This window comes from Antennarius striatus, chromosome 12 (assembly GCF_040054535.1).
Source record: "Antennarius striatus isolate MH-2024 chromosome 12, ASM4005453v1, whole genome shotgun sequence".
Lineage (NCBI taxonomy): Eukaryota > Metazoa > Chordata > Actinopteri > Lophiiformes > Antennariidae > Antennarius > Antennarius striatus.
Window position 1 is genome coordinate 10,147,482 of NC_090787.1, and position 72,089 is coordinate 10,219,570.

The window sequence follows — 72,089 nt, forward strand, 5'->3', positions numbered from 1 at the left end:
GGTACTTCTTATTGTTCTCATGGTAGTAGAAGGTTTATTGGGAGTAGTTGTGCTTTTAGGGGCTGGGGACATTCTGACATAGTTGGGAGCAGTAGTTTTGATAGTCACAGTGGTAGTACTAGGGTCAGGACTAGTCAGAAGAATGTAAGAATTTGCTGTACTAGTCACAGTAGACATGGTATTCGTAGCAGTAATAAATGGAAGATCCGGTGTTGTGGTAGTAGTAGAGGTAAATGAAGCTGTGGTGCTTGGGACTGGGACACCGCTTCTAGCAGTGCTAGATGTTGGAATAATAGTGGTAGTTGTAGTTAACGTGATGGAACGTCTTGTCATGGGATTAACTGTAGGTGAGGCATGAGTGTCAACCATAGATTTAGTGTTACCAACACGTTTTGCTGAATCAGTGCTCTGATGAGTAGTTGGAGTTGTTATTTTTGCACTAGTAGTAGTTGTAGCAGCTCCGGGGACTGATGAGGAAGGAGTGGAGGGAGAGGAAGAGGTGGGTTGCGAGACATATGGTACAACTAACCAATTCCTCTCCAGGTCTTCGCTGTGTTTGCTTGATGGTCTATCAACATGTTGGCCTAAGGTTGTGTGTGTCTTTGTATGTGTCTGTATAACATGTGTATGTGTGCTTGCATCTGTGTCAAGCACAGTTGTTTGAGTGATCACAGTAGAAGACTGAGTGGGTACTGGTGGCGGTGTGCTGAAGTGAGTGGAATCTCCGGTGTCTGGGATGTTGGCTGAATGAGTCATCTTGGCTAGATGTTTAGGGGACAATGAGGTAAGAGAGGAGGGAGAGGCAGCTGTTGAAGGCACAGTATTCAGTGCCACAGCCTTCCTCTGTGTCAACAAAATACCTGGATGCATTGTTGTCAATGGCAGCAACCAAATAGTTTGATCTGTGGTAGGTTTTGGTGTGATGCTTTGGGGGTTCGTAGGATCAGGAAGAGGTTGTGGTGGGGACAAAGGCTGCCCCCTGTGCCTGTTGATGATTCGCCTTCGCTGTCCAATCCTCCTACGAGGGTTCAGAGGGTTTTGAGACTGAGAGTTTGGAACCAAATTAGGGGAGAGTCTCTGCCTGGGTTTCTGAGGCCTGGTTCGAGATGGTTTCAGATTTGCTTTTCGCTCTGTTTCTTCAACTGGCTCTGAGACAGTGTCACGTCTTTCTGAGAGGGGCTTGGAGGTGACTAGTTGTTTCCTAGTTGTTGGGTCTGTCACCATCTCTGTCTGTGTGACTTCTTTCTCTGTCTTCCTATCTGTGTCTGCCTCATTTTCTAAAACTGGTGGAGGATCTGTCAAACTCAGCATTCCCTTTTTTATCTCTATGTCTGTGTTTGTCTCTGAATGTGTTTTAATTTCTCTAAAAACAGTAGGAAGGGGCTGTAGGTGTTCTTCTTGTAAATCAGAATCGCCAACAGAGGATCCTTCGGATTCTGCTTCCATCTTTGATTCCTCAGTTCTCTCTGTGTCTGTATCATTATGTTCTTTTAGGTTTCCTGTGTCTTCACCTTTGCTACTCCCCTCCTGTTTAGCTGTGGGTGTTCCTGCTGTAGTTAGCTGGGCATTATCAGTGTTAGTAGTCTTTTGCCGTATCTTAGCGAGAAGGTCTGCCCATTTCTGGGGGTCTATTCTTTGTTTGTTTGCTGTAACTCTGTGTCTGTTTTCGAAGCGATTTCTTCTCTGATTGGTGGCAGGCCCTCCTCTTCTCAAAAGTCCTTCTCTCGTAGGCAAGCGTCTTCTGGGAATTCCATTTGGATAACCTCTGTTTGGGGGACTTTGAAAAAGTCTTGGCTCCTTTCTATTGCCAAGAGTTCTCTCCTCATCCTCCTTTTCATTCCCTGATCCTTCCTCCATTTGATGGAAAGGAGCTCGTATCCTGGTTGACCGACCAGAAGCTGACTGAGGCCCTCTGGGAAAAGAAGTTCCAAGTGGAGGAGATTGTTTAGAATGTAATTCTAGCTGCATGGACAAAGAGTCACTGCCATATTGGTTGACCACAATGCATCGGTAATGACCAGTATCCATTTGAGAAGGGTTAGGTAGAGAGAGACTCCCATTTGATTGTACAGTTAGCCTACTAGTCATCACGGATCCTGACCATACCATGCTTCCATCTGGAAGCATCCAACTCAAATGAGGCACTGGGGAACCGGAGGCCTTGCAGGGAAGATTGATGGGCTCCCCTGTTATTCCAGAGAGAGGAGGACCAACCTGCTCTCCCACAGGTGGAACAGATGATTCCTCCACTACTAGACGCAGTGGGAGAACATCTACATCTCCGTTTACATGGGCTGCGCAATAGTAGATCCCAGCATCTGATGGTTGAACTGTTTGTATTTGTAAACCACTCATAGAGGTCCGCAGTCTCCCATCTTTGCTGTTTGAGGATGAGGTATGATTGGATCCATCTGGAAGAATCCACCATACTTTAGGATTACCCGAACTTATAATAGGGCAGGGCAGCACCACCTTACTGCCTGTTACTGCTGCCAGTGCTGTCATGGTTTGGTTTGTTGAAATCAGCACCCATGTGTGGGAGGAAGGGGAGGATCCTGAATTAGTCGAATTAGGTTTAGCAGAAACTCTTGTTGAGTAAATTAGATTAACTTTGTGTCTGTTGGACTTGGCTCTGTTTAGCTGAATACTAACGAAAGGCTGTAGCAACCAATGTGGTCTGGCCTCAACAGAAGCTTCGACTCCTGTGTGATGATGTCCATCTGTCTCTGCAGCCTGTTTGTAACGGTAAGCCAGTGTTGGTGCTTTACTAAGCATGATCTCCCTCTCCAGGCGAACTGCTGTCTCACTGTAGTAAGCCAGGGTTCTCCAAAGCTTTTCATAGTCCTCTCTTTCCACAGGGCACTCCAGGGAAAGAGACAGAGCAAGGGGAAGAGGGGAAGAAGAGGAAAGGGAGAGATCTGGTGGAGGGGCAACATCCTGGGAATCAGAGGAGTGAATGATGTTGCATCTCAAATCAACTTTATTCCCTTGATGGTCAGACAGATCCAAAGAAACTGAGCCTAAAGGTTCCCTGAAGAAGTCTCTGGATTGGATTTCACTTATTTCCATCTCAGAAGGTGTAACTCTTTCTTGGGAGGAGATGACTGGTGAGCCGCATGATAAGTGCATCTGTTCCAATAAACCAAGTCCTTGGATGGAGTCAGGTGAGCCACAGATTGGACAATTAGGGCCACTGGGACATTTCATTAAGCCTAATTGGGAAAAGGCGAACACGTAAAAATATGTATGACAAAAGGCAGTCTAAAGGCTTTGGCATATTGGCTATGTCGTGGCAGCTATGCAAACATGGTGCCACAAATTTCAACTATCTGCTCATATTAGTGGTGTCATATATTAGTCATGCTAGCTCTTCTTAAGCCCCCATTACCCCTTATATATTTTACTAATTAGGTACGGTTACTTCATGTACCAATCAATGAGAAATATGCATCAGTTCATCATTACACAGCAATCATTAGCATATATTTGAAATGCTTGCACACATCGATGCTGTCATCGTGGATTAGTCATGGCAGGTTAAGACATATTTCATGCTCCAGCCGTCATTCACATCTCAAACATCACCACAATGCAGTCTGGAAGAGATATGGTAAATGGGAGGGAGTGTGTGTGATGAAAAGCAGATGGTGAAATGTCAGAGGTTTCAAGTTTGCTAAACAAGATATATTAGAAAGTAAATTTTTTCCATTTTCCTACTGAATTTGACATATTACAGTTCTTAGAAATGACTGCTGAAATTGGGATCTGGCGCCTTTTTTGGTCCAATTCAGCCACTGTGTGGGACTCAAAACTAAAATAAAAATAGTGCTTCAGATGTTCCAGTCACCTGGATGATCCCGAGTCCAAGCCAGGAACCAGTTCATCCTACAGTCACAACTCCATGGATTAGAATTCAGCACAAGAGTATCCAGAAGAGGAGCTGTCATTAAGGTCTCTCTGGGCAGAGTGGTAAGACTGTTGTTCGACAGGTCGATGTGTCTGTGGGACAGAATACAAAGAAAAGAAATCAATGAGAGGAGGAATAAGATAAAGAGAACTAAGGCTGAATTAGGAACAAAGTAGAAATGGACAAAACTGAGTGGACACTGAGAAGAGGCAGGTTAAGGTCCAATTAACCTCTAAATTGATAATGGATAAAGATACGGATGAAACCTCAATGCTTTTCATGAATGTTTGGGCTCATATATAAGGAGCTCAAGAATAAACACAAGATGAATCAAATGAAATAATACTGCCTAGAATGACAGTTTAGCTACAATTCAAACATAGCAAGACAAAGTTGAAGAGAAACAAAAGTGACAAAATCGTCTGTCCTCAAGCCTCAATTTACCACATAGTCTCACAGATCACTGCTAAGCACATTTTACTGATTTACATTTACGAAGTACATTATCGCAAATTCTTCCTTCAACATTTTTGTTGTTGGAACTTTTGAAACTTTACTGCCCTATCGTAGTTGTATTGACACTGATGAAAAGGACATACAGAAGTATGTAGGTGTTGACAGATTGACAGTCTATGGATAGGCTTATTCTTTTATTTATTTAGAGGGAGGAAAAATGGGCCATAGCTGGAATGAATAGGATCATTTTTCTCATTTCTATTATGTCTTTTATCTTCAGACCCAAGTTAATCCTTTGCAATAATCATGAGTGGATCAGAATAATGGTATATATGATGGATGATGCACAGCAACACGACCAATGAAGGATTATTTATCTGAATCCTATCTGAGGGAGGGTTGCATCCTTCATTCGTTGGTGAATTGGTTTGTTTGCGTAGTCTAGTATTATGTAACATGTTTTGTTACTCTTTGGTTATAAAAGAATTAAGTTCACATATCTTTTCAATTGTATTGATTTAGAGATTAAATAGATTGGTAATAGTAATCGGTAATAGACTGGTAATACTTTTTGACATTTAAATGTTAAATCTCACCTGAGTGTGGAAAAGTAGAATGTATTCAGGAGGGACAGTGTGCACAGAGCGTGAGGGTGCAGCTGATGCAGCTTGTTCCCTTGCAGACGTAGCAGCTTGAGGCTAGGCAGCTGGAGCAGTGCCCGGGGGTGTATGTGCTGGAGGAGGTTGTGATCCAAGTACAAACGCAGCAGCGAGGTCAGGCCGGAAAAGATCAGAGGTGAAGAGATCTCTCTCAGCTTGTTATAGCTCAGCTTTAATATCTGTGAGGGTGTGGAAAATAAAGCAGAAGAAAGGATGGATTAGTTGAACAATCAAACATAAAGGCTGATGAGGAAATCAAGGCTGCATTATGATCCCAGGACACCGGATGCTTGTAAATTTGAATTTGTGCCAAATGGTGTACCACAACAGGAACTGGAATGAGAATAAAGAGTAGAGATAAAAATAAATAAATAAATAAAAAACGCTAAAAGACCGGATGCCCTCTGTGTAAGTCCCAACATTACAAAAAAATAATTGAAGTAGCACACAATCCTGAATGCAAAACTATGAAAAGCCCAAAGCAAGCAACCAAACAATATATTCATGGTGTGAATTTATTAGGTCAAAGCAGGGAAAACTAAAATGATATTCCAGAAGTGCAGGTCTTCAGTTATTCAAATTTGAAATGTTGCCTTTTATCGTCAAACATTTCTAGGGGCTCTGACGCTGTTCTAGTCATGTGTTGAGAATCCACCAAAATTTAAGAAGCCACGCCATTGAAAGCCACACAATGGAAATGTGTTTCTGTGGGGGATTATAATAAATCTGCTCTCCAGGGAGGCTACTTAGCTGGAAGACTTCCAGCTGCAGACAGATCTAGCACGTGAAGATGTAAGCACATGGAAATAAGGATCCTATTATCACACAATAGCAAATATAATCAGCAGCTGCATGTGAGAATCAGGGAACAATTGATAAATGGGTAATATCACAAGTTAGCTCTGCCCATAAGCAGGTGACATTCAGTTGTTCAGCCTGATTCCTGTCACAGATCAGTTTAAAAAAAACTTCACAGAATAATGATGAACTACTTTTTCAAGTTATTTTCAGCATTTTGGCCTTTGATCGATAGGATATTCTGATCTGTGGAACGCACACAAAGTATTTTGCTATCTGTACCCAAAAAACTATTTTTTAATAGTGTGGCAGCTAGAATCATTCATCAATGTGTCGTGTCTAGATTTTATCCAAACATTTTGCTTTATACATCTTGTTATCCCTGCATGTCTTGTGTTTGCAATAACTGGAGGCTATTCGGGGATACACTTGACCCGAGCTACGTGAATTACAAACCACTTGTAGAAGGTATGAGAGGAAAGCTTTCCGTAACAAAACAAATTTGAAACAGTGCAGGAGCTCCTGTACGGTCTTTCCTCCCTGAGGCTGCAGAGGGATTAAAGTAAAGTTTGACTGAAGTTGCTCCAGGCTTTATTTTCTTATGAATGCACTTCAAAACCCTTCAAAATTCAGCGGTTAAATATGTGAAAAAATACTTGTGAGTTGTGGTCTCCATATACAGCCATATGATTAATAATGCAGTAATGATTGATGGATTTGGTAAAGGACGGTTCCGTTTGAACTAAATTTTTAATGCTTGGGTTGTTTTTATCATTTAGTTATAAATAGAAGTCCCTCTTTTCATTCTTATTGTATTTTATGGGATCAGATGCTTGCTGTTCCTGTTTACCTGTAAAGTTTTCATATCTCTGAAAACTGCATCTGGAAGATGATGGAGGTCATTGCTGTGGAGCATCAGAAGCTCTGTCTTCTTTAACCCAGCCAGGGAACTGTTACGGATCCTACTGATGCTGTTGAACCTAGGAAAGCACAAAATCATGTTCATCCAGTCCTTTAACACCTCATACTAAAAAATTTTTGGTGTGTCAAACACAGTCCCTTACCCTAAGTTAATTCGGCGTGAATGCACAGGCAGGCCAGGAGGTACGCTGAGGAGGGAACGAAAAGTACAGTGGACTTCATTGGCCTGGTAGCAGTTACAGCTCCTGGGACAGGCCTGGCCTGAGGGCAACTCAAGAATCAGCACCAGAAGAGCGAGCAGTGCTGGCAGTGCACACGCGCTCTGATGCATCTTCACTCCACAAGAGGAGATGTTGCACAGCGACTATCACCGACAAAGACCAAAAAAAAAGAGGTCAAGACTTGTGGAAACATGTCCCAGAGTCAGGTTTCATTTATTCATACACCCACAGAACACAAAGTTCAACCAAGAGGACAAGAATCTGTGAAAAAAACATGACAGTTCGGCTTAAATTATAGTTACACAGCTACCCTGGCACCTGTAACAAATGGCACAGACTATTTGGGCTACAACACATTTGTAAGAATATCCTGTAGGTCATTTATGGTGCCACATGTGATATGAAACAATCTACACATATAAAACACAAAAGGACATAAAGGGTCAAACACTCTGTCCCTCTCATCCTGTGTTTGTGTGTGTGTGTGTGTGTGTGTGTGTGTGTGTGTGTGTGTGTGTGTGTGTGTGTGTGTGTGTGTGTGTGTGTGTGTGTGTGTGTGTGTGTGTGTTTGTGTGTGTCGATCTCACAAAGTTCACATATACACTAAAATAATCGAAATTCACCAAATCAACTGCTGACTACAACTACAGACGTTCAGTGAATGTATACCATGTATAGTAACAATAAGAACATACCTTGTAATCTCTTTATCCGGAGGAGAAAATACACAAACTTTTAAGGCTATTTTATGGAATTTATCATTTTGCACACACAAAAAAAAAAATCGCCGATTTTAATCCAACTGCACGGTTCGGAAACTTTATATTTAATTAACCACTTTAGTCATCCATAAAGTCAGCGATGATCTGACAAAGGTTGTCACAGTGGATGTCATTGAGGACAGCGAGGGTGAATAGTAAGACTTCTGTCAACTCCTGAGAGCAACAGGACGCACATCTCCAACAGGTCCTCCTGCGCGTCCTCTAAAATAAAAAAGTAGCGCTAAAAACTCCAGGCGGACTACGTGCGCTCTCCGATGTGCGTCTTTGCGCTTGTGTGGATGACACTGGATGTATGTGAGTTTGTTTGAGCTTCAGAAAAAGGGACTGGACTGAAGTGAACTCTTGAGTGACGCTCAGGCAGAGGGGTTTGTTCAAGGAGGGGCTTTTCTGGAGAGGCAACAAGTTAAATCTTGACCGACTGCGTGAAGGACGCAGAAGCGGATGAGATGCGATCAAAGACTCCACAACTTGTCATCAACATATGTTTGTTTTTGGGGTTTACTTGTTGCAACACGGATCAGCAGGCATTTCAGGTTTTCAATTGATTTGCTGTTCCGTTTTATACAAATTCTGCAAAAGTATCTTTAAATGAGCACACAGGAGCTGTTACAATAGATTTTCAATACCACTTGGATTAAACTCTGTTGAAAATGCAGTAAATATACTGTAATCCTTGATGTGGGGTTTTTTTTTTTTAGATTGATTAATTAGATATTAAAAATAACCCGTTTCTTTTCCAAAGAAATGTCATGTCACCCCTTGCAGTTGTAAAATTCCTTGGATAAGAGAAAGGAGACGGAGTTATCAGTGATTTTTAGGGCCTTTATTGTTGATAAAGTCTGATAATTATTTATAGTGTTTTTCCCTTTGAGTGCAGTGACATTATAATGTCCTTCAGGTTAACTTTCAGTCAGTTCTCCTGAAATGTGGATTAGGGCAACTGAATGAGGTCCTTTCTTCTGTCTTATCTCAAATTTGTAAACACTCCAGGATGATCACACCTACTTCTGAGAGACTTAAATAAAGATACAACAAAAATAGATGCTCTTCAGCTGTTGTCTTCTGGAAGCGCAGTGACCCCCCCACCCATCAACCTGGAAGGGCCCGCCTTGTGTGGGAGAAAAACAACACTGGCTCCTCCCGGGGTCTTAAACATTGTTGTTAGAAGTCAGGCAGGATAGCCTCAGTTAAAGTCTGTTCATATACATGAGCTGTCCCATTAAAGAAGATTTTTTCTTTTAAATCTCCCCACCCTGGGGGCAGCAGTGCTAGAAAGCAGCAACAGATGTGAGAATAAGGTCACTGCAGAACTGTATTGTCACATCAGCTGCCTGAATAATGGATTGTTAAATTAATCTTGAATGACTATTTAGCCCCCAGCCTGACAGCCGACAAGTGAATGTCTGTAAATATGTTTGAAGTTGTCATGTAATGCTTTATAATTACCAGCAAATTTTTCTCATGATTTTCCACACATGACCCACTCTCACACTCTTAAACCTTTATTTTCTGCAGGCACAATTGTTCTCAGGCCGAATTGAATCCCTGTAACTGTCTGCGAAAAGCATTAGGCCCAGTCCCAAGTCACTTCATTGCAATACTCATCCCTGTATTGGAATGTGTTGGATCATTATGAATGAATCACCGTCTGTCAGGCTGGAGGAAAGAACCGATGAAGTCATAATGCAATACCAATGGTTCTCCAGGCCAGCCAATTGACAAACTGAACGGAATCAGAAGTGAAGGAGGATAAAACTTTACTTCTGCAGACCAGCTAGATAATGATTACATGAATCCATCAGTGGATGAATGATAGTCAGTCACCTGATCAATGAATGAATGACTTCCCTGATGAATTACTGCGGCTACACTTACTCACTTCCGCTTTTAGAAATTGAGTTCCATTCCATCTCTCCAAGAGAAAACTTAAAAAGCACATCGGTCATCACTGCTCCCTATCTGGGTCTCTGGGGTTTGGTGCTATTTAGGTCAACTAATTGAGTGCTGAGTCATGTATTTGGGATGTAAACAAGTCCTGTGAAGATGAGACCAGATTGCTGATACATAATTTCAAATCTGTGCATTATGTATTCTATTTGATCTGCTTTGATTCACGAATAAACTCTTTGAAATTTCTTCCTGAAATAATCATTGTATTCTATTAACTTACGTTCATCTAACTTTGGTGTGTGGGTCATTAAACTTGATTTTGTGTTAGTTATTTTCTCTAATTATAATTATGCTTCATCTTGGAGGAAAAATGGAAAGTGAAATTTGCAGTGCTGTCTGTACAGAGGTATAATTGCTGCATTACTTTTTTTATATTTATTTATTTATTTGTGTATTTATTTATTTATTTATTTATTTATTTTATTTTATTTTTGCAATAGGAAGCCTTGCAAAATGTAAAAAAATAATGCAAGAAAATAAAAACATTAATCATCCTTACATGGAGTCTCTTCTCTGTCAAGGTCAGTGCGAAAAGTGAAAAGCGTGACAGAGGGATCAGAAAGGGCAGGAAACTGCGATCTATCTGGGGAAAAAAGAAGAAAAACCAAGAACTTCAATTATGTTCTTACCTCAGGCTCCAAGCAGGTTGAGGCTGTGGGCTCATAAACAGCTTTTTAAAGGCAGGCACAGGTTGCCCAGTACAGACCCTCACTGAAGTCAGCATTCTTGAATGGTCAGGTTGTTGCCAGCATAGCACTGTATACTGTATGCTTAGGTTATGGTATTTTTCCATTCAGCTCAGTACGTGGGAAAAATGCAATAAACACATGTACGCAAACAGAATGCCACCTGAATCAACTTTTTTTAGGAAAGATTTTCAACACATTGGTTGTACATTTTGAACATACAGTAGTGGTAAAATGTGAACAAACACTTGTAATTAGTTTATCCAAACAGGTCAATTCTTGACAAACACCATCACATCCTAATAGCCAGTGCAAGTTTATAGTAGTGTTAAAATGTGCAAAATGTCAACATGGCAGTATGAAATACATTTACTTTACAAACTTTTTGCCTTGATTTATCTCCCGCTTGACATATTGTATATTATAATTAATGGGTTTATATTAGGAATATTTTGAATGGATTATTTCTGTCATGACCTTTTGACCTCTTTAGTGATAGTTAACCCTGCTGGAGTCTGACTTTGTCCCCTTGGTGCCTCAGCGCATACTGGGGCACGAAGAACAGGACCTTGTGGTCTATTATTGATTCAGGGCTCCAACACCCCATGGGGTCGAGGCTTGTCTAGTTAAATGAGAGCCTGGAGCTCAGCAGCTGAGTCGGTGGCAATGGCAGGCACCCATCAGGTTGACGATGAAATAATCACCAGTCTAATAACTTAATTATTTCTTACCTGTCTCTGTTAAACCAAGATGAGACGAAAAGCTGGAGTCAAAGACTCACTGATTCGGCCAACCTCCATTTGGCCTCACTGTTCTTACACGTTAAGATAAGAAATGTAAATTCTTCGGCTCTTTTCAACAATCCCTTTTGGCAATAGAATGAAAATCCAACATATGTGAGTAACACTTGACATGAGACTTAGTCTACAGCGAGCAGAGAGCAGTTTTGTCTTGAGCAACTGGTCCTTAGATGTGTCTGCATACAATTGGGGGTTGTGCAGACGTCCCAGTACTGCAGCCATTCAGAGCACTAGATGTGTGGTCACTGTCGGCGGGCCACCTGTTGTGAGATGGACAGACACGATTCAATCCATCAATCAATTAATCAATCAATCAACTTTTATTTGTATAGTGCTTAATCACATCAGCAGACATTTCAAAGAGCTTTAACAGACAGAGAAATCCAAAAGAACCCTCCAGAACAAGCATAAGCGACAGGGGCGGAGAAAAACTCCCTCATTGAGGGAGAAACTCCGGGCAGGACTCAGACTCTGGAGGGGTCATCCGCCTTGACCGGTTGGGTGGGAAAGTAAATATACTGGGGATAGAGACAGGGCAAGGAAAAAAGAGGGACAGAGGGAGAGTGGCAGATGGACCAGATAGAATTTGCAGTCACAGTCAAACTATAACTGTTCAAGTGGAGGCAGGATTTTCAGGCCAAGGAAAAAGTCACATTTTGATCTGTCGTAAAACATACAGAGTACTTTTTGAAATACTTTGTTGTTTTGTCAACGGTGAGTCATGAAAACAGTGCTATATGGAAGTAGCTGTAAAGTTTAATTATGTGTATCTTTGGACAGGACGTATTTTCAAGATATTATCATAATATTTCAACACTGAACAATCAGAAAATATCTCTCAAAAGTTTAATTAAATCCAGATTATGGTCCACATTCAAAACATCCATATGTCAAAGCGTTTGAGAAAGTGAATAAAAATGACTCAGAATCCGCAAACATACCCAGATCCACTTTAATCAGACAAACAAACGGACAAGTGACGATCACAGAAACCCTGTTGAAGTTTTTATAATTGAAAACATTTCAAATGCAAACAAGGTTACTTTCGTAGAATTTGCTAAATCATGTGTTATTTTGTGGATCAAAGTGGAACTCTACGAAATTATATTATGCTAGACTAAATGACTTAGTGGCTTAAGAGTAATAGAGAACATTTTACAGCATGATGATTAAAGAGCACATAAATACACAGTGAAATACCTTAACCTGGGATTTAGTATCAGTAGGAGTCATAACAAGTCATCAGTACGATATATTGAAGTTATCGAGCTCATAACTTGAAGCTCAAGGATGCTTTAACACTTGAAAGGAGAGAGGGTTCATTCAAGAGATGCAAAGAGGTAACCAACAAGTCTCAATTTTGTTTTCATGGATGATACACAGAGGTGGTTTGAGTAAATCTCATGGAGATTCAGCATGAAATGGTTGTAATTCAGTGCCCCTGGGCTTCTGACCCACAAAACAAAACCCAGCCGTGACAGGAGGACAAAGACTGGGTGGTTCAAGGAAAATGATGGGGAGAAGATTTGGAGGATCATTCAGTGAAACAGAGGTCCATTATTTGCTAATGGACCGTTACATTATAAGCTGAAGGCAACAGTAATGTATTGCTGAAATACCACTGCATACTCAGGAAGATATGTTCAAGGATTTGAATTTTGTGAAAATGTCAGAAGTCCTATGGGAGGATCAGGCTACCAGTTGTTGCCAGGTTTTTGTTACAGTTGCTTTGCTCACTTGTAATACGTGAACAAATATAAGTGAAAGGATAAATAGTTGGATTCCCCCTGGCAAACCCACTCTACAAAGGAAATTAACTGCTGTCCTGTAGGGAATCAGCAAAGAATGTCTTTCAAAATGATATAAATTAGAACAAAGACTCCCAAAGGTCTTCACGGATGTGTCCTCCTACCCTCGTGTCCTTGGAGCTTTATGGCTCTGACTGAAGAGGTCACTGACAGGGGAGAAAACAAGCAACCCAGATGAAATTGGAGAAAAGATGAAGTAAAAAGTGACGTGTGTAGAAATATGACAGTGGAGTTGAAAGAAAAGATGTGCATATGAGAGAGGAGAGAGGGATAGAATCACAAAGTTGGACCTGGTTGGTGTAAATGCAGGAGAGCCGATGATGAGTGGTGACAGAAAGCAGCCAGTGGGGGTTGACAAGTGTAGAAGAAGTCAATAAATGGTGGTCAACGGAGGTGGGGGCTGTCACGTGGCAAGTGACCCTGGAGGCATGACGCCTGGTTGCCTGCAGTCCTTTACATGTGCTCCTCGTATAAAAGCCTTTAAATCAGCATGAAACACCAACACACTGAAACTATCTCATAGATATCAATAACACAAACTCCATCCCTCCGCTCTTTCATTTCTCTCTATTCCCTTACTCTCCTCCCCCCCCCTGAATGTTTCTGCAGCAGCAGCTCATTAACAGGGTTGCACATGATTTCATTATATTCTGACAGATGCGATCTACATAAATAACTTAATATTGTATTTACATGCTCTAATTAGACCCATGAATTACTGGGGGCGACTTTATGAAAGATGATTTAACTCCACTGTGTTAATTTTTTTTTTTCTGAAGTTATATTGAGGCGTATTGCACATTTTAAGACAAACAAAAACAATCAACCAATGACATAATAACTTATTATGTGGTGGAAATTTTGATTATTAATCTGCAATCAAATTTTCCAATTATCTCCAGCTGAATTCTTCATTTTAAATGCAGAGACTAATGGGATTTGTCAGAGGCTGCTAATTTTCCCTAATCATTGGTGAAATGGAGATTTGTTGATGCATTTTACACTTGTTGCTACCTTGAAATGACACTGACCTGCAAATATTAGAGTCTGTTATCTGATCTGTTATCTGATCTGGTAAAGCTGGATGTACCAGTAGCTGGTTATCACTACCACCACCAAAAATGACCAAGAGCAATAAATCTCAATTGAACCTTTCAAAACAAGATAAGACTAGATAAGATATAAGATAAGATAAGACAAATAATGACAAATAAAGATAAATCTTTATTTGTCCCACAGTGGGAAAATGTTCAAAAAATAAAATAGAGCTTGAACTAATATTTTCTCATAATAAACTTCAGATTCCTTAGACTCCTGACTGTTTTTCTGCTTCTCCTCAAAGACAAGCAAAGTAGTGTTAAACCATTTTATTGAATCTGGTTTTACCTTAAAAATGTCCACTCAAACAAAGGCTAAAGTAAGTCTTTTTAACGACTCCGTGTTTTGTAGGGACTATCTCTGCCGTACCCTATTTACACAGCCAATTACTCCAATTACTGCAGTTTAGTGTTCAGGTCCATAAAGTCCATTCATATGGAGGTGTGAGTAAGCTGTTGGCCTAAGTAGCTCAAACATTTGAGGCTTTTAAAGGTTTTCTTGTCTCCCTCTGGTCCCCACTGGTCTAGTTTTCTGTAGTTCACATAGCCTGAGGCTAAAGTCAAAGTACAGGATTTCTTGAACTAATTTAGCTAACCTGAGATTCAAGACTCCGGAAAGAGAAAAAAGTCTGTAATCAGCACTGGAATGACATAATTGGATGCAATCTTGTTAAAACACATTTATGCAAGCTTCTTGTAGTGTCTGTTTAGTTGGACATACAGTAGAAGTATGTTTGCTCCGTAAGGGTAAAATGTTTACTTTAAATTAATGAAATGTGGTTCTTAATCGACGCTCCAATCATAATGCTCTCTCTCTGTACTGAAATCTCTTCTGTTGAGCCAGGAATTCAGTGCTGAATATATGACCACCTATAAAAACAGGTCATTTGGTTTGACCACAGCCTTCCTGGCAAGTAATTTACACAGATTCTAAACTCTAGCCATATGTCTAGAATGTTAAATTAACTCGACTAAAGTCTGCAGATAGGATACATGCTGTTTTAAGCCTGTTTTTGGAGTCTTTGAAAATAACAGAACTAAAACACTAGATGTCAAACATCAGAGGTTTGAATTTGAGGCTGAGTGGAAGAGATATATAAACTGAAAAGAAATAGTTTGACAAATTGCTCTCATAATTTAGCTTAGGTGTAACAAAAAAATAGCTGATCATCCAGAGAACACCTCTGAATGGTAATAACTGTATGTACTGTGTCTCACTTATATCTTACATGCACGACTCAGACAGCTGAACGGAAGACAGCAACATAAATGATGTATGTATTGAAGATAATAGCAGTAATTTTTTGCTCTTTTTCTTTTTCATGTGTACACCCGGCATGTACAAAGGCACCATAGCTGACGCGTTCTCTGCCCCGCGGGTCACACTGACAGAATTTAGAATCTCAGTGAAAGACACTTTTTCATTGACCCTTCACACAAACATCTAAAACTTGTCATGTAATGGTGAAAGTTGGCCTGAAACATGTTGAAGATTTAAACTAATTTTGCTGTCGCACGGAAGTAATTCACCTATTGCATAATACACAACTAGCACTGTCATCACTACGCAATAATCTTTATTCCGCCCTAGACCCTCTAGATTGAGATACCAGGGTTTGCTTTGTCTGTTTGTTTGTCTGTCCATGGGATATCTGAATTAGTCCTCTGGTGTTATGGGAAGGTGGACCCTGACCCAAGTAAGGGTTACTTCGATTTTGAGATGGATCTGGTTACAGATCTTAATCCTGGAAATGTTTTGATTCACATTTCAAGACATGGAACATTTAACGTTTCCTAAAATCGTGCAAAAAATATTTTTATAACATACTGATCGGAATGCATATGTATTTGAAAGGGAGGCGATGTGTAATGGGTCACAGCACAATAAAGGTGAAGGATAGAGACAATACTTTGGCATCAAAATGCAGCTGAGATAATGCAGATACATTTAAATGGATTTCATATGAAACAAAATTATATCTAGATGAGAAACAGATCTGCTATTATAGAAAATCATATTTTTGTTGATAACTCATAAACTACTGATGATAAACACATGAGTATATGTACTAAGAGTAGGTCTCCTGGATCAAGGAATTAAGTAGTCTTTACTTAATTTAGCACAAAGCGAATCTGACTCTCATGATGCTATCTTGGCGACATCATCAATAGTGTGTGTGCGTGCCCCCGGTTCAACTCATGAGTTCCTCCTGATGATACAACATGTATTCTGCACATTCTCTCTTTCAGAGGCCCAAATGCTGATGAATACATGTGAAGGCTATCCCCTTATTGTTCAAGTTTTAGTCACAAAGGCGTTGGTTAAGGAATGAGCTCTAGTTGAAACAATTTTAATAGAACAAAAACACAATGGGAAAGAATGAGCAGCCATGCTGTCCTTCATTCACAGTGGAAGTGACCCCACTTTGAATAATATCTTGAACAAAAGTTAAAAAATGACAGCATTTTCGTGAAGGAACTGTTAAAATGCTGACATACATGGACATGCAGCTTGTTTGTGTGTGTGTGTGTGTGTGTGTGTGTGTGTGTGTGTGTGTGTGTGTGTGTGTGTGTGTGTGTGTGTGTGTGTGTGTGTGTGTGTGTGTGTGTGTGTGTGTGTGTGTGTTTTGTTTTGCTAGAGAACCCAGAGAGAACCCCTAGAGTGTCTGAACCAAACCACATCCTTCAACACTTACATTTAGCCCCAACTCTCAAATGTAAGCCTCAGTATAGCCTCAATAAAAGTCATGGGGTCACCAAAAGGTTATGGTTCATCTTCTAGGGGCTATGAATATCATAAAATGTAAGTGTAAATGTTTGATATTTCAATTTCATCATAGATCACAGATATACGAGATCAAGTGGCCGATGCCGACCCCATCACAGAAAATAAATGTTTTCTCATGGGAGTCTGTGAATGTAAGAATTGGAAGAACACATCAAGGCTGTTTGACTTAGTTCTTCTAAAGCACAGTGAACATTTGCAAACAATTCATTTGTTTGACTGGCTTCTAGGGCATTTCAGCTATTAAGAGGATGAAAAAGTCAACTTAATTCTGTTCTGGTAGAAATATGATCCTTCATCTTGTACAAGAGCTTCTCCTTTGAATTAGCTCTGAGTGTGACTGAGATGAAGGAAGCTGATTAAACTCACTCCGGTGGAAATACTATCCTTCATACACTTCAAGAGATTGTGCTTCTAATTAGTACAGACAAAAGTTGTTCATCTATCATTCTGGCAGGTGCTGCACTTGGGCGAAGTTCAAGGCAACATGACTTTCAGAACTGAAGAGGCGTCTTGGATGAGACAAGAAGCCGCTGACAGGTTTTGTTGCCATGCCAACCAAAATCTGTCAGTGCTCATCCAAATTTTATGTACGTAAAATTATCTACAATGCAAAGTACATTTCAAAAGTGGGAACTGGGTAATACAGGTGTGTGAGACCTCCAATAGAGTTAACCTAAACATTCCTTGGTGCATTGCTCTGCATCATTTCTTATAACAACCATTTAAATTTTAAATTTTCCTTCAGCGTTACTCTGTAAGGGACTCCAGATGAAAAATAGCTGTTTGCCACTTTTGTAGTGGTGTTAATTAGTCTGCGCTCTGCTACAGAGAATAATGTAGACGCAAGATGTAATTATTGAAAAGAAATATAAATAAATAACATCTCATCCTTGTCAGATGCGCAGGTAGTTCTGCAAATGAGATTCTGAAGGAAGGATCTCAGAGTTCTCATCAAAATGTCTCCATGCGTTAATAACTTATTGATTCATTGTTTGTGTTCAGAAAATAATTAATATTCTGAGCAGCATCGCTTCAATAGTGCTTTGCTTGTTTTTATTCTATTCGGCCCTATATCTGATTCTCTGTGTGTGTGTGTGTGTGTGTGTGTGTGTGTGTGTGTGTGTGTGTGTGTGTGTGTGTGTGTGTGTGTGTGTGTGTTTGTGTGTGTGTGTGTTCTTGTCATTGTGTCTTGGGTGCAGGAGGGCTGCAGATGGTTGTCATTCTCTTCTGACAGCGACAGGAAGAGAGAGACTGACACAGACAGGAGCAGTGAAAAAAAGGGGGGGGGGGAGAGGAAAGTTAAATGGAGCATGTGAGGAACAGAAGGGCAGGGAGAGAAAGAGCAATAAAAGACAGTAAAGAGGATTCTCTCATTTCGGCGGTGGCTCTATTGCTCTGCTTGAGGGGACTCTCAGTACAGGGAAACTGATGGGGTGAAAACATCTGAATTTATTCCTTATACTTACCACCATGCCTTTAGAAAGTTAATGCTGCTCTCCTTTCAGGCAGAATTCACATTTGTGCTTTTATTGTACATTTAAAAGCAACCATTTCATGTACTGTCACTTGAAAGCCAGCACCTGTGGATGCTTACCTGAATAAAGACTGCATTTCCCATGAGCACAACCATGAAGATCTTGATCTGCCTGGTGTTTGAATATGTTTTCCCCCTGCCAGTAGTCAGGCAGAGGTTTTGCGGATTTGTGTATTTGTCTGTCTGGTTATGTGGATAGAATCTCAAGACCTAATAAATAGCTTTTGATTATATGTGGAGGAGGATGGGCCTCAGGACAGCACAGAGTTCATTAGAATTTCTGTCAGACCAGGACCTGGATGAGGATCCTTGTTTGTTTCCCTTAAGTGCAGGATATATTTGTGATTTGCAGTCAGATGAAGCTGCCAACAAAAAGTAGTAAAAATAGTTTTAATATTTATGAATATGTATGACTTCCTGTTTCTGATTTTGTTTTTACTATCAGGCTTGATCAGTCTGTTGGTTTTTTTGTTCGTTGGTAGATTGGTTGGTTTGTTGGTTTGCTGGTTGGTTGGTTCTGAATGTGACTACTGTAGTTCTTCCTTGCTATTTGACAACCCATCTAGCGTTATAATAAAAACCTGGTAGTTCAGGCAGTTCAGTAGTTTTTCTGTTGGCACAGACCCAATCCTCAAAATATTGGTAGTACTTTTTATAAATTTCTGTGCAATCCTGCTGACAGACAAACAAAAAGAAGAGACACAACGGAAAATATTACCAATTTGGGAGAAACAATGTCAGTTTTTTTGTAAAATATAGTCTCATACATCCAGATTAAACATAAACCTAACTAAAAAATTGAATAGCGATGGTAATGGTAATTTTCCTTTTTTTTCCTATCACTCTGTGTGCTTTAGAATATTAGACATAGGAGGAATTATTTGAGCACAGTTGAAGCTAATCTCTGTCATGAATGAATAAATGACTGTACAGAATATTTCTTTGATGTGAACGTTAGAGCGTGGAGAGGAGGCACTGAGGAATGTTGCATTGGGCAGAGAGAGGAAAGAAAGCAACGGAAAAATAAAGGGAAGGTTAACGAGAAGTCTGACGCCCTGGGGAAGCTTTCCTTGGCTCCAGACAAACATACAAATGCACACACAAATGCACACGCATACTCACACACACACACACACCTAAACACTGCGGTAAAACGTCAGTAAAAGCTGTTAACTTGTAGCTTAGCTAATCATCGGGCAAACAACACAGGAAGGCTGCCTCATTAACACACTTATACACACACACACAACAGTAAGAGGACAACAGGCTCTTTTGTAAAAGCCTACATAAAGACACAACAAGGCAAATGGCTGCTGGATGACATGGGAAGATGCCTCTCATCTGTTGTTATGAACGTGTTATGAATGATGTCATAAGAGACTTAAATGTCTTCTTCATTTGCTTCTCAAAGCTACATTTGTTCACACTGAGATTATGAAGAAATAAATATTTGAGCTCACAGCAATTCTTCTCGCACAACCATAAAGACAATCTTTAAAAATGTGTCATTTTCATCAGGTACTTGCTAAAAATGAACATCTCTGCATCTGTTCCCATTGGACTTTGTGTTTAGTGCTGATCAGCACATGATAATAAACCTAAAGCGATGAAGAGCCTGATAAAGAAAATGATGCATGCTAGAAATTGGCATTTTGCTAAAATTGGACAGACATAATGTGAGCATTTTTGAAGACATATTGAGAAAATTAATCGGTGTAGGATTGCCAGAAATTGTTCTGATTTTAGATTAAAGGAGCTGCGTTTGACATTTCCAGACACACAAAAAAAATCCAACATTTTCACCTGTTTCATGACACAGTCAGCCAGCAATGCAGAGGTGAGACGAGAAGCAGGATTGGAATGACCGTTTATTTACTGCAAAGGAGCTTTTTTTTAATAGTCACAAAAAACAACAACAACAGACTTTATAAGTGCAAAGAAGGAACCCATAAAATTAGGAAATAACTTGGATTAAAAAAATCTAACTTCATTTATGTCCCAAGCATCTCTATCGATTAGACATATACAGCTTAACAGAAGTCCATGACATACAGTATGTCAGGTTAGCATAATAATTGGATTCTGGTTTGACTTAATGAAACGGATTTGCTCGACTGAACTTCTAGTTCTTGATTCCACTATTTTTCCATCTATGTGTAAAAATGAGTCAAATACCTGCCTGAAAATGTAAATCACCTCATGTGTCTCATCCATTTTTGCCACCTTTAATTATGACTGTTCAGAATGCCATGAACACTGAGTCAGAAATGGTCAGCCCTTCATCTTCAGGTCTGTTTTCTCGCTAGAGTACCTTGAGCTCTCTGTAATTATTGCATTTCAGTATGTATGGCAGGCTTTGAGAGAACCATTTGGAGTGCATTCAACACATAAACAGCCTTCCCAGATGTATCCATTTGTGTGGACATGGTCTTACTCAGAAACTTGCCCCAAAGCTTTCCTAAGTGACCTAATTTTTCTACCTGAATATTTTTGGTAGACAGCAATAATATAACAAAGGGCCCATTTTAGGAAGTCAGGACAGAGAATCAACGTTTTATAGGTTCAAACCGGCAAATTATATTAATTTAAACTTTGTTCCTGCAGTCCCCAGGTTTTTTTAATTGTGCCGTGTCTGCCTTTGCTTCCTTTCTGCAAGTTCCACAATGAAGAATTTAATTTGCGAGTGGTAGTGAGTGAAGTCAATACATGTTAAATGTCAGCAGGCAGTATGCGTGCGTGCGTGCGTGCGTGCATGTGTGTGTGTGTTTGTGTGTGTTTGTGTGTGTTTTTTGGTGGAGAGCGTGCTGTGCAATCTTTGACCAGCTGGAGTGGAGAGAGGAAAACTTCAGCAATGTGGTGTGAAGTCACTGGTGCCACACACCCACATGCACATAAAATTATTCATGCTGCATGGTGTGTGTATTACCTATCCACCAAAACACGAGGCAAACAGAAAAACAAAGGAGGCATAGATGTTGATGAGGTGTGCTGCTTTTACAAACTGTATAAAAAACCAACCAATCCATCGGATCACTTTGGCAGCAGTCTCTCACAGCAAATAAATGCTTTCTGAAATAAGGAGCAGCAGATTAATGGTAGTCAACGTAAATCCCTTGACACTGAAAGAAAAACAGTTGCTATTTAATCCAGTTTAAGTGAGATATTCTGACAGATATTCATTCTACTAAAACTCACATGGGAAGGCTTAGCGGAAGTGAATGATATAGATTCTTTATCATTCTACGTCTTTGCGTGTGTGTGTGTGTGTGTGTGTGTGCGTGTGTCTAGGGAGAGAGAGAAAAAAATATATATATATATTAAGCTTTCCTTAAAGGTTTATGTTGATGCACTGAAAAATATTTATTTCAAATGAAAGATTTCTTAAGGCAAGATTACTCAAAAAAATATTTTTTTAAATAAATATGATAAATTTTAAATGATATATGATAATAAAAAGCTGTTTATATGCTTGCATTTATACTCGATAAAATACAAAACTAAAATGTTAAACTAAAAACAGTTTATGTCCGTGATGTCCATAAGCAGAGTTCATGAAGCGTCTCCATTGCTCTGTGATATTCGGGACAGAGTGATATGCTGTTTGAAATCATCAGATGTGACGGGGGATTTCACAGCCAGAGCCCACAGCAATCCTGTCATCGTCTGATGTTGGCGAGCTATTGAGAGGGAAGCAGCTTCAGATGTCATGTAAGAGAAAAACTAAGAACTGGAAGAAAGACACGGCAAGAGGTTGAGTAGAGAAAGCGTGGTAGAGCGACGGAAAAGAGAAGTATCTGGAGGAGAGGGGTAAAAGATAAGGTTGCTGTAATACTTCAGAGGGATTATTGTGATCTTGCATATGCTTTTGGATATTTACATATGGTTCAGTACACACACACATGCACACACACACACACACACACACTTACAAATGCCTATACACGTGCAGATCTATGAGTATACACACACACGTGCAGGATAATCCTTATCCAGTGATAATCGCATCACATCTGACACTCCCCTCATGACCTCTGGGTATCTGACTCGCTCTCTATGTGTGTCTGCTGAGAGATGATGCAGTCTAATACTAAATGAATGCAAAATCTTTCTCTTTTATCCCTCCAACCTTCTTTCCTTTTCACTTCCTTAAATGACAGTCTAATACTCGTTAAGTCGAGGTGCATGGGTAGAATAAATGTAGATAAGAAGGGTAACACAGATGAAGAGATTAAGAATAAAGGGAATAGAGATTTAAGAAAAATGTCATGTTCAGAGGACGTCATGTCTCTTTTTTCTGCTGTCTTCATTCCATATATCGTCTTTGTGTCTAGACTTATCTTTTTATGTGAGGTTTACATATATAAACCATATTACACCAGATATGACCATGCAAAAGTTGCTTACCACTCTTCAAAAGATTTACTTCTCCTTAATTCCTAAATAATCCCTCCACAAGAGGAGCAATTCTCCCCAGAGACTCCCTGTTGCTGATCTTTCTGTAAATTATTTTTCCATGACGAAATGAAATATGCTATATTATGGGATGAGATATTCTTCTTTTAATATTGTGATGCTGAAAATAAATTTGTTTTCTCTGGTTTGCCATATTAATCTGTGTGTTTCTCAAACCCAAACTGCTGTTGTCTGTCTGCTGTGAAAAGAAACCACTCTATATATGTATATACTGTATGAGTGTGTTTGTGTGTGTGTGTGTGTGTGTGCGTGCGTGCATGCGTGTGCGTGCGTGCACGCGTGTGTTTGTTTGTTTGTTTGTTGTCTCTTTTTTTTCCCAATGGATGGTTCTGATGACACGTATATCCGGTTACTGCATAGACTGCACTGAAAGAGGAACAGACAAATAAATGAGAGTCAGCCTAAACCCAAGAAGCTCCATAAAATGCATGCACAAGGACTCACATAGCCACCAGCATGTGCACATGTATAGATAATGACAGTGTGCACAAGCAGGGCACAGACACACCCGCTGAACACATACAGAGACCTTCACAGGCTAGCGCCGCAATGCAAACCAAACGCTACAAACAGGAAATTCTCCAGGATTTCTCTCTCTTCATGTGGAGAATTGGTGGTAGCTCAAGCTTGTCCACAAACATGTTAATCAACAGGGAGAGGTTGGTTTTTTTGGGTTTTTTTTTTTTTTTGAGGAACACAGGATCTGTTTCAGACTTGTGTTCATGTAAGAAAAATGTGCGAAATTGCGTCTTGGATTACAACATCTTTCTCCATTTGCAAACTCATCACCAATAAATAGGAACCAGAATATGAAAAAAAAAACCCACATAATTATATCCTCAGCTGTAAGCTTGATACCTAGAATTGCACAAGGTCATTTACATTACCTTGATCCTTAAACGTAAGAAAGTTGCATACACATATTCTTTTTTGTAATTAGACAAAATGGGTGGTCAAAAGATTTTGAATGCTTAGCCGTGTGTTTGCGCCAAAGCTTCGATGTGACCCAAAGAGATAAATTAAACCCAATACATCTGAGTAATCTTCAACAGATTTTGCTCTTGGTTTTATGAGCTCATCAAAGCTCAGCATCCACTGACTCACAGTCTCCTGTCCCTCCGATAAAGAGCACACTTCCCTCCAATCTGTTCTCAAGAAATGACCTTTGAAAAAAGCAGCGGAAAACTGCCTGTAGCGAGAGCGTGTTTAGATTTCACTAATTCCTCTGATAGGATTGTCCAATCTGACAAAGCACCAGAATCACAACCAGATCATCAAATGTCCTGTGATTACTTTCAGGATGGTTTCTTTAAAAAATAAAAATAAAAAAAACCTGTTGCAGCTAAAATGTCATGTTTAAAATCTATGTTTCTGTAGCATTATATTAAAGACCTGCTCAACAACGAACAGCCAGAGCAAAAGGACTGATGTGGATTTTATTTTTTTTTTTTAGACTGGAAAATGAACAAAAAACTGAGAACATAAATAAAGATTAATGGCTTGACTGTGATTTAAGAAACATCAAGCACACATGAAACATTCATCAGCAAGTAAACAGTGGAGATTTCCAGCAGCGGAGTGAGTTTAAACTGCTTTCCACCTGCTATCACAGACAAAAACAGGGACTCATCAATCCCGCTCACCCACACACACACACACGCACGCACGCACGCACACACGCGCACGCACACACACACACACACACACACACACACACACACACACACATACACACATACACAAACTCACATCAGGGTGGCAAAATCACTGAAAATCTAAGGACTTCTCTCTTATCAAATCAATGTTGCTATGACAACCGACAAAGAGTGGAGGAGTGAAAGAGTCGACTTTGCGGTTATGTAACTCACAGGCGTAGTAACCTGTGGAGAGTCTGATCAACTATCATTTGTCAGCACAAAATGATCTGCCGATAAAATGCTGATTCCTGCAGACTAACGATGTGTCACGTATCTGGTCATCTTTTGGTTTTTTCATCTGGAACAAACTACTGTGTGGCCAAAAATAAATGAGATCTTCACAGCTGAAGGCCTACTGTTGACATGAGGCCTGTTGCTGCATAAATAACAAATAGGAGCAGGACATCAAGAACATCAAGATGAACGTTCCAATAAGAAAACCTGTTTCACAGCAGCACCCTGATCTAACAGCTGTATAATTCCTGATGAAGGTTGATGTTTGAGGTCTGACCTGTCCTAAGTTTGGTTTGTAAATATATGTCTGCTGTGTCTATAGCAGTGAATCAGTATAAGCTGGCTCACTGCATGTATTAGTATGTGAGATCACACCTCACTTGCACATACAGCTCTTGTTCAGTATGAATGAGAGCAGTGTTCTGCTATCCGTGGCTGCCACTAGTAATAATGCTGATCACTGATCCCCAGGTACCAGAGGAGCATTCGCTAGCGTGAAAACACACAGTCACAAAGGGGCTCCTCTTTTCAATCAGGTGAGACTTCAGTTTAAATTATCAATTTTTATTTTAATTTGTATAATAAATAAATATATGGTGATTCTTTCTTGAAGGAAAGGAAAGTTTATTTACATAGATTCATTCAGGTAGAAAGGAATGTGCTTCACAGAATAATTTTTTTTTAATTAATTAGGAGAAAAAATGTGTTAATAACATGTGAAACTGTTGAAACTAGAAACTGCAATATTGAAAAACGCAAATCAATAATGCTAAAAACAAGGTCCAGCAATGAGTAAATACATATAGATCACAGTCAGAGAGATAACTCAAAGCAGATGAGACACATCTTAAATTGCTGCAGTAAAGAAGTCTTTTTAAGACGTGGTTTAAATGAACTGACAGGTACTCAGAAAGCTTGTTCCACAGTTGAGGAGAAGAGAAACTAAAAGCTGCTTCAGCTTGTTTACTATCCCAGTGTACCTGAGGGGTCAGGATGCTTCATAATGTACAAATAAATCAATCGTGTTTTTTCTCCTAAGACCATGTAGAGCATCCTCCACCAGGAGAAGGATCCTTCGCCACGCCGGAGGCAGTGCAGTAATCTGTGGATCGGTGTGAAGTGCTCTATTTTCTCTGTGTTGGGGTTGAAAAAACTGTGAGATTATGATACACCAGTGTGAGTGTGGAGCCCCACTCTGGTGGCAGCTTTGATGAGTTCCCTCATGATTGTTGATCAACAGGTCATGAGGAGAGGACTCAATCTCAACACTATGGTGGTGAACCGGGTGGAAGAGGGTTCAGACAGCACCGTGATCAAATTATAGCTAATGGTAGCGGAGAAGATAGACAGGAGAAAAAGATAAGTTTCACATCAGCAGCATGATTGGCTCATATCATGTCACATATGTATTGTGGTGAAACAGCCAACAACTCCGCTCTTTTTCGACCATGGAAAAAGGCTGCGTCGTGTGATAGATGAGTCAGATTTACGCAACAGCACCTTTGTTTGTTTGCTTTCACCCTATTTGAGCTGGAAGCAAATGTTGTGCTGCCACAACTATTGTAACCATGGTGACGGCTGACCATGACATCATTTGCTTGACCTCTATTATGACTGAATGTGTAAAGATGGTCTTCCTTAACATATGCTGAACGCCATAATTACTGACAGAAGGAAACACTTTAAAACAGCAGGAGACACACACACACACACACACACACACACACGAACCTTTCATTTTTATTTTTTATTTTCTCTTCAACCTCATAACCTGAAACGTCCACCTTTTATACTGCTGAAAATTACTGCCAGTGTTGACCCTCTTCTAACTAAGATATTGGCTGAATGTTGTGAGTTGTTCAGGCATGTATTCCAAACGATAATTCCATTTTTAGATTATTTTAATTGAGGAACAAATTCAGAAGACATAGACATCTGTGACTGGATGCACTCTGTGTGTGTGTTGGACTGGAGCTGGTAGGACAGAAGCTGATATTTAATCAGTTTCCATTTACATCCTGACAACCAACACACAGACCAGCACAAACTGATGCTGAACCCAAATATAACTATTCCACTCAACAAAAATCTAAACGCAACACTTTTGTTTTTGCTCCCATTTTTCATATAATGGACTTAAAGATCTATAATTCATTCCAGATACACAATATTACCATTTATCTCAAACATTGTTCACAAATGTGTCTAAATGTGTGATAGTGAGCCCTTCTTGCTGAGATAATCATGACATCATGAGTAGTGCACAGGTGTACCTTATACTGCCCACAATAAAAGGCCACCCTGAAATGTGCAGGGTTTTTTTGCTTTTTTGCTTTATTGGGGGTCTGGGGACTCAGAACCAGTCACTATCTGGTGTGACCACCATTTGCCTCATGCAGTGCAACACATCTTCTTCGCATAGAGTTTATCAGATTGTCAATTGTGGCCTGTGGAATGTTGGTCCACTCCTCTTCAATGGCTGTGTGAAGTTGCTGGATATTAGTGGAAACTGGTACTAAACTGCCGTATACGCCGGTTTAGACAGATTTGTGAACAATGTTTGAGAGAAATGGTAATATTGTGTATGTGGAATGAATTATAGATCTTTAAGTCCATCTCGTGAAAAATGGGAGCAAAAACAAAAGTGTTGGGTTTATATTTTTGTTGAGTGTAGTTCTCTTCTTGCTCCCGATGTTTGTTTGCTTGATGCCAATTGGATAAAATTATGTCAAAGTAACTAAAGAAAAAAAATGTTTCACGGCGGAAAACTGTCACAAAAAGTCTGTTCCAATGCTCACTTCCTTGGCACAAATCAGAGACAGAGGAAACTGACCAACTCGTTTTGAATGGTCAGTACCTCTTTACATGTGAATGGATGAATTATGATTACACTGGGATAGTGTGTAATTCAATTAGAAAAGCACATGTTCACAGACATGAACCAGCCCCACACTGCAAAGACACACACATGTTCCCTCAGGTTGATAAAAGGGAGAATGACAGACAGACAGACAGACAGACAGACAGACAGACAGACAGACAGACAGACAGACAGACAGACAGACAGACAGACAGACAGACAGACAGACAGACAGACAGACGATGGCTTACATGCAGCCTTTGCTGTAGCATCACTTTTCACTCCTGAACTTTGACCTGAACCAACCATTAAACTGACATTGAGGAAGTCCATCACACGTCAGGAAGTGTGGAGGTCAAAGATTGTCCATATTTCATGAAAAACTAAAACAGCAGGCAAAGGCTTGGAAAAAACCTGATTCCATTTTTTTTTTTTTGAAAAGTGAAGACCGATAACCGTGTTATAACCAATAGCTGATGACTAACCCTAACCCTAAACTACCCTGGTCACCATGATTGCATGATCATTGCTACTCAATACCCGCATTCATAGTTTTATCGTCCATAAAAGTGCATCTAAAAACCGTCATGTCCTCTCAGTTTCTATTTCCTCTGAGGAGAGAAGGTGGAAACCATCTGGAGGTAAGTTGTTGTACAGTAAACCAAGGCCAAGGTTACAGTCACAGTGCTTTCATAAATCATAAGGGTTACCATAGCAATGAAAATAAAAGCTGCTCCTGTGTTGCCATAAAGGCAGTTTAACCTAAGGATTCTGGGATATGAGGTAAATAGAGTCTTTATAGTTACTTGAAACTGTATAGTTATTTGCATACAGTGACTCTATAAAAGTTATTAATCACTTTTGAAATGTATTCCCATGGCATGCTGTGTAAAATGTCGTGTGAAAAGCTTGTTTGCAGAAATGCATATTTTGAAGTACAGTATCTTAAAAAGTGTGTTGTTCTTCACAAGCACCCTAATAAAGCTAAAATGATGCCGTTTTATTTTCCCTGACAATAAATTAGAACTCTGAGATGAAATTCGAATGTGCTGAAGGTGGAACTCAGATGAAAGGTGATTATTCTAAGCAGGTCAATGATTCCTGTTTGACACAAGGCTTCCTGACACAGTATTGTTGTGTTTCTCCAGGCAACGGATGTCAACCCACCCTTGAGTCTGAAAGCAGAATTAAACACAAAAGAGTCAACTGTTTCAGATGTAAAATATCCACGTACCATTATTCCATTTGGCTGAAGGAGGAGCTGCATGCCTGGACTCATGGTTATTCCATTATTGCATGCACACATATTTACGAAGAGATGATGTAAACCATATACTGTATGTTATTAGCTTAGATCCAGTCACACTAAGTTATAACACACAAAAGTGGAATGCATGCTGGGACACAGACGCTGCACATGAACGAACGCAGCTTTTTTTGTGTTTTTTGAAAAAGAGTTTTAATTTAGGAGTCTGTAATATCAGAGGTAAAACTAAAAACACAGCCTCTGCATAGAGCTGCATAGAGTAATTCGCCATGCAATAATCTACTGTATGTAATGGGCCGGTGACACATTCTGCTTCTACGGAACAAAACAAAAAAAAGTAGATTTGTTGTTAGGCAAACAAATGTTACTGAAGGTCAGCAGACGGTCTTGACATTACAATTTTGAGCTTTCAACATGTTGCACAAAAGAGGCTTTTAGCTCAATTCAATACCGAGTTCCTTCAGAGCAAACACTGGCCAGGACAGATGCACTTTAAAAGGGTAGAAGGAGCGACCGGGCAATAAAGCAGGCAAGTGGGGCAGAAAGAATGGAGGAGAAACACCAAAAATGTCAGAGGGAGTGAGGAAGGCAGCTACATGGGAGATGAAAAATTCTGTGTGTGTACTGTGGTAAAGGTAACAGGAGTAGGTGAGGGAGGGGTGGGAGGGGGGGTGCTCAACATCAAACAACAAGCAAAATATGAGTTTAACCTTTGCAGGAGAGGACAGAAGGATTTGACCCCTGACATCTGTAAAGATACCCTTACTCTGAAATGTCTTTAATAAACACACACACACACACACACACACACACACACACACACACACACACACACACACACACACACACAAACAGGCATGCACTGAGCCAGTGGTGTTCTGTCATTTTTCATTTTTAGTTTTTCTTCAAGGCTCGCTTTGGACTTTTTGTCTCTCCTGTGTCTCATCCAAACCCATGAACGAGTACAGTAAAGTAAAATAAATACACAGCAGTATTAAGGCATAGACAAGCACGTAAGGCTGTGTGATTAAGTTTTAGAGTGCACAATTATTCTCTACTCTTATCTGCCAAATCACAAAGTGGAGCTACACTGGAGACAAATGTCACCTTGTCTCTAATTGAGAAACTGTAGCTTCACTGGGTTTGCTCAGACTATTAGCATTCTGGTTCATTGGTCAGAAGTTATATCGGCATCAACATCAAAACTAAAGACCAGAATACAAATTGGCTTCTCAGCAGTGTCAACAAAGCTGCGCTCGCTCACCCCACTCATCTTCTGTAAGCACTGAAAAGAAGATCATTAACGTTATTGACATGGTGTTTTCATTTGTGGATAATGAAGTGCACCAGATTCAAACTCGTACTGCATTTTTGGTGCTGCCAAAAAATGAAAAACTGCATCAGGAAACACTTGTTGGATCTAATTAGCTAAAAAAAAAAAAAAAGATGTCCTTTTTAACTAACTAAATTTTACCTCAATCTAACACATCATGAGGTCAAACAAAATATAAAGAGGTTTCTATACCTCTGAAAAAGAGGATGTGGAAAGGAGGAGTGGGTCTCAGTAAACCCCTATCAGCAACTTCAACTGTTTGTTCATATAGGGTTATAAAACACTCATACAGTACAAACTTTTACAATCCTGTCGTAGTTCAGTTATGTCATCATGTCCGATGAAAATATTTTCATTTTCTTTGTGTCATATGTGACCCCACGTTTAAAAATGGGGTTGTTTTAATGTACAGAGTGAGAGCATAAGTGGCTTTTTCAGTCCATATTTTGATTTCAAGATAAATGTTTTATCAGCTGATCCATTCGTCAATCATCCGAACCTTATAAAGTTTTTTAACCATCTCTAAAATCAACTCCTGTCTGTATTTTTTCGATGTTTTTTGTTTGTTTGTTTTTGTTCCTTATTGTGACGTGCATCCCGATGGTCTCCTACATGTTGGTGCTTTTTCTTAATACCGACAAAAGAAGACTAAACCCACATTTGGTTTTGGGTTTTCGGGCCTTTTGATGTTAAGCCTGTGATCAGACGGCTCATGGTTTGATCGCTGTCAGGTCGACTTATCGTCTCAGCAGCTGAGGGCTGTTTGTTCGCTTTAACTAAAATAAAAAAAACTTTGCACCATCTCAAGGTCAAACGGGAGTGTGTTCAGTTATAATCAGCTTATCTAACAACACATGCGGTGCGAAGAGAATATTGAGAGAATTTGCATGCGTACTGTGACACACACCAAAACACTCATCCAGGTAGTTATCTATCCCTCCCAGCTGTTAGCCTAAAGCATTGCATATTCAGCTACATAAATATACAGGGCATGTTGGATGTCTGCATTCAGGTCTGGAGCAGGACAGATAAAATTAGGAATCCATGGGTCTCAGCAAACTATGGGGGGGGGGGGACCTGTCCCTTGAAACAGCACACAGACAGTACCTGGCTAGTTGGCTAAGTGATTCTGTCTCATCTGTCTCTGTCTGACCAGACTGGATAAGCAGAGCCATTTGTCTAAAAGAGTCCTGTCAGAGCAGCTCCCCGTCCCGGATGGATAATGAGGGAATACTGTTGGAGGAGGTGACAAAAACATCTCCAGTGGGTGAGCGATTAGTAACGGTTCTTCAAGAATAAAAATAAAAAAAATGGTTGCATTCAGAATGTGCTTGAAGAAAGATGTGCAGCTTTCATGTAATGGTAAAATAAACATTAAAGGTTAGAATTAAGGTCTCCAGCTTGTAAAATATCTTATTTGTCTGATGTGGATAGTAGAAACGGAATTGGTACGATTTCTTCAAACATTTGTTTGTACAGTATATGTACAGCAAGAACACCTCACAACAACTTATGGGGTCTCACGACAGAAATACAAGTGTTTAAAAGGAAGTGAACGAACTCCTAAAGAAGTGTTGATGCCTGTGTAGTGTCATATTCTTAGAAATAAATACAAAACATCTAAACTTCAGTTTTTTTTAATTTTTTGTCTAAATGTTCATGTTGTACAGAGCAACAACTATGTATAGGCAGACATGGGTTTAAGGGTTAAACTTTATTTTGGGGAAACAATCTGAACATACAGATGGCAAACATGTGGCTGTAAAGTTAAGACGGCCTACTGGTTTTACTCTTTCCTCTGAAAGAGTTAAAAACAGGAAGTGGTCTGGTAACCAGGCTACATTCACATTAAGAGGCTGAAGTGAGTTGATTAAAAAAACTTCTTTTTTTTGCCTCAAAGTCTCACAAATCAGACTTTTCAAAGTTGAGTCGAAACAAATCTGTGATCGTTTCATCTCATGGTCGTGCAACCAGCATGAGTCCAATTAGAAAACATGCAGCTTTTTGCAAGTACGTATGTGTTGGGACTGTTGTCATGGGTCAGCACCGACAAACAGAACCACCAGAAGGAAGAGATGACGGCAATAATGGAGATCATCAACAGTTCACAACGTGCTAATAAACGGCTCGCCAAGTGTTTGCTATCCTGCTGAGGGAAAACACCATGAATTCATTCTCTGCTGCCGCATCCATTTGGGTTTGAATACCATGAGCTGTCTCACAAATATGAAGTTTGTTGTTGTTGGTGACACTAATTATTCAAGTCAAAAGGCATGACTGCTGATCCAGAGACAGATGTGTTCTAGAGAGCAGCAAACAGGACACTTCTGATTGGACTGATGGCAGGATGTGACAATAGGAGGACATTTTTGCATTAATTTACTACACACAGAAATTTATCTCATTTTAAATATAGAATCAAAATTAGAGAATGAACAAAATGATGCCCAGGGGAATGTAGACTTGTCCGGCTTTCTTAACAAACACGAGCAGCCAGACAACCTTAGAGCGCAGCGGGCTTCAATGTGATAGTGGAGGTCACATTGCAGCACCAATTAGCTTCTTTGTGGAAACGTCATGACAAAATAAGCAGCGTGAGAGCTGAGACATTTAGCTGAAGAATTACAAAGAAATGAGTTTAGCTTCTAGCAGCAACGGAACAACCAGGGGCAACAGGGAGGTCAGAGGGCGTGAGATGATTAGATTGTACCCTGATGGAATCACACCCCAGTAATAGGCCCAATCTGTGTGTGTGTGTGTGTGTGTGTGTGTGTGTGTGTGTGTGTGTGTGTGTGTGTGTGTGTGTGTGTGTGTGTGTGTGTGTGTGTGTGTGTGTGTGTGTCTGTGTGTTTGTCTGTGTGTGTGTGTGTGTGTGTGTGTGTGTGTGTGTGTGTGTGTGTGTGTGTGTGTGTGTGTGTGTGTGTGTGTGTGTGTGTGTGGGTGTGGGGATAACAGTTTTTACAGTGAGGAAAGTCACAGCTGAAAATCCGAACTTCCTTCCTGTCTGAGCGATATGGCACGCCAACTAAAACACACACTCTCTCTATTTTCATCTGTTTATCACACTGTCTGGATTTGAGGTCAGTGTGCGTGCACGCACACACACAAACACACACACAAACAGCAGATAACCATGGCTCATGTGAGTGATGCGCACACACACACACACACACACACACACACACACACACACACACACACACACACACACTTACACACACACATACACACACACATACACACAAAGCCACAGGAAAGCCTGGGAACGTTACCCACTCCTCCTTGGAGAAACAAAGCGGAGTGAGGGGCAGGTTTTAGCATCTCAGTGGATGATCTGTTCACACTTTATAGCAACAGTGTATGAAAATTCATTCATTCATTCACTTTCTCAACCTGCGTCATCCACTGTAGCAGGTCACGGGGAGCTGGAGTCTATCCTAGCTGGTCTTAGGGCATTAGGCGGGGGAAACTCTGGGCGCAACGCCAGTACACCGCAGAGTCACACAGAGACACAACCACGCACACACACTCATTTCTATGGTCAATTTGGGACCGGCCATTTAACCTGTAGTGCATGTTTTTGGAGGTGGGAGGAAGCCGGAGAACCCGGAGAGAACCCACGCAGACACGGGGAGAACACTCAAACTCCGCACAGAGCAGGAATCGAACCCGGAACCGCCTTGCTGTGCCGCCCCAGTGTATGAAAATGTGTTTGTTAATTTTATCTGCTTAGAGGTATGTTTACCTTTGTATATTTTGTTGTAACAGAATTCTCTCTGTACTGTACTTTTTAACCAGCTGCTTCACAAAAAATTGACATGCGCTATACTGCAAAAACCGATTGGACCCCAAATGCACCACTAGATCAGTTTTGGCACAAGGGAGAGTTTATTGCCACCAAAATGCTCAAAACAACAGGCCCCAACTGTGTCTCATGATTCCTTTGTAAAAAAGCAGGTAAACAGGATGCCCACATAACCGGCACAAGCCCACATAAATGTTAAAAAACATTGAACAAAAACACTTCCCATATTCCATGAACCAACATGTCTGTGATCTCACTATTACTATGCCTTGAAATAAACAGCAGATCAGGGCTTTTAAATGTGGAACATGCCCTCATTCTCTCCTCCAGGCATGTTTTCCCGCTCGTAATTTATCAGGAACAATGCTGACCTCAGCTGGACCAACTACGTTACTGCCATTGTTTGTACACTTACATGCAACGCATCACAGAATACTAAATTATGTTGTCTTCCCTACATCGAGAAAAAGTCTGGCGTACAGAGACAGATGGATGCAGCATAAGGATAAACAGGTACGCAGAATGCTCCACTAATATAACCGACACGTGGTCAAAAGTAAGACAGACAAGCAGAATACAGACTGGAGCGTCCCACGCTTTAGTAATTAGAGTGAAGACACTGCAAGGTTCTTGACTGGCTGAAAGAAAGCTAGATGTGTAACATACACACAACACACCCACATTAAAAAAAAAACAGTAGACACATGCAAAACAAGATGAACACACAGACAGGCAAAGGGGTGTATCCCCTCAGTCTGCGGCTTTTTAGATGAGAAGAGAGGGAAGACAGCAGGGACGGAAAGAGCAAAGAGGAGAGGAGAGGAGAGGAGAGGAGAGGAGAGGAGAGGAGAGGAGAGGAGAGGAGAGGAGAGGAGAGGAGAGGAGAGGAGAGGAGAGGAGAGGAGAGGAGAGGAGAGGAGAGGAGAGGAGAGGAGAGGAGAGGAGAGGAGAGGAGAGGAGAGGAGAGGAGAGGAGAGGAGAGGAGACACAACATTGGACTGAATTTCATAAGAGATGGGATGAGGCCAGATGAGGAAAAGATAAATGCAAGGAGAGGAGGGGAGAAATGGAGTGTGAGATGAAAGAGAGAGGAGGAGGAAGAAGAGGAGGAAGGCAGATCAGACAGGAAAGGGACAGCCAAAAAATAAGGGTAGTAAAGTGCAGTGAAGAGAAAGCGAGAGGCAGATGAGAAAAGAGTGGGGGGGACGGGAGACGCAGCGACCTCATGTGCTCGGCTGCAATGACGCTTTGAAGATCATCTGAAGGTTGTTAGATAAGAGGAAACCAGACAGCGATGGGGGGGTGGGGGGTGGACAGCAAAAGAACAGGGTAAAAGATTGTGAGAGGGATCAGAGAATGAGACAAAGAAAAACAAAATATGTAAAGAAAAAAAAAACAAAAACCAGAAGGAGCAGAGGGTGAGAGGGAGGTGAAAGGGAGCGTGAAGAGATAAGAGGAGGGTAGAGCACCAGAGAGAGAGAGGACGAGAGTGATGAAGGCCACAGAGGAAATGATTCAGTGTGTGTGTGCGTGTGTGTGTGTGTGTGTGTGTGTGTGTGTGTGTGTGTGTGTGTGTGTGTGTGCACTGTTTTAAGTGAACATGAAGGAAGCATACATGAGTTTTTGCACAGTGTGTGTCTATTTCAGCACACATGTAAAAATGTTTGTAAGTGTGTGTGTGTGCGTGTGTGTGTGTGTGTGTGTGTGTGTGTGTGTGTGTGTGTGTGTGTGTGTGTGTGTGTGTGTGTGTGTGTGTGTGTGTGTGTGTGTGTGTGTGTGTGTGTGTGTGTGCCTGCATGCCCGTCTTTGCAGCAGTGATTAAGTAAAATGAACCTACCAGCTAGTAAACACCCGGGGAGGATGCGTCCCATTCCTCAACACACTCCCCCTATCAGTTATGCTCCTCTCCTCTCCTCCTCTCCTCCTTCGGTGCAGTCTTTATTTGTTCTCCTTTACATTATTATCTCAATTACTCTCCCTCTCCATGTCACATTATTATTCATCATCCATGCTTTGTTTCTATCCCTCTTTTAAAATTACTCAAATACTTAATTCAGGTTTATCTTCCTCCCACCATCCCTGCTCATTCCATCAGTGGGCCTGATTGAAGACAGCAGGAGGAACTCACCCTGTCAGAGTCTTTCAGACTGTTGGATGTGCATGAATCTGAAGCCATTGTGTCCTGTTAATAGCGTAACTTTTAGCATCACTAAATTTAGTTATTGTTAATCTGATAACATAAACAGAGAAAACGTTAAATCCGTTAAATGTTAGCATTGTTGCTATGAACTGATGATTTCACCATTTGACTACAAACATATGAAATTTGCCAGGACTGTCTGTTTTGAGACAGTCTTCAAAATCTTAATAGGCGACATGAAATTTTGTCAGAAATAGAATGAAGCCTTCCGTAAACATGTTGTTGTGTAACAATCTCGGTTACACCTGATTGCTGAGCTGCAGGCAGCAGGCCACATTTTACACCAGCACTCTTTAAAAAGTTAAAAATGTCCTCCTGAAACAACCCCAAGTTGCCATGATTTAAAAAAAAAACAAAAACAGGTTCTTGTGACTTTTAATGCAGTGAAATTTAATCCGCCTTTGGCTGTGGATCTCAAAACCCTCATTTAAAAAGGCAAAGTTAGAGAGATCATACAGTCCTGAGAGACTGACCTGTCAGGTCTCTTTGTGTATACGTCGACGGCAAACGACAAAACACCTGGTCATGACTTGAGGTTGTGTTTACTAATGTGTTACCTGCCATAAATCAAATTAACTGCACTTATAGCTAGTTAATAGGATTAAAGCTGGTGCACAGTAGAGGAGACATCAATCTGCTCTGGAAGTCAGCCATAAATTTAGTTCCTTCACATTTCACAGGGTCTCCTTGGCCAGCTGGCAGGGGCCGCTATAGCGCCACGATGATTTATAGCAATATCTCTGTATTTTGCTGCAGTACTGGCTTCAGACATTAAATATGCTCTACAGACCAAAGCTAGAGATTTAAAAAAGAACTGTTTAACATCTTGGGGAACAAGGCTTTGCTGCTGACTGCTCAGCTAAAAGAACATTGGTACCATTGGTGATGCTAAATGTGAAGCTGTAGCGACCTGACGATCAGCTCAGGTTTGCTCAGAGACTGGAAGCAGAGATGAGAGCTAAGATAACTGACTTCACCTCCATATTTACTGCTTGGACCCATCATCAATCTTTTTACTTTGAGCCAAAAAGATAATAAATCAATTTCTTATGACCTGAATCATTCCAGTGCTGAGTAAGTTATAGTTGTCATAATACTCTACGTGCTTTATCACCATGTAGCAAACTTTGCATCTCAGCGTTCAGTAATTAATGTTTTATCAAAATACTGTATGGAAAAACAAAAAAATTAGATGAAAAACTGTGGTTTTAAATGGTGTAAGGGCTAAAACTATTTTAAGTCACTGCTCCCAGTCGGGAGATAAGGCAGTAAATAAAAGCCCATAAAAGCGCAGATTTTAATTTCTGCATAGATGGGACATAAAATGTTAATTGTTTGGCTTGCAGGTAGGTGGTTTTGTTACCTTAAGACAGAGCGACGCTACCTACCTCCCCCAGCCTCCACTCATTATGCTAAGCTAATTAAAATGTCTGCTGGCTAGAGCTTCATGCACACATGAGAGTCGAGGCTGTATTTCTCAGCGTAAAAAACAACTAATACGATCTACTTTACTTTCTTTGACAAAAGCATGGACAAGATCAGGAAATATATTTCAGCACTTGGTTGAGAATATAATTTCTCAATTACCAAACACAAATGACCAATAAATTAAAAGTACAAAGAAGAGCTTTAACGTTTAAGGTAATACATGTAATACTGTCACAGAAGTTTACCATCCTGTAAACTTCTGTACATGGGCATAAACAAAATAAACTGCAAGACATTTAAATTGCTCATAAATTGTAAAATACGGATATTTTTATTTTTTCAAAAATGCAGCAGAAATGTTTAATGCTCAGCACAATCCAGCCATCCACTGAGTCCATATTCAAATATGAAAAAAAAAATCAGTCATCAAACAGAACTGTTAAATGTTCTTTTTATGTAATTTTTTTTATAAAAGTTATTTGCTTGTCATCCATAAATGTCTTCGGCTTTCATTTTTCATGTATTCTCTTGACAATAAACCAAAATCTGTCATGAAGGAGTTACTTAAGATAACAGGAGATTAAGTAGTCACACAGATTTGGCTGGATGGGGGAGCAAGATGGGGGGGGGGGGCAGGACAGTTTTGGGTGAGGAAAGACGAGGGAATGAGGACAAAAGAGGAAGGGCACGGTCTCAGGCAGGCCTTTGGTAGAGTTACATGTGAACATCAAGTCATGAGCGCTTATGATTGTTTGTTTAGCTGGCACAACGGAAATTTATTATTGCCCATTGGTTATTTCATAGTGGCGGTCATGAAAGTATCATATCTCATCTTCAACATGAATCAATATGACTTGGTGGAAATTGATTCTATGAATGCCCCTTATCTTACTGCAATATCACAGAGCACTAGCTGCTCTGGAATCAGGGGGAAGAAGAACTTCTCTCTGACATGAAGCTCAATCATCGTTTTGACAGGGAGCTGGTTGAGAGTTCAATCATTAATTCACATCTTTTTGAAGCCTGCTTTGGTTGCAGTTTGGGGAAAACACCCTTCCCCATTAAAAGGATGTTAAGGCTTATAAGACGTTATTTTTAGAGACCATTAATGTCAAGTTAAAGACGATGATCGTAAGAATGATGCGATCATCACTCCTCAGCTCCCACCTGCGTTTACTTCAATTCATCGAATGTAGATGTAAACAAACTCCATCTTTGAAAAGATTGGAGGACAGATCCACAATGTGTCACACACGCACACACGCACACGCACACGCACACACACACAGATTTTAAAGTACCCTTTGGGCAAATCTCTCTGATTGAAGGACAAATTTTTAGTCAGACGTAGGCAGTTCAAGTAAAAGATAATAAATACTGGTAAGATGTGAACCATGAAGGTTAAATGAACACAACAGAAGCATTCTTTACGTCTTGGCACACAGTATGACTCAAGTCTCTCTGAGTCATCACCACCTGTCCATCCCTGTTGTGTTGATTCAAAATTTATGTTAAGGCCATTCAGATTAAATTTAGGAACAAGGGGGATAGGAGAGCAGGAAGGGATTAGGATGAGAGGGTGGTGGTGGGGGAGAGGGGTTATGGTTTTTGGCTGGTGCTCAATCATCAAACCAATAATGCATTATCTACACAGTACTGGTCCATCAATCTGATGGTCAAACAAATAGACAGGATGGCGTCAATGAGATGTCATACACTTCATGTATTAAACAAGTATCTAGATTACATATTCAAATAAGAATTACTGAAATATCAGTGCATAGCAAATATAGCGTTTAAATAACGGTACTGTGTACATACTACAGTGGGTGAGATAGAAAGACAACCAGCCTTTGCTTTAGGACATCTACACAATAATATAGTAATATTTGAAATGAAAGCAATAATGTGGTTAAATAAGTTTTGTGTTTTAATGCAAGAGCAGGTAAATGCTATAAATCATAATATATCATCTGAATCTTTCAATTCTATTTACAAGAGTTTAACACGTAGCTGGTAAGAGTGATTCTTCCGCCCTAAACTTCAGAGTTCTCCTCCTCTTCCAAGCTAATTTCTATCTTTTGCTGCACTTTCCATCCCCATGTTTTCCACATGACTCTATCTCATTTCTTTGATCAGTCTTATAGCTAAGTCCCTCTCAATCAATTTTTAATTTCTTTCCCAACATTTCTCAAAATTCATTCAACTGTTTTTTTTTAATCCCCTCTTCCTGTTTTTACATCCATCATCACTCATCAAATATTGTTATTTTCTCCTCAGCTTAGTTTGATCCTTGGCAGATAGAGCCAATTGATCTTGTAATGGAAAAAAAAAAATGCTACATTCACATTTCACAGGTTGTTCAAGTTGACATCAGCAGTCTGTGTGTGGTACCTCTTAGCTCAGTTCTGCCTCTATCTGCTCTGCTCAGTCCCAGCACTGCCTCACAGCGCAGCACAGACACAGAGGGAGATGGAAATCCAATCCAAAACTGACCATTTCCCAACGGCGCTCCTCCTGTTCCTCCTCGTATGTAGAAAAAGCAGGGGATTTATTATCCAAAGCAGGTGCTGAGAGGTTCCATGGATGTCCTGTCTCATTTTTGTTCCATGTTATCAGTGAATGATGCATAGAACTGCATCTCCTGGGATCCAAATGGTCTTCAGTTCCCCGACATGCGACACACAGCTGTCTGTCTGCTCATCCTGTTACTGAAAATGTTTCTCACTCCATATGTAACAATCCTGCAGGGTAATTAGAGAGGTATTTAAGTCTTGTGTGTGTGTGTGTGTGTGTGTGTGTGTGTGGGTGTGTGTGTGTGTGTGTGTGTGTGTGTGTGTGTGTGTGTGTGTGTGTGTGTGTGTGTGTGTGTGTGTGCGTGCGTGCGTGCGTGCCTGCGTGTGTTTGTGTGTGCGTGTGCGTGTGTGTGTATTCATTACGTCCCTGTATGTGCAAATATCTTGCAACGGTTATACACGAGTAGTTGAGTGTGTGTGTGTGGAGATGTGTGTGTGTGGCAAGTGTGTGTTACTATATGGGCTATGGTGTGTGTATCCCTGGTGTGGGTGCCCCATCCTCATTCCCACTACTGAGCCAGGCGTCATGGGGGTCATCGGTGTCGCTGGGGTAACGGGGTGTGACCCGGGGGTCACAGGCAGGGACCCCGGGGTCAGAGAGGTCATGAGGGGGACGTCGTCAGGCGACCGGCGTAAGGTGAGGGTGTAGTCGGGCGGGCAGGTGAGGCGCACGGTGTCCAGGGTGCTGTAAATGTCCTGGGTGTCCAAGCCGTCCAGGGCGTCCAGCGTGTCCAGAGTATGGTGGTGGTGGGCGTTGTTCCTCTCATCTGCTGACGCGGCGTCACACTCCAGCTGCTTCACCTGACGGGTGGAGAAGCAGAGCAGATGAATGTTCGAACAGGCTCATGACAAATCTCTGTGTTTATCATTAATAATCCTGTCAATTATTTGTTAAGTTCTAATAGTCTTCATTATTATATAGCATAAATTCAAATTAAACAAGTTTACCACACCTGATAGAACAACATTACTTGTTCAATCTAACAAAACCAACATCTAGCAGAGTTTAGAGCTACATCTAAGCCTATTGGGGTTGATCCGCGCACTCGTTTCAGACAAGTATCCAGTACAGATAAAGCATTTTTGACGAGGACGAGTACGATACGAGTAAAACTCGTCAAGACTCGTGCTGCAGGAAAATCCTCATTACTGACTGTCTTCACACTCTGTGATTGGCCAGTCACACACAGTGCCCGCCCCTCCCTTACTCTCTCTCTCTCTCTCTCTCTCTCACACACACACGCACGCACGCACGCAAGCACACACACACACACACACACACACACAGACATTGACTGATTTCTCAGTGCGTGGCTTCGCTGTAGTTCACGTTTCTATCCTTACGTTTTCTTCAGCTTGTCTCTATTTCAGTCTATTTAAGGTTACTTGGTGAACTTGTTTCTTGTTTTGTTTTTTTTGCATGTTGGCGGTGCATTTGACCAGACAGCTGAAAACTGCTCGTGTCGAGTCGTTTTTTGGTGGGTTTTTTACTTGCTTTCTCTTTTGACACTTTCTCACTTCAGATCTAATTTATACACTGTCTAGCTATTTTAACTGTTACATAGCACACACACACACACACACACACACACATGCTCTCTCTCTCTCTTCTTGTGATCAAAAACATTGATTTGAAAGTCAATTTTGAGGCTGTTCTGTAAATAGTTTTAAAATAAACAATAAATATAGCAACTTGTGATCAATCCATATCAATTTCAGACTTAAAATAATGTGCCCATTTCCGGTCAAACCACACCCACTTCCGGCTTAAGTCCCGCCCATTCCGAGTACAGATACGGATACAGATAATATAGATGGTTGAACAGATGCAGATAAAGATAGTGGTGTACTTGCTCATCCCTTGCAGCTACCTTTCATTTCTTCAAACCATAGATCTACTGATGTTATGTAAAATAACACCACATGAAAAAAAAATCCTGTATAAAAAAAATGAAACACTATCAAACTAATTAAGCTGATGCTATGTGGAGCTACATTGCTCTAGTTGTATTGCTAATTAACAGGATTTGCCAGTCTGACATTTAGCACACAGTGTGTAAGATTTTGAGCACAACTAATGGAGCAAAAAAAAAGAGGCCAAATCATCAGTGGATGAATTGGAAGCAATTCAAGCCATTGGACACAGTTAACACGTACACAAGCATCAGTACACACTCTCAGATACACAAATAAGTGAACACACACTCACACTGATAACATCTGTTGATGACGTGCCAGGTTCTGTAAAAGTATTAAACTGGCTGTCTTTCCATTGGCATGATAAGTGGGCATTCAGATAATTACACACACACATACACACACACACACACACACACACACACAACACACAAATGCACACACGACTCACCTGTAACGACATCAGACCCTCCCCCTGCAGGTGGGCGGCGACGTCGGCAGGTGTGATGTCTCTTCTGGTGGGAGGAAGTGGGCGTGGCCGACGATGCTCCAGACGCCTCTTGTCCTTCTTGTACAGCAGAGCTGCGAACGCCAGGATGTTGAGAAACAACAGCGACGCCCCCACGGCGATGGTCACCGACAGCTCGGTGGAGTAGTCCTCGTTCGGGACGCGGACCCCGTTTTCCTCCCCGCCTTGGCCCAGGGCAGACTCTGGAGGTTGTGGGGTTCCTCCCTGTGACCCTGGATGACGGGTGCTGCTAGGCGGCCAGCCTTTGGCGAGACGTTTAGTGTAGGAAAATGGAGTGTCGTCCTGTGGAGACGGGCTGTGTGTGAAGGAGGACACCGACTGGAGGAGTTCATTAACGTGATGCAGGTGAGGCACCAGCTGGAGCCAGAAGGAGATCTTGGTGGCGCGGTAGTGGTCTCTGATTCGGGGCTTCAGGCCGATGTGGAGGTACAGCTGCTCCTTAGGGGTGTACTTCGACCAGGCCACTTCTTCAAAACGGTTCGGTTTGGTGTGGATGAACTTTGTGTCTTGTGGAACCGGCTGATTTGGATCCCTGGAAAAGAGATGGACAGTTAAGTTATTTTTGCATCTGTTTGCAGTTGTGTTGCTGCAGAGGCTGTTTTATAATTTATGAATGACAAAAACAAGGCGTCTAAAAGGAGGCAAAACTCGCTTTTTTATTCCCACTGAACCTGCTGTTCTAGAAATAGCTGTAATTGTATATAAAATGATCTGTGATGAAAAATAATTTCCACAGCAGTAGTAAAGTGCCTTAGAGCAGCTCCGGGGAAGAAGTAACGCCATGGGAAAGCATTGATCAATAAACAGTTTGAAAAACAACTTTCTACTCCCGTATTTAATTCAGTGTTCATATTTAATAAATAAATCATTTTTGGTACAGTTATTTAATGTCCAGCCATGTTTCATTCATTATTAAGGGCAGCATGATTTCACGCTTTTACACTTTAAATGTAAAAGACTCCTAAAAAAGCTGCTGCAAAAGCCTTTTTCTTCTCAGCTGGCCTCAAGGAGCGTGAGGTTCTCTCTCAAGCTGGCCAACTGTTTCCAGGTGCTGACAGAATTCTTTCAAATCGATATCAGAGTAACAAAAAAACAACAGGCAGTGCAAAAAAATTAACTTTTTTCCTCCCATAAAGTAACGTTGAAATGTCATCATTGATTTTTATTTTTTTCATATATACACGCATTTCAGATTTTAAGTGCACAGTTACCTTTTATCAAACATAGAACGGTCAGGGAACCTTGTGTGTTGCGGCACAGAGGAAAGATTCTCAGAACTCCTCTGACGCACGCAAGGCTGACGGCTTTTTTTTGTTGAACCGATGACTAAAATGTCTGCAGTGGAACTGACGTAAATGAAATGGCAGCCTATTCACACACTTGCCACTTACATGCTACGTGCTCACTTTGTCAACCTGTTCTGAAAAGGCAACAACACGCAGGTTAGGATTTACACACTTAAAGAACATAGAGCGGGGAGAAACATAACCCCCCCCCTCTGGTAAATGGAGCTGTCACAGAAGTCCATCACCCTCGGAGGCGATCTCATCCCACTGATATATTCCTGCAGATTAAGTTCCTCCCTGATAATTGAAGTGCACGCTGACATCCTGTCAAGCCTCCTCAGTGATTTTCCTGTGCAGCTGGCTGTGGCGGTAACGACAACACAGACTATGGGACTACAAACTACTAACTTGATGTGTTTTAATGCCAGAGTCAAATTATTTGAGAGCACTGTCCTAATTCTGAATCTTGTGAGATAGAAAAGCTCTGTGGTGATTTAGATCAAGGACTGCAGATGTCTCTGTAAATCTGGAGAGGTCTCAGCAGAGCAAACCTCGATTGGATTAATTACTGATAATTACTCACTTCAAGCATTGCGGAAAGAGGGTTCCATCCTCCACAATTACTTTTATCTTGTATATCATGTCAAAGTAGGCAGATAAAACACACTCTTGTCAGTGAATTGTTAGGGTTTTAAGGCTGGAATCGTTTTAGAACATCAGTATTTTTTTCCCCCAGCTAACAGAAAGTTCACTTTCAGTTTAAAAAAAATATTTTGATTTTATTGAGCTACTGGAATATCACGTTAATCTCAACATGTTGGATCACCTGTGTTTCTGTCTACCTGTTTTAACCATAGGTGACTGAATGAGGGTGCAGAGAAAGAGGAGGGAATATTTATCGAAAAGCGGCCAATTGTTCATTCTTCTTTTGCTATGTCACTTTGCTGGCTTTCCTCAAGGATACTTTCAAGAGCAGAGGTTCTGTAACTTTCTCAGCCAAGCTCCAAAGATGAAAAGCCTTGTCGAGATTTTGACATGACAGAGAACTCGTGTGCAACCTCTGCCAAAATTAGCCTGCAGTGCTTCTTTCATGGTTGTGTCTGAAGCACCATCTTCTGACTTCAGATGCGTTTTGTAGGAGATAAATTGTAATATCCTATCCTTTACCTCAGAGCTCATTATTTTTATTGCTTTAAAACTGCTCTCCAGATTCACGCTATTGAATTTTTTGTTTTCCAAAATAAATAATAACATTTATGAAATGCTTGTGTCACGTATCTTGACAGGATTGGATGAAGTGGATTTATGCTGATCTGTTATGTTGATTGGTTCTCATTCATTCTTAACACACTGTACAGTATTTTGCAAATGCAATAAAATTACATGTGAATAAAATTTGTTTGTGTGCTGGATAATTGCACTCTACGGGTTCATTATCAAGAAAAGAAAGATAATTAAAGCTCAAGGAGTATTTGTTGTTCCGTCTTGTGTTATTCTGAGCTTGGCAAAATTCATTTTTGTAAAGACAATAATGAATTGAAATGCAACTGTGAGGATTAAAAAACCAAATCTTTGACCATTCAATATATAAATGATGAGGGACTGCTGTGAATTTTTCCTTATCTTTTAAAATGTGATTAAATGTCCTGGCTTTGAGTCACCATCATGACACATCTTCCATTCATGGGTGGGCATTGTGTAATAAAATTAGAATTCTGAAAAAAAGTAAAAGCTAAAACAAAAAAACTGACTCATACCAGAGATGTGTTTTGTCCTCTTTCCTTGAATTCCTTACTGAATTCATTCAACAGAAAAATTGTCCACAGTGGGACTTTTCAGCTGAAAACAATGTCTCACATCAGTGTGTATTTTAATAGCTCACCCAGTCTTGGCAAAGTTGGTCCAGTAAGTCATGACTACAGCGCTCAGCATCACGTCGTTCTTGGAGAAGTTACAGTTGAACAGATCAGTGGGTCCCACCATGGGCACACCGAACACGTAGGGAACCTGCAAACACACACGCACACACACACACACACACACACACACACACACACACACACACACACACACACACACACACAAACACACACACACACACACACATTAGGAGAGCCAACAGATTACATTCATTCTCTTGGCAGTAACCTTAACCACAACTGAGTGACACCCAGTGAAGCCAGAAACTGATTCATATGTAAAGGCAGTGAACCTGATCTCAGGTCATTAAATTCATCTTCGGTCTGACACATCATCATGTGCTGGACATAAAATTTATATCTGTAAAAAAAAAAAAATGGCAACAGTGGTTTAATGAATTAAAAATAGACATTACTGACAAATTATAATAGTCTTTGTGGTAAAAATGCAGGTTATATGAAATGTCTGTATATTTTGTTCTCTGCAGAATTTTGATCCTCATTATAAAGAAAATTACTTCTAACCATATTCTATCTTAGTGTTGAGCAGTCATTGTTCTGTCATAAATCTAATCTAATATCGTGTCTTCCATCATCTTCTTAAAGAGGTATCATCATCTTACCTCGTCGCCATGGGCGGAGTCGGCCCAGGGGGGCGTGGCGTCGCTCTGGCAGTGGTGGTAAAAGGAGTAGAAGTAGGTGGGGGATCCATACTGAGCGTGGAGGTCGGCCGTGGCGATGGCAGGCGCCACCCACTGGTGGTCTGTGAAGAGCGCCACCAGGGTCTTTCGCCGAGTTTCTGCGTTGTCACGATCCGCCCAGTCCGTGTACATGAACCTTAAAATGAGCCGTTTCAGTCCATCAGCTGACAGTAAACCATTCATCTATCTACCAATCCATTAAGAAATCTTATTTATTTTTGCTACAGAATGCAAAAGCACATTTTTCATTAAAGTATTACACTTGATTCAATGTTTGATCTCAAGCCATCAGGACGTTAGTTTAGATAAGTCAGCCAGATCCATCCAAGGTTATAAACCCTACCTACCGACAGCTCTAAAGACACCTCTTGTGGGATTTTTCCACAGGAAAATATGATGTCACGATGAGTTGAGCAAGGCGTAAATTACGCTGTGTTAACACTGGACACAATGTGGATTTTTATCATTGGATGATGAGGATGTCACTATTCTGAGCCCAGAAATAGTTCTGGATATTGACTCTACACTGCAGTTTTTGTACGAATGAAAGAAATTAGGTTAGACATCACCATTATGGGACTTTATTGCTACTTCTACATTGATTTTGTTGCAGCTAATAACATCTCCCAAAATGTGACAACTCCATCGACGCATTCACACGTCCATAAACTCACCTTATGCTCTCTCTCAGAGTATCTCGGCCTTCGGGGTATCCATACAAACTATCCACAAAGTCCGACACAGCAAAATCAAAGTCCTCAGCCGTGACGCCGTCCTCCGAGTCGACGATACCCTCCACAAACTTCACCCCCTCGCCCTGATTGACCCCCAGCATGACGTCGTAGTTCAGAAACTCTCCCTGCTCCATCAGAATCTGAGGGTCGTCTGGTATAACATCACCGTCGATCACCGGGGCGAACGCCGTATGATATTTGGCCGGCGTTATGTTCTGCTCCACAAGTTCCCGGTAACTCCGGCCCTGGAGACAGGCGACCAGTTGGGTGCTGTCATCGATGCCGCAGCCGACCCTCTCCCCCAGCTGCCGGGCGTACTTGCTGGGCTGGTAGTTGACGGCCCAACTGGCTAGAGCGCTACCGCTCTGGATGATGGCTCTGTGGAACAGATCTAAGATACACACAAACACATGGACACAAATCAGTGTGTATAAAGCATGTGCACTGACATATATGCATGCATTTGTTTATGGGTGCACTTGAACACATGCACACATCCAAGCTAAACCCTTAGGTTGGTTGAACAATGCATTTTCATGAGTAAATTAATGCAGTTTAAGAATTCCCAATGCATGGAGACACTGACTTCAGACACATGAATTATTCAAACAGAGGACAGGTCATGTTTGGAGGGACAGGTCCAAGTAGGCAATGGTCAAGCATTCTAAATAAAACAGCTCTTAGCTATGTGACTCACTGGCTCTATTATTCACAAGGCTTATTCAGGTGTTGCCAATAAATGGAAGTCACGTCAGTCCACTGGGGACCTTGAGAAATTTCATAACCTTAAATGATATAACTTTCATCACACCCACCTAGATTCACATTATTATATGTGCCCACCTGTCTGTCTGTCTCTGATCTCTACGTATTTTCAAGTATAAAAACCTCTCCAAATCTTTGCTACGTTAGCTTATACTGAAGTACACCCAACATCATACTTTCTGTCCATGAAACTCCTTTACCCTCAGAGTAGTGAGATAACGTGAGCAGGCTGACACAGGAGGCTCCAGCTCCGGATCCGAACACCGTGACCCTGTTTGGGTCTCCTCCGAAGGCTGCAATGTTCTCTTTCACCCAGCGCAAAGCCTGGATCTGGTCCAGCAAGCCGTAATTCCCTTTTGCTGCCTGGTCACCTGTACTAAGAAAGCCTATAGGCAGACAGAGAACGTTACTGAAAATGGATGGTTAAACGCTCTGTGGAGATTTAGGCAAACATGGTAAAAACGATTATTCATTCAAAAGTAGTTCTAGTCCTCATTCCTAATGGATAGAAATTCTTCATATTAAAATCTAAACACACAGCAGGAAGCAGGAAGTTGATTGGTTGGACATTCCTGCATCACCACATCCACACTGTTAAGATCAATTATGCATGAGTCTTGTTTGTAATACGTTTAAAGAGGAAAACCAATGAAAATTGATGTTCCTCCCCTTCAATTCCTCGAAACGGGATCAAAATAATGGAGGACATCCATATTCATGTCAGTGAAAATCAACACACACACACACACACACTCACACACACACACACACACTCACACATACACAAAGACTTAAATACTCAAGTCACAAACCAATCCCTTATTCCCATTACTGCTGACATTGTTAAGCAAACACAAAGGATCCTAATGGCTCACTCCAGTACAGTATATCTCATTACTCCAGAAACTAATTTCTATGAACCTCATACTGGCGTATAAGAATATAATTGGCAAGACAGGATGAAAATAATACATGCAAATCCTAAATTGTGTCTGAAAATTCCCCCTGTGCAAAATGAACATTTTAAGACAACTACACTGATTGATTACATGACTGTTTTGGAATTAGTTAAATATTGTGCATTAACAGTGTGAAATACGCCACTTTAGTATATTTGCATCCCACCAGATGACATTAGGATTAACAAGAAATGAATCTGTGCATAATAATAATATGCTGCTGTGCAGAGAAGAGCTCACCTCATGCATCCAACTTATGAAGACAATGAAGAGGAAGCAGAGGTAGGAGAAGACACTGTAACTCAAGATGATAGATGATGGTGGTGGTGACGATCACATTGGAGGTGGTGTGAACACAGTGGATGGAGATGATAACAAAAAGAAACATGTAGGAATGGTTTTGTTTAGCTCAATATGATAATATAATGGCTGTATCAACTAGTTTTATCCCCAAGGTCAGAATTAAGTAGTTGTTTCTCCCACCAAGCAGATGCAGATTTATGCCATTTTACAAAATCAATATCTAACGAATGCCTTAAAAGCTTCTGAAAAATTGAAAATACTGCATGGATCCAATAAAGTAAAAACAGGTTTTTGTTGAATGTTTTAACCTTGTATCATGTTTTCTACTCCACTTCATTACCAAAAATATTCTGTGTGATTAACAGAGGAAGAAGCTCGTCTTTCTCCCTCAGTCAAGGACAGATAAACAAGCCTCCTGAATATTTCCAATGGAAGAAACAGATCTCACATACCACATTAACATGCTTTGTGTCATCACAATGGCATTGAAAGATGGAAATTAAAATAAGTGGAGTAAAGAAAGTGTAATTCCAGATGAAACTTTCCTTCATTCGCTTTCAAATATTTATATAAAATCAAAAATTCCAGCATGCTTTTTTTGACAAAATATCTGATATCTTCAACGACATAAATCAAATTAAACCAAAAGAAATGAAGGCAAAATAACTCATTAGACCATCATTGTGTATGTTTTACTAAAGCGCTTGCACACTTTAATTAATTTCTTAATATTAATTATTGATCAGAGGGCAACACCGAGTGAGGCTGAAAGCATGACTTAACCCAGCCTGTGGAACCATGTGCAGCTTTCTGTATGTGATTGGATTAAATCTTCCTGTTGTCCTGCTAAGGCTTCCTAATATTTAAGACTACAGTTATTAAAGGATGGTATTTTATGGCATACTATTTATTCTTCCTTTGAGTGTCTTAACTGTGTAAAATTACAAAAACCACAGGGAATCAGATTTTTCCCTGTTCAGTGAGCGATGAGTCAGATAGTCATGGAGGTAAAAAGGGATCAGATTTGAGTCACTGCTACTCGAGGAAAAAATTGGCTTCAGGGAGTTTATTTCCATTAGGGACGCCATACCGAACAGGTTTTCACTCTAAAAATAAATAAATAAAAATAAAAAAGGCTCTCTGGGTGAAAACAGCTCACTCATGGTTTTAACATTTTACAGCTTGGCCAAGGAGTAAACAATCCAGATGGTGACCATAATGTAAATGTGAGAAAACGCCATGGAAATGTTTAGTTAAAAGCAATGGAATTTACAAAGTGTAAATTGTAAAAATACAAAAAAAAAATATATCTAATATAAATAACTTCATAAAAAGCCAACAAACCGAGCCAAGCCATAGCAGGACAAACCGAGTTAAGAGAATAAACATGAGTCCAGATTAAAACATTTCTGTAGTCTGTACAGATTAACCCGTGTCCCTGACTAAACCTCTGCATCACTACATCGCATCCACATCACATCCTCTGCTTCCCAAGCTGATAACAGGGCAGTCCATGATTCTTCATCACTTTCTTTTTCATCCACTAATTTCCTATATGCTTAGTCCCTAAATGTAAAGAAAATTACTGTATAGCCTGTGTGATACTGCAGTAATATTACTGCAATACCCAGAGCACCTTTGGAGAAATTGCACCGCTATTGTTTTTGTTCAAAAGGTGCTGCATGATGTTGAAATTCGTTTACAGCATTTTAAAAATTGATTTGTTTCTCTTTAGTTTGTTTCCATGTTTCTTTGGGAGGTTCTCCAGTGAAATCTTGTATATGCACGAAGGGCACTACAAATCTACCAACCAAGGATCTATCAGTATAATCATGGGTTGCCAGGACATAACTCTGATAATAACAAACAGGAAGAGAGAATGATGGGAGTAGTGGAATGCAGATTGATGATATAGGGCTTGATAATGAAATATAGCTGCATCCATGCTGAAAGCATTGAGGTTCACATTGATGCAAAGGAAAGTTGAGAAAACCATGAGGATATAACAGATACACGTTACCCAGTACTCCTAGCCGATAGTTGAGGGTTATGACGATGACATTGCCGTAGCTCGCCAGCACGCTACCATCCATCATGTTTCCAGTTCCTTCTGTGTACGAGCCTCCGTGGACGTAGACCATCACTGGCCGCTGACCCCCCTCCTCGTGAATGTCTGAAAACAAGGGAGACAGACAGATAGATAGATAGATAGATAGATAGATAGATAGATAGATAGATAGATAGATAGATAGATAGATAGATAGATAGATAGATAGATAGATAGATAGATAGATAGATAGATAGATAGATAGATAGATAGATATATAGATAGATAGATAGATAGATAGATAGATAGATAGATAGATAGATAGATAGATAGATAGATAGATAGATAGATAGATAGATAGATAGATAGATAGATAGATAGATAGATAGATAGATAGATAGATAGATAGATAGATAGATAGATAGATAGATAGATAGATAGATAGATAGATAGATAGATAGATAGATAGACAGAAGCAATATGTATGCATGAGTGAGTCCATGTCCTTCCCACTTCGCTCCAAAAGGGAAGGCATAAACCCCTGGGCCTCTGACGCAGGTGTCTGCATATAAAGTGTTGGTTCAACCGGCGGCATGCACAAAGGGTGGAGGTTGCAAGAACTGGTTGAAGGGTTCACTTTAAAAAAAATTAAAAATTAAAAAAACATTTTTTTAAATAATATATATACATATATATATATATTTGAGACACTGTACATATATATATATAAAAGAAGTTATATATATATAAAATATATATATAAAATATATATATATAATTTATATGTATTATATAATTTATTTATTTATTTATTTTTGACGTTTGAAGCTCCAATCTGTTTTGAATTCTGGACAACATGAAAATAACCACAGGCTCCTAATTCAGTGCACGAATATTTATCCCCCCTTTTGCCTGAAATCGCCTTTGAGTTCACTCACCCTCCTCCGTGGGCACATATATATTGAGGTAGAGACAGTCCTCACTCTGGTGAGTGAGGTACGTCGCTGCTATATCGAGGTTAGCCGTGAGCCACGATGGCATCATGTCTCCCAGCATGCTCCTCTCATCCAGTGACTGCGGGCACACGGGTGCAAACTGTGTCACATTTCGTATTCCTGGCCAGGGCAAAGGAGGCTCTGGCGGCTGGAAGCGCCGATCCCCAGTAGGAGGTCTGGCATATGGTACTCCCAGGTATTGGATGACGGGGCCCAAGAGGTCAGAAGGCAGCGGGGTCAGGATGCCGCGGATGCGACCCTGTGCCGTGGAAATGACCGGCACAGTCTGCTGTGCTGATGAAGAGGTCGGGTAGAGGAAGAGGGACAGAGAGAGGAGGGAGTACAGGAACTCTAGCAGGGATGGAAAGAACGGGAGAGCTGAAAAGAGAGGGAGAGTTTTCTTTGTCCTCAGGTCAAACATGGTGGTGTGTTCTGGAAAGAGGGGGCTGGATGATGAGGAATGGAAGGAATTTGTAGGCAGGGCGGGGGGGGGTTGCAAACTGTGCCGACCCTTCAGTGGTGTCCAACGCTCGCACACAGTTGCTGCTTAGCTTCTCCCATAGTACACAAAACAGTCCTGAGCCCGACAAACAACCGTTCCGTCTTTGTGTTTGATCCTGCGTGCGACTCTTTGCCTCTGAGAGCGTTGGTGACTCAGTCTGAAACTCCTTTGAATATGTGCCTGTGTGTGTGTGTATGTGTGGAAATGCTTAAGTGAGTGTGTGTGGCCTGGACTGGCGATTTGAGCATGTGTGCGTGCATGTGTGTATGTGTGTGTGTGTGTGTGTGTGTGTGTGTGTGTGTGTCTCTTGTTATGTAAACAGTAGCATCACTGTTCCTCTGTCACTCTCTCCTTCCGGTCAGCCCCGTAACAAGCCCCAACTGCCTCCTGGAGAAGAGAAAAGAGGCAGAGAAAAGGAGAGAGAAGTAAAGGAAGGGTTTAATTAAGTCTTTATGAGAAATAAACAAAAGTCACACAGCAGACTTACGCTCACAACACAAGGCTGCGCTGTGCCACCTCACTGCTGCTCACGGTAAAAATAGATATGAGGGAGATAGATAGGGGCAAATGAGATGTTGTCCGCTCAGCTTAACTCTGTGTCAGGGCTGCTGACGGGAGTGGAATCAGGAAGTAATGAGATAAAACTACTTTGTTACTCTATCGAAGGAGGGATTTCACGTATCTGCACTCCAGCCTTTAAAACTGTAAGTTTGATTTTTAAAAATTGTTATAGCACACGCTCCTGCCATGAAGAGTTATTTCAAGCCAAATGGACAAAAACCACGCTGACAAACCCATTCCTGGTGTTTCTATTGCTGCATATGATGCATGACAGGCGAAACAAGACAACTGATGTAAAACACAAAAGAGGACAAACAGACAAGAAGCACATGTGGGAGACTCATCCATGAGGAAAAGGCATCCTGTTTCCCTGTGTTCTACATGATAACCATTCACACTGAATACATTACACGTGTGGCAGCAATAGAGGTTGCCATTAAGTTTTTAATCACTTAAATTAATATTATACGAAAATAACATGAAGTTCAGTAAAGTAGCTGATAAAATATTCAAACTTTCCCACTGTATTTCTACTTTAAGAAAGAATGTGTGCTCTTTGGCCAGGTCTGTAGAAATGTCCCACCCTCACTACACTCTGCTTCACAGATCACAGGTCCGGCTTGAAAAGGAGGAGGAGGATGAGAGGAGGAAGAGGAGAGGGGGGATGGAGAGTCACGTCACACGCTTAATTAAACCCTGAATCCACCGTGGGGCTCCTGACCTGCCTGTAGCATAGGGTAGGAAGCCTATAACACACACACACACACACACGCAAACACACACACACACAGCACCTCTTCCACATATGCACACGCATCTTACTATGACAAGCAAACATAGGTTTGTCTCTCCTCCAAATGCGCTCTCTCTCTCTCTCTCTCTCTCTCTCTCACACACACACACACACACACACACACACACACACACACACACACACACACACACACACACACACACACAGCTGCTCCCCAGCAGACACTGTTATCTCCCCTCTGAAGGCCTTAGGGCAGAAAATTAACACACACACACACACACACACACACACACACACACACACACATGCGCGTTCGCGCGCTCTGAGGGAGCCACATCAATTTCCGCACATGCACGCGCACATCCCGCTCAGCAGCGGAGATATTAGAGTAGAAATGATCGCCACTATCGCTCCTCCCATGTTAGACTGGATTGGTGTCGGCTGTCCAAGGTGCTAGTTAACATTCCGGTGGTGATCACACGCACTGGTGAATACCGCTCCATTTATCAAGAGAAACCCACTGCCGCCCCCCCTCCCCCGCGTGTTTTTATACACAGCACCTAAAACACATATTTATTTATTTATTTATTTATTTATTTATTTATTTATTTATTTATTTATAATAAAAAGCTCAGCCGTGATTTGTTAAAAAATAATAAGACAAGAAAGAATGGATGAAAAATGAGAGAGGGGAAAAAAAACTAGATTTGGTGATGTAGGGGGGCAGAATATCCGCTTTAAATCTCTATCGACTCTGAAGCTGACTACGGCAAAACACACACACACACACACACACACACACACACACACACATGTAAAAACCCAACCTGCTTCGCTGCAGCAAAAATCACCTAAAAGCCTAAATGTGAGATTTATAGCCTACCGAGCCGGGATGGTGAGCATCTTCCCCTCCGTGTCCACCGCAATATGCGCCTCGTTGTTTTCACCGCTGCAGCTGATCCGACGTGCCCGGGATGGGATATGGGGAGATATTCCTCTGCTGCTGATGCCGCTGCTTGTGGCGATGGCACGTCTCCTGGGTGAGAAGAACCTGAAGACGAAAAGGATGGGGGGGAAACAGCCCCCCCGGAGCCTTTTAGTCCGACAAAGGTGGAAAAGAAAAGAAAAAAGACGCTTTGTATGCAGTAGATTTTTTTTTTCTCCAAGGCCCAGGACGTTTAAATGATCAATCTCCCTCACTCCCTCTCTCTCTTCTTTCTCCTCCCTCCCCTGTATCTCTCTCTTTCTCTCTCTTCTTTCACTCCCTTCCCACTCCCTGTGTCTCTTTCTCTTCCTAGATGCGATTGGACAGTGTGGCAAAGCAGCCTCCACTGATCCAATGATAGCACCCAGCTCTAAGAGGGAGAGGATGGAGAGAAGAGGATGGAGAGAAAAGGATGGAGAGAGGAGGATGGAGGGAAGAGGATGGAGAGAGGAGGATGGAGAGAAGAGGATGGAGACAAGAGGATGGAGAGGGGACAGGAGGAGAGCGACCTGTGTGGTGAAACAAACGCTCACAAAAGTGCACACAATTACACTAAATATGCAGTTTAAATAAATCTGCACACACCTGTGGAAGGTCCCATTACACATGAACAACATACAGTACATGCACAAACTGAACATACTTACACACACACACACACACACACACACACACACACACACACACACACACACACACACACACACACACACACACACACACACACACACACAAATGATGCTAGAGTACACAGTGACCTCCTGAGGACCGGGAGATGTTGCCATTGCATTCACTGTGTGCAGTCACCGCTTCTGTGTGTGTGTGTGTGTGTGTGTGTGTGTGTGTGTGTGTGTGTGTGTGTGTGTGTGTGTGTGTGTGTGTGTGTGTGTGTGTGTGTGTGTGTGTGTGTGTGTTAGTATGATAATGCAGCGGGTCTGCAGTCACTAGAACTGTGTTTGGGAACACTTCTCACGTCAGCAGAGCCTGCCGCAGCAGCATTCACAACTTTCTGTCCCTCTCCTACACAATCGTCCATCCATCTCTTTGTCCGGCTGCCTGTCTGCCTCAGCGTCTCAGTGCACTTATTTGTCTATTCCTCTGTGTTGCCATCTTCTCACGTCTCCCGAGTCCCCCCCCCCCACCTCCCTCTCCTCTCCTTGCTTTTTACAAAGCATCTGTTTTTTTTAATAAGACAAAGTGAAACATGCACGCCAATTGAGGAGAACTTCAGTTCGCACAAATGCGGGTTGGGAGGTGATTGCAAAGTCTTAGCTGTGAAAAGCCAAAGGGCTTCTATAACAGCGAAGAGCCCTGTCGCTCACTGTCTTTAATCAAGGCTGCCAAAAAATGCCTTCTGCGAGTATCTGAGGCCATGTTCAGGAGCAGATGATTAAAAGGTTAGACTTGTAGCGAGAAGTTAGGCCAAAAGAAATTATTGATGAAATTCAAGGTATAACTTCAAAACAGCCAGACTGCAAATGTTAGGGAATAAAAATAAGCTGCAGCAATTTGCTGGGGGATATATCACGTGTGAGAAAGATTAGTGAGGTGTCACCGGATGTGAGACCTACTGCTTCAGAGAGCGTTCTCAATTTTACAATGAATTTTGATGGGGAAATGACCTGAAATTGATGTGATGAATTTGCTTCAAGGTGGAATAGCAGGTGTAACGGACATCTGTTACAGGTGTAAAAAAGATCAAACACTGAGTCAGCTGTGAAATGGATTTAGGGCCAATAACAATGTGGCAGCAACAGAAAGTACAGTTTGTCAAAGACTTGAATCCGTACATGATGTTCAGGCCTCAGCTGTTCATTAGCGAACTGCTAGTTGAAGACAAAGTTGTGTGGATCTCCTAATACGGGAGTCCTTGTACTTGAAAGGTCAGACTAGAGGAGATATAATGTCCTCTGTGTTTGTCATCACTGGGATCACTTTCACTTTCTGTTCATTATTGAAGAAATAATATAATATTAGAATCAAATGATGAACAGGAGACAGCAAATACCCCTTTAAGATACTGTCAAATACAAAGAATTACATACCTCTATGATATAAACATAAAACCTTAATGTCTAAAGTTAACCCAACAATTTCTCTAAAAAATGTTTGAAACTCAACATTGTGCCCAACAATCAGTACACAAAATTCACAAGAGTTCACAAGAATTTTATCCAATGGTGTATATACTGTAAGCAGTGTGCAGGTGTATGCATGGTGACAAAAAATGATGTAGAGCATGTTTTTAGAAAAGGAACATCTTTTAAAACAAGAATATCTTTTTGGAACAAGAATATCTTCTCTTTGTCTCTCAACAGAGTTGCTCCCAAATGTCACCAGATGCTGTATATCAGGATTTACCTGATCAGGCGTTGTTCTGTGCAGCGCCCACATCCTTGACATTTGCCCTAAGCGGTTTGCATGGTACCGTACTGCAAGACATTTGCTCACTCCGTTGTTAAATTACTAAGGTTTTACTCACCAAAAAACAAGAAGACGTAGTGAAAAAAGCATCGTTTTTGTCAAACATCTGAAGATTTATAACATCAGATTGTCTGCATGGAGGAAGACACTGTTGAAAATATGGAGGCTGTTACCTGTCAGTTAAATTTAAGTGTTTCCTAGTGATGAACATGTCTGCCTCATGTTTAGTAAGACGTGAACAACATGCAGCATCTTCAGGTGATCCTTGGAGAAAAAGATGAAAAAACATTACTGTATATGCATTTAGTACAGACTTTCCTCAATATAGGAGTACAACCGTTAAATATGGATTTTTTCCTAAAATTGGGCCATAAAATGAGCGGTGCATTTTTAAATCCCCTGAGTGTTCAATACACACAGCAGAGTGGAGGACATTTAAAGTAAAAACCTGCAGTAATGAAAAAAACAGTGAGTCATGGTGCCATTGTAAGTCTCCCAAGCAGCTTGAGCTCTGAAGGAGGGTTGAACTCCATTTTTCCAAACAATAGTCCAGTGTTGGTGCTTTAATGATGGGGGGTCAGATTAATCAGCCTCAAACAGGTGCGCTGGTGTTCAATGTAATAAGGATAGAATAGATTTACATACTTGGTTCTATTCCCTTTTTTGTTCAACTCAACAGAACATTAAAATGAGCATTTTTCTATTGTAAGCAGAGACCGATCATTCAAGAAATAATACCGTGACCTGATATATTCTTGTGTCACCATGCTTCACTTCTGTGTAGATGTTGTAGCATGAAATGAGATCCATTTCCAGACTTTACATTTTCGATATTTTTTGTCATGGACATAAATTTTCACTTTGGACAGATTAAAGCTCTCACTCACTCGCCTCATCCAGTTTAATTTATGCTCTAATTCTACACATCTGATTGACCCAGGGGCACACTAATAGCTCAGTTTCATCTAAAAGCCCATCTGCCTAGAGTAGTTGACCTGCAAGTGGCCCCCTGTTCACCCCAAGGCCTCCTTGGATCACCTTAAGTGCCCTCAAGCATAACTAAGCTCAGTCCAAATGCCCCTCTTGTTTAGTCTAACTCCAATCGTGACACTAGGACAAAAATTAACCCTTATCTCGCACTCTGCAGAGGTGACCCCTCTCTTTATTTCCACTGGTGCCTTATAGAAACGACTGACCTGACACTGAGCTTGTCTCTGCATGCAATATTTATCACCTCCGCCAAGGAGGTGATGTTTTCTTTGCTGGTGTTTTGTCTGTTTGTAAGGCTACACAAAAAATGCTTGATGGGCTCTGGGTTCTGCAAATGTGGGAAGATAGGAGATATGAAAGGGAACAACATATTCGCATTTAAGATCAGTTTTGTTTTCAGTATTTTTATCAATTATACAATGACTTCACAGATATATACTCCCAGTCTTAAGTTTGGACACTCCTTTTTGTTCAATGGTTTTTCTTCACTATTTCTTTCTACATTGTAAATAAAAGCTGAAGACATCAGTACAGTCAAGCAAGATACATGGAATTATTTAGCAAACAGAAACATTGCAGGCATCACGCTGCTGCAGCGGGTAGCGCTGTCGCCTCACAGCAAGAGGATTCGGGGTTCAAGTCCCTTCTGTGTGGACTTTCTATGTTCTCCACGTGTCTGTGTGGGTTCTCTCAGATTCAATTGATCTACATAACCGTAGGTGCGAGTCTGAGCGTGAGTGGCTGTTTGTCTTTCATGTGACTCCACGATGGGCTGGCGACATATCCAGAGTGCACCCTGCCTCTTGCCCATAGTCAGCTGGGATAAGTTCCAGCGACATCAGTGACACAGAAAGCGGAAAAGTTGCTGTAGAAGAGATCATAATGGATGGATGGATGGATGGATGGATGGATGGATGGATGGATGGATAGACGGACAGACACGAAATATTTTCGATTCCTTGAAGAAGCCACCCTTTGCTTTGACGACAGCTTTACAAACCTGTGGTCTTCTCTAAATGAGCTTCATGAAGTCATCACTTGAAATGGATTCCACTTCACGGTTGTGCCTTGTCAGCGTTAATTAGTGGATTTTCTTGTCTTCTTCATGAGGTTGGGACCATTAGTTGTGTTGTGCACAATTCAGGTTAGTTAGCCCCATTTAACAACCGTTAGAATGCATACAGTGCATAAGTAAAACAACAGCCCATCATTACTTCAAGAACTGAAGGTCAGTCAGTTCTGAAAATTGCAAAAACTTTGAATGTATCCCCGAGTGCAGTCTAACAAACCATCAAGCACTATGATGAAGCTGGCTCACATGAGAACCGCCCCCGGAACAGAAGAGCATGCACGGGTCACCTCTGAAGTTCATCTGAGTCACCAGCCTCAGAAATCACAAGTTAGCAGCATCTCAGATTAGAGTACCAGATAAATGCCACACAGAGTTCTGGTCGCTGACACATCTCTGTATCAACTGTTTAGAGGAAATCAGTACAAAGGAAAATCAACGAGCAGAAGAGATTTATCTGGACCAACAAACACCAGGAAAGGACATTAGACCAATGCCCCTTTAGTTGATTATTGCTTATTTGCTTTCCATCCTTGTAAATTCATTTCACAGCTTTCCACTCCAAAACCTCTCAGTGGGAACATTGTCTCCTGTTTTTCTCCTTTTTCTGAACCATTTGAATTGTGAAAAAACACTCAACCACACACACACACACACACACATACACACACACACACACACACACACACACACACACATACACACAACCTTTACATTTGTGAAAACCGTGTGCAGGTTTAATGATATTTTTACACAGTGAAGCTTTTTTTTTTTTTCATTCATCCATCATATTAAATTAATGTTGTTTTCTCTCGTCATCCTTTCGTCCAATATGGTTCCGTTTTTATTCATCTCCCGTCCCTCCAGTTTTTACCGTCTCTTCTTCAACAGATTTGCTCTGCTCGTCTATTAAATTATGTCTTCGCCTCACAGCAGCCCAACTCTGTTTCAGTTCACCCATCTCTCCCACGGCTCCCACTCCCTCTTAAAATATTTATTGATGTCTTAAACACTTTTTTCTGTCTGTTTGACACACAGTACCTCTTTTTAACTCTTTCATCACTTTGTACAAACCGTACCCTGGATAATTTATTCACACAAATTAGCACACACCGAATGCTTTGTTTTAGTGTGAAGAAGTAGTTTGACATTTAATATCATGTAATCATCTGTACGTCATATGCCAAAAAGCACCTTTCAGATTTGTATTATTTTTGATATCATTACTATTGTTTTTTTGAAGTACTTTTAATAAATTCATCAGTACAAGTTTGGAGTGCTGAAATCCTGATAGAACCATACCAAAATTGCGCAACAAGGAAAAGCAGAAAACGCTGGAAGTGGTCTCACTGTATCTGAAACATAATGCAGAATAAACCACCGGGGTTAAGAATTCACAGTTACATAAATGCATTTCATGTCATTTGATTGCATAACTTTGTGTTTATCTGTGTTTAAAGTCTGGCGGTTTCTTAGTTCAGCCAAAAAAATCTTTTATCATTTTGGTCCTTGGAGCACATTAATGCAAATGTACTAATGAACAGTCATTTCCTCTGATTCAGACATCATAGCCAGGGTAAAAATAGGTACTCCACCAGTGGTCTATGCATTTCCTGTGTACCCTCTTGACATGACATCTCATTTAATTCATAAGTGTTCCAATTAAATTTCAGTCAACCTGCATAATGCTGTCTCTGAGCTTTATCTGCATGCCTGTCTCGCTGGTGGTGGGTAACTGGTGTAGGCACACTTTAAGGTGATTTTTTATCCCTTGCATCATATTTTATAACTGAGCAGTCAAATCAAGTCAGATTTATTTATAAAGCACTTGTCACAAACTGCTTCATCACAAGGACCTTTGCTTCCAAGAAAGTCAAGGACACAAGACATTAAAACCTGGGTCGATAAGCGATAAAAATTAAAAAAAAACAAGAACACATGCACATTGCAGTGTGCCTATCAACATGTGTGTGATGTGATGTGATCAGTCCTTAGGATACATCCAAGGCTAACACTGACTATTAGGGAAGAGTCACAGGGAAAGTAATGGCTGGTCTTTATGTGGGAAGTTTTCTTGCTTAATGGGCTTGTGGGCTGCAGTGAAGTCAGACACATTCTCTGAAATAATGAAATGGGTAGACTGATGTGTATAATGTGAGAGGAAATTATTGCACAGACCTGGAATAGAGCAGGCTTTAAAAGTAGAGCGATAGAAAGAAGAGAGAACAGAACCAGAACTAATTGTTCATATTATAGTTATAGCAGCAGACCTATGGATAGATGGTATGAAGTGTTAATGGAGAGAATCTACATTCACTTCTAGTGACTGTGGCTTTTTAAACACGAGGATAAAAAATATGTAATATATAATCCTGAAGTGGCTCCTATTGGGTGTTTAAACTGTGAATCATTTAATGGGATGTGATCATGAAGTCTTCAGCAGTGGTTTACGGTAAATCTGTTCTAAATCACAGTTAGATTAAATCTGTAGTAATGTTAAAAGCCTGAATAGAAAACAAAGGATCACAAATTCACTCCTGTCACATTATGTTCATAATTTATTTAGATTAACTGAAGTTTCTTGATCAGCTGTAATTTACCAGCAATGTTAGATTGTCACTGGACAATACAGGCAAGTAGTGTTATATTTTATGAAATATTCATCTATTGCATTTCAAATAATGCATATTTCACATACAACAAACTAAATATCTACATCAAACACATATACAAACACAGCAGATGCTGTGCTACTATTCTTTTGCATTTTTATTTTATTTGTGAAATTGTATTTGTGGAATTGTATATTGTATCTGCCGCTTTTTCCGAGGTTGCCTCCGCACAACCGGTGCTGTCGATCAGGTGCATGTGAACTAGTGGTGCAGATAGCACTGGCTGGCATCTTAATGGTGTTTTGGGAGCCAACACTCCTGCACACAAAATCAGCCCTTATTGGCTTTTCTAACAATGTCAGAACACTGTGTGGAGGGGGAAGGAAGGATGGAGATTGGGGAGAAATTTGTAGATGGGGAATAAGAGGAAGTAATGAATGTAAATAGGGAAGGAGGAGGAGAGAAGAAAGGGGTCAAAGAAAATACATGGAGAGGGAGAATATGAGGAGCTAAGGCAGACAATAGCACCTGAGTGGGAAAGGAAAATTGGTGCGAGTGAGAGACAAAGGAAGGTGGCACAGAGAGAGAGAGAGAGAGAGAGAGAGAGAGAGAGAGAGAGAGAGGGAGAGAGAGAGAGAGAGAGAGAGAGAGAGAGAGAGAGAGAGAGAGAGAGAGAGAGAGAGAGGAGAAGGAGCACTGATGGAGAAGGAGTGTGGAAAAATGTGAAAAGCAATTAGGGGAGGTGAGAGCTCAGTAGAGATAAAAAACAATAAGGTGTTATAGTGAGAGGCGTTTTATCAATCCGTTAAAGGAACAGTTAAGTGAATCTACTGAGATTGCACGTGAAGGGGCATGGGTATTACAAAGGTGAGGACAAGCGTCGATCGACCCACAGCGGTGGGTTGCATGTTGATCCAGAGGCCGAGACAATTAGATGTGTTCTAAAATGAAAGCCTTTAGAAACTGGTTCCATTTCCACTCAGAACAATATGACTGAGTTGCTATGTAGGTTTAACTTCCTCCGTTAAATTATAAAATATATAAGAGACGTCAGAAATAATCAGTGACTAATCAGTTTATTGATAGATTAATTGATTGACAGATTGACTGTTGGATGGATGGACAGATAGGGTTACTGACTGACTGACTGACTGACTGACTGATGAATAGATTGACTGAACCAGACTGAACTCATTAGATTGTGTTCTGTACTGTGTCCTGATATTGGGAGCAGGCATAGTAAAAACAAATAAATTGCATTTGCCAGTTGATTTTTTTATTATTATTTTTTTGCAACACGATGGCCTAATTAGGCTTTTGCCTGAGACAGAATCTCTCTGTACAGCAGGGAGTGTTGAACAGAGAGACACAAACTAAATGCAAATGCTAACACAAAGACAGTTGCCAATTTGAACACTGCCTATGTTTTGCAGGGTCAGGATGAGTCTACCCAACTGGCTGTTGGCAGGAGGACAGGTCCCCGGTTCATCTCAGGGCCAGAATGCAGAAAGACAAGCGTTTTATGCTCACAGTCGCATCTGTGGACAATTTTAGAATCACAAAAAATTTCCTATAATGCATGTCAGTGGACAGTGAAACGAAACGAAACACCTGGATGTAAGCCACACACACACACACACACACACACACACACACCGAGTATATGCAAACCGAGGAGCATCGCTGTGCCACTCTTCTCATAAACCCTATTGAACAAATTTGTCACACTTGCATCTACATCATTTTTTTCAGATGCATGTACTTTTGTTTTATCTCAGCATGTAGCAGGAATTGCTGTCCATGTTAAATTCACAGTGCCTGAAATTGGTGTCCATGTATTGCAGGCCTGGAGGGGCTTCCTGCTGTCATCTCGCATTGAATCGAGAAAGAGGCTTTCATCACTCAGGGACTTTTTTCAAAATATAGATGTGTGTTTCCACAAATGTTGGTGATGTATAGCTCCAGTTCTTCCAGCGAGAACACTGGAGCACTTTCTCTTTTTATTTATGTCAGGAGATGTATTGCCAAAGATACTTCTGAAATACAATAGCTAGTGCTGTGCCCTTTGAACCAATATGACAGATTTTCAGTCAACAGACCTACGGCCACTGCTAGGCAACAAAGTCCTCTGGACTGCCACAGAAATACGCATGTTTATCTGGAAGATCTCACCATTCTCAGCTATGTCTGTCAGCTTTGAGTCTGTGTTACAGTTCCCCGTGTGGGAATCAGTGCATCAGCTCCAATTTGTCATATCAGTATGAATTTATGCAGAAGCTACGCACCTCCTGCTGTGTTTGCTTAAGCAGAGCTCCAACATAATTACTGTCATAATTGCGATTGTTGTTGAGAGAAAGACTTCGCTGGTTGGCTGTTGGTTCAGTGTCTGTCAGCCCAGAGGATTGAACCTATTGAGGTTTCATGATGAACACAAAATTTATCATCTAATCCATTTGAATTATACAATGGTCACTCACATTTCTGAGATCTTATTGGAAGTTGATTGACATCTGTCATTAAATATTGTTCATGTTGTTAGGGAAAATAACATTGGTTAAAATAAAATAATAGTTTCCAAAGTTTGACCATTTTATGATTTCGTGAAAATGAAATACTACAACAGTTTGTACAATCTTTTTGTCATTGAAATTTATAGGATATAAGTTTTTAGGTAACATTAAAATCACTAATTAAGGATATGATGAAATATGATATGAAAATGTTGCTTCATTGTACCCAAATGGAATTCCACCCACAAGGCTGTTTAATTGAGTTGCTAGTCTGGTCATTCCTTTAATTCCCCAATAAATTAAGTAAGAAACCAAAGTGAACTCTGACCTCAGGCAGCAGACCTCGCTGTTAATTTACTAGAATATCCCCCATACAGATTTATAAGCCTAAATGGAAAGATGCACTTACATAAAAATGGGATTGATATATTAGCAGATTAAAATGTAATTTACACATTAACAAAATGCTAAATTAACAGCAGTTTTATTACACAAACTACCAAAACAATGTCGGGTTTGCACAAACTGTCTTTGTCAAGTTGTTGATGGAAAATATTCATGTCAAAAAAAATTAGAGCAGGTCCAAAAAATGAGATTAGAAATGGAGAAAAAATATTATTCTAACTGTTCCTCAATATTAACAATCCTGTCATTTTTATATCTACAAAATAACCTTTTATCATTTTGGAGTAGTATGTCACTTTTTTAGTCTCAAAATACTGTCCTCACTTGCTATGTTCTTTTTTTTCTTCAAATTGCTTTTCTTGCTGCAAATAATACCTGTCAGCATGGGAGTTTAAAATGTATTAGGGTTTGTTTGCATAACAACCACTGAAAATAGAGGTGATTTTTCTTTGAATTTCTTTAAACCCTCTATAGTCATGCAGCATCATGTCCTGACCAGTCCTTGCGTACATCCACAGAAATAACTGAAAATACTGTAATATAAATGCCAAGGTTACTGGTGTACCTTTTCAACATCAGTTCACATGAACTGCATGTTTTTGGTGGTGGGAGGAAGCCAGAGAACCTGGAGAGAACACACAAAGACACAGGGAGAACATACAAACTACACAAAAAGTAATTGAACCCAGAACCTTCTTGCTGTGATCCAACAGTGCTACCCACTGCACCACCATACCGCCCAACTTTTTCGAATCAAAATTACAAAATAAGATCACTGTGGTGATTCAGTAAATCTGAGTCTATAACATGAATGAAACTGGAGAGTCTAACATAGAATTTTGCTGTTGTTCTGGCAATAGAGGGATTTTTCTGTGTAGGCAAATTCACCTGGTAAACATACAGTATGTTGACTTGAGTGGAGTCAGGCTGTGTTCTCTTGCATTTGCACTTTGAAAAGTATGGAGCCCATTTTAAAAAAGTTTGTCAGCTTTGGTCCCTGAAAAGACACAAAAACATTTCCATAGAAATGGTCATCGTGTTAACTTATAAATATCGAACCCTTGAGATGTAGCACAAAAAAGAAGTAAAATAAGGCAACTTTTGAGAGAACTTTCAAGAAATAGTGAACTTCTTTTCATGACAAACAGACACTGAGGTAATTAACCTGTAGGTTGGCTTTTGTTGATGTTCATGCTGAGTGCCCTTCTCCATCCCTATTTACAATTTTTTGGTGTCTTCCTTTTTTGCATGTCATGTATTGATTTGTATGCACTGTGTTCATTTCCAGTTGTAGTTCTTCTGGTGTTAGTACATGATGTACCCGATCAAGCAGTAAACAGCTGTTGTCGATGAACTGACCCGCGTCTGTATTGAGCGAAGCGCTGACCCGTTTGTCTCACCTTGCTACCCACTGCGTGAGACTTTGCAGTGTTTGCATATTCATCATTTGACTGTGTAGGTTCTCTCCAGGTTCTCCAGCTTTTTCCCACCACTAAAAGTGAATTATTGACTCTAAATGTGATTTTGTTTGTGCTGGGAAAAATGGCAACTTGTCCAGGACATACCCTACCTCCCAACTAAATGTCAGCTGGGATTCGGTCCAACCGCCCCATGACCCAAAACAAGATAAGAAGTGAAAATTAATTAATCAACGGATTAACACAATTGAAATTAAAACATGTTAATGACTCAGATGAAATCAGAGATTTAAATGCAATTATAAATTCCCTTCCCCTACCTGAACATGTTTGAATAAAGACTAGAGATAACTGAAGGATTAATTAATGCCTCGGGACAGACATGGCTCAGAAATAGATTTAGTCTATAAGGTAGAAATGGAAGAGAGAGGAATGGTAGGAGACCCAAACTCTGCTGATGCACTACAGCCTAAATCAACACAGGGAGTTGAGTGGAGTCAAACACTCCGGCCTGGGTGTGTGCAAGGAGGCATTCACGTGTATTTGCTTGAGAAAGTGAGGTGACGAGAAGGAAAGAATGTGATGGGGGGAAAAAAATAGAAAATAGATGCGTGTGCTGCATGACACAGATTCCTGCAGGGTTCAATTCAGGGCCAAAGAAGGTCGAAAACAGCCTCTAAACAAAGCATTCATTCTTCAATCACATTCTTCTCTCAAATAGAGCCTCTAGACCAGTGGTTCTTAACCTTGTTGGAGGTACCGAACCCTACTGGTTTCATATGCTCACTCACCAAACCCTTCTTTAGTTAAAAAAAAAATATTTTTTTCTAATTTAAGACATAAGTATATGTTTTACTGGTGTATTTAATGAATTGTGCATTAATGTCACCTTTTTCAAAGAACAAAACCAAGACAGTGCATGAACTCACATGAAATGACCTACCTGCAAATCAGTGTGACTTCTGCTGTTGTTATTGAGAGACCAGTTTAGATATGCCTGGCTTCCCCTCGGCAAGTGCTACTCTTCTGTCATTTTCACAAAGTCTGTTTCTTTTGTTTTCCATGCAGCTTAAGGAAGTGTTCCTTTATTTTTGCCATTGCGAGACTAGAGTTGCTCAACTTGACATATCAAATCAAGCAGAACGCTGACTCACATCACGTTCCGTTATGCAGTACATGTAAATTCACTTTGCACATATTGCTTCGACCACTTTCTTTTTTTGCTCAATATAGTTACTATGAATTCAATAAATCAATCCACTTTTGTTTATATAGCGCTTAATCACATGTGAAGACATTTCAAAGCGCTTTACAGATAGAAAGCCAACAATGCCCTCCAGAGCAAGCATAAGCGACGGTGGCGGGGGAAAAACTCAGTCATCGAGGAAGAAACTCCAGGCAGGACCCTAGCTCTGGAGGGTGGTCATCCGCCTTGACGTGTTGGTTGGGAAAGAGAAATACACTGGGGAAGGAGATATGTCAAGTAAAAGAGACAGAGGGAGAGAGAGTGGCAGATGGGCCAGTTTGAGTTTAATGTCCATAGTGCACTGTCGCTGAATTGGGGGCGGGTTTTCCAGGCCTTTCGATATCCTGTCTTCCATCTGCGTTCTCCACCTGTGGAACAGACGCACAAAGACAGCGGCAGTACTGTGCAGACAAAGAGTATAATTTGACAATAATAATAAATTGTAGGAGCATAGAAAGATAAGGAAAGAAGTGACAGAAGCTCCAGAGTATCTCCCTTTAACGGGAGAGACGGAGAAAAATACCCTGAGCAGCCTAGGCCTATAGCAGCATATCTAGTGGGGGGGGGGTGTTATTTTAATTGTAGGCTCTATCAAAGAGTAGGGTTTTTTGTTTACTCTTAAATAAGCTAAGGGAGTTTGCCCCCCGGACCGAAGCTGGGAGATTGTTCCAGAGTAGAGGGGCCAGATAGCTGACGCTTCTGCCTCCTGTTCTACTCTTAAAAACCCGACGGGTCACCAGAAATCCTGCATCCTCGGATCGAAGGGCCCTCGGGGGGTGATACACTTCAATAAGATCTTCAATGTAAGACAGAGTCTTGCAGTGGAGAGCTTTATATGTGATCATGAGGACTTTGAATTGTATTCTATAATTAATCGGGAGCCAATGAAGTGACGCTAGGTCAGGAGAGATGTGCTCTCTCCTCCCAGTTCTTAAAATATTAAGAAAGCAATCAGATGACGTACCATCACGACAGGCATAAATCGACTACTTAGTGCGCAAATCCCATGTAGCACAGGTAGGCCAATTGATGTAGCGTGATCGCCTGCAGCCAGTGATGGCCAGGGGGGGGTGTCGTCACGAATTGACACGATGTGTCAAACGTACAAAGCGATTTGTGTATGCTCGGCAAAAACACCTGACATGATGTGTCGGGTATTTTGTCTTGACCCCCGTCGCCGCCACTCACCGAACCCCTAGGGTTCAATTGAATCAGGCTAAGAACCACTGATCTAAAAGCCTGAGACCCAGCGTGTTTACTAATGAAAGTGACCAAAATCACACCCATAGAGGTAATGACATATTCATACATGCCTCTTTATTTTAACTGAGGTGCATGTTGGGGATACTTTGGCTACAGAGAAGACCTTGGTCTACTTTACTGTATAATGCATGAGTATTATAAAATATGAACCGGTTCCCCATAAATTTCCAGCAGCAATGAGATGTAGGGGCAAATTTGTATCTTCAGTCAACGTTTGCACACAGTGAAAACAACAGCATCAAATCCATCAAATCATGCTGCGGCGTGTTCCCTGGATCCTCAGTTCATAATGCATACTAATGCCTCTTTTCCAACAAACAGCCCAAAAAGAAACAACAGAGATAAGGCTCAATGTGAGATTGCAGGTCAGCGTTGTCACATGACAGGCATCCAAAGAGGCGAACAGTGAGTAGCAACAGGAGACAAGCTAACAGACAGCCCCTCGAATTCTCAAAGTCAAACACATCCTGCAGTAAAATAGAATCATAAACCAAACGATGACACGTTAGACTTTCTGTCCTCTGTAACTGACAAATGTTGTTGCAAAGAGTTGCAAAATTAAGAAGCGTTTAAGGGAATGTAAGGACAACTGTAACTAAAACACATACATGAATAAAACTAAGTAAAAAAATGGAAACTTAGAATTTGGATGTATAGAACACCCATCAGAAGCAAACTGGTTCTAGGACTCGTCCACACATATCAATGAGCCATGTCTGGTTTTTTTCTTTTGCTGGATTTTCTACTAGCTATAGATGGTAAGGTATACAGTTACATACTTGTGATTAGAGTGAAAAGAACACAAATTACATAATTTACCTTACGTACGTATATCATAATAAATACAATCCAATGGTTCGAACAGTGGGGAATTAGTAAGTAAAAAGTAAACAGATCCACAAACAAAATGAGGAGCTGAGTTTGTTGACTTCCGTTTCTCGTGTTGGAGAAGGTGGTCTCAGTTTGGGTGAACAGAAGTAGGAGGTAAAGTCACGTGATCCATGAACTCCACAACTGCTTCAGCCACTCAATGAAGTTGCAAGTCTAATCTATTTTGCATGGAAGCCATAATTAATGCATGCAACAGAAGGCAAACACATGCATTTCTTGGCTGTCTTGCGATGTCAGAATAAAGCAAGTTAACTTTATAAAAATGCATACAGTACAGTCAGAGGTATAAGTCGAGGAACAACAGCAGAGTGAAAATGATTGTTGCTGTTAGTGAAAGTGAGTTAACACTCTATGTTGGTTATTGAGAAAAACAGTGAAAAAACAATTGTGAATTATGGTTTATATCGCATGTAATCTTGTAATGTACTTTAAAAGAATTAAATACATTCAGTAATGTAATTACAGTAAATCTTTTCAGGCGGTTTGCAGCAAACAAGACATTTATATGTTCATTTTGTGTAGAGCCTATAAAAATTAGTTAGTCGTCCTAACTACATATCAAAAAGGTCCCCCAAGACTCTTAAAGTTCAAATTTAATGAACTGAAAAACAGAATGTTAAGTTTTAGTTGATGATAGGATCATCATTACAGGATCTGGTATGGATAGACTGGATTGCTAGGAGAGACAGGATAGGATGAGATAATAAAGAAGGATTAAACTTTATAAGACATATAATAGCTCCATGCAAGTAGTCAGTATGTGAAGTCAGGCACCGTGGATTAATTAGGTGGGTTCAGAGCTGGCTCATTGCCTTAGTTATCTCTTCCTCATCTTTCTTATTTCCCCCCTTTGCATAATCCCTGATAAATCAATGGTTCTTAGAAATAAACCTCCCTCTACTCATCTTTTCAGTACAGTAACACATTCCCTTAATAATTCCACTTAAAGGATTTATTGGATATAAATTGCCAATGCATTGACAGTGAATTTGTTAGACAACTAGGGAGGGAATGAGTAAGCGGTTGATGACTAAGGCAGTCAGAGTTGAATATCAAGTTTGTTTTGGACATTTCTTGTCATCCTTGCTCCATCCTCAAGGTGGAAGGGGAACACCCTCAAATTATAAATGGTGACTCAGTTTGTTGAGTGTAGACAATCCAATGAAAACACAATGTAAGTGAATTTCTGATTACCACAGAAGGGTTCATTCCTGTTGCCAGCAGAAAGTACAATGACATGACTTCTATGTGGCAAACCGATATGCTCACTTTGATGTGACATTTGAGGCAGGTCGATCATCTATACAACAACTGTCTGTTTCACCTTCAAAATGTATTACCACAAGAACCCTGGTTGACAAACGATCACAATCTTTCCTACAAGGCATTGTTGAGATCTTAAGGTCTTTATGACCGCTTCTCATAGATCCGGTCCTCAGCCGGAAGCAACACCATATAAAGGCCTTTCAGGATAGACTGTACTCCAACATGTCATACAGTATGAGGGACAGATTTGACAATGTATATTGGTATATCCTATATTTATGTCACCATGACCATTCCATTCCAAGATTGTACAAACAATAATCTTATAAATGACAGAAACAATTCATCAGGGGTTCCATGATTCTACACTGGCATAGAGAAGTCTTCACACAAAGAGTCCAAAATGGGAAATTGGGGGTCTGCTCACCTTCTATTTGAATTACAGCAACTTCTCTTTTTTGATAAAATATCTCATTAAACATTTATGATATATATGCATAAGTACCGTTTCCTTGCACATGCATTTCCGGGGAGCGTTCCGCTCCTTTAACTCACGGTGCTCCGGCCCTAACTGAAGATTACACAAGTATCTCCTGGAATAGGACTTGTGATCTCTCTGTAAGCCAGGGAGACCACTCAACTCAGAAATGTGAGTACTTTACAGCCCTGTGGCAAGTATGAATATTTGATCAGCCAGTTGCAGATTTCAATATTTGATTAGCCTGTTGCAGGTGGGTAAGATGTCAAGCCTGGAATGT

The 72,089-nt window shown here is 40.7% G+C and overlaps 2 protein-coding genes across 2 annotated transcripts in view; both read right to left on the reverse strand.

The window, feature by feature from the left end:
- Positions 1-7,984, reverse strand: part of LOC137605357 (matrix-remodeling-associated protein 5-like) — a 17,695-nt gene extending 9,711 nt beyond the window's left edge. Inside the window, exons 1-6 of the mRNA XM_068329993.1 lie at positions 7,658-7,984; positions 6,885-7,105; positions 6,671-6,800; positions 4,960-5,201; positions 3,848-3,999; positions 1-3,212 (exon numbers count right to left, since the gene is read on the reverse strand). The exon at positions 1-3,212 is cut by the window's left edge and continues 171 nt beyond it. Coding sequence (XP_068186094.1) covers positions 1-3,212; positions 3,848-3,999; positions 4,960-5,201; positions 6,671-6,800; positions 6,885-7,072 — 3,924 coding nt within the window. The 5' untranslated portion in view covers positions 7,073-7,105; positions 7,658-7,984. The remainder of the gene's footprint in view (positions 3,213-3,847; positions 4,000-4,959; positions 5,202-6,670; positions 6,801-6,884; positions 7,106-7,657) is intronic.
- Positions 7,985-37,544: 29,560 nt separating this feature from the next.
- Positions 37,545-55,284, reverse strand: LOC137604950 (neuroligin-4, X-linked-like). The gene is made up of 9 exons (XM_068329218.1): positions 55,136-55,284; positions 52,379-53,324; positions 51,414-51,566; positions 48,332-48,517; positions 47,307-47,757; positions 46,555-46,768; positions 45,895-46,019; positions 42,649-43,258; positions 37,545-41,081 (listed from the first exon to the last, which is right to left on the reverse strand). Exons 2-9 carry the CDS (start codon positions 52,854-52,856, stop codon positions 40,674-40,676), a joined length of 2,625 nt encoding a protein of 874 aa, XP_068185319.1. The 5' UTR covers positions 52,857-53,324; positions 55,136-55,284; the 3' UTR covers positions 37,545-40,673.
- Between the last annotated feature and the right edge of the window lie 16,805 nt (positions 55,285-72,089).

Excerpts from the sequence above, each read along its gene's own strand:
- LOC137604950 (XM_068329218.1), bottom strand. The coding sequence starts at position 52,856 with ATGTTTGACCTGAGGACAAAGAAAACTCTCCCTCTCTTTTCAGCTCTC. Across the intron at positions 43,259-45,894 it reads ACCAACTTTGCCAAGACTGG|GGATCCAAATCAGCCGGTTC; the intron begins GTGAGCTATTAA and ends TCTCTTTTCCAG. Across the intron at positions 41,082-42,648 it reads AGGGTCTGATGTCGTTACAG|GTGAAGCAGCTGGAGTGTGA; the intron begins GTGAGTCGTGTG and ends TCCACCCGTCAG.